The sequence below is a fragment of the Nerophis lumbriciformis genome, linkage group LG10 (assembly GCF_033978685.3).
Source record: "Nerophis lumbriciformis linkage group LG10, RoL_Nlum_v2.1, whole genome shotgun sequence".
Taxonomy (NCBI): domain Eukaryota; kingdom Metazoa; phylum Chordata; class Actinopteri; order Syngnathiformes; family Syngnathidae; genus Nerophis; species Nerophis lumbriciformis.
Genome location: NC_084557.2, coordinates 16565280 through 16637368, shown reverse-complemented (window position 1 = coordinate 16637368; position 72089 = coordinate 16565280). Strand labels below are relative to the sequence as shown.

Genomic DNA, 72089 nt, shown 5'->3' with positions numbered 1-72089 from the left:
AGTGGATCTAACATATTAGTGAAAGTCCAGTCCATAGTGGGGCCAGCAGGAAACCATTCCGAGTGGAGACGGGTCAGCAGCGCAGAGATGTCCCCAACCGATGCACAGGCGAGCGGTCCACCCCAGGTCCCGACTCTTGACAGCCAGCACTTCATCCATGGCCACCGGACCTGTGTGTCTCCCTCTCCACAAGGAAGAGGGGGGCAGAGGAGAAAAGAAAAGAAACGGCAGACCAACTGGTCTAAAAAGGGGGTCTATTTAAAGGCTAGAGTATACAAATGAGTTTTAAGATGGGACTTAAATGCTTCTACTGAGGTAACATCTCTAACTGTTACCGGGAGGGCATTCCATAATACTGGAGCCCGAATAGAAAACGCTCTATAGCCCACAGACTTTATTTGGGCTCTGGGAATCACTAATAAGCCGGAGTTCTTTGAACGCAGATTGATACAATACAATCGGCAAGATAGGATGGAGCTAGACCGTGTAGTATTTTATACGTAAGTAGTAAAACCTTAAAGTCACATCTTAAGTGCACAGGAAGCCAGTGCAGGTGAGCCAGTATAGGCGTAATATGATCTAACTTTCTTGTGTGGCCAGACGGAAGTCATTTTTTGGTAAAGAGTTTGCCAAAATGCACCTGAAAGACTCTCAGACCATGAGAAACAAAGTTTTATGGTCTGATGAGACAAAGATTGAACTCTTTGGCGTGAATGCCAGGTATCATGTTTGGGGAAAACCAGGCCAATAGCATCCCTACTGTGAAGCATGGTGGTGGCAGCATCATGCTATGGGGTTGTTTTTCCACTGGGAGGCGAGTCAGGATAGAGGGAAATATGACTTCAGCAATGTACAGAGACATCCTGGATGAAAACCAACACTTTCCATCCAACCCGATGAAGCTTGATAGGTACTGCAAAGAGGAATGGGCGAAACCGCCCAAAGATAGGTGTGCCAAGCTACAAATGTAGTAAAAGGTGTGTGCTTTTTTTTGTTTTAATAAATTAGCAACATTTTAAATAAAAAAATGTCATATTGTCATTGTGAGGTATTGTCTGTAGAATTATGAAGACAAACATTTTTTTGTTCCATTTTGGTATCATGCTGTAACATAACAAAATGTGGAAAAATGATAGTGCCGTGAATACTTTCCAGATGCACTGTACATCATGTATAATTAATACTGAATAATTGCCCTTTTTGTGCTTTTTCTACCTCTTTCAAACTGATTATCACTTGACAATGGTAGGGTTTCACTTTGACCGTGGGTCATATCTGGTAAAGTGGCCTCCCTGCGACACACTCGCTACTCTGGCGGCTGACAAATACGCTTTCAGTCCCGCTTTCTTTTCTGAAAAATTTGTGCGAGCAGAGCACGGAAAAAGATCTTCAGAGGAAAGAAGGAGGTGATTTGTGGAGGGATATTTCTGTCCATGGCTTCTGCTCCTCTCATTTTCTCCTCATTACCAAGATGCCTATTGTCAGACCTCATGCATGATGTTCTCAGATAAGATGCAAAAAGCAGACAAAAAAGGACAGCTGTAGTTTTGATTGCTATTTCATTATGTTTATTTTTGTTTACATTTTTTGTCACGGTTCCACTGCTTGACTGAGGTGTTCCAATTTCACTCACTTTCATTTTCAGGCCGGTGACATGGTGAAGCTTTTATATTATGCTATTTAGACACAAAAAATGTCTTAATTGTCAACAACTACACTGCAAAAAGTCAGTGTTCAAAAACAAAAACAAAAAATACAAAAATTAGGGGTATTTTATTTGAACTAAGCAAAATTATCTGCCAATAGAACAAGAAACTTCGGCTTGTCAAGACTTTCCAAAACAAGTAAAATTAGCTAACCTCAATGAACTCAAAAATACCTTAAAATAAGTATATTCTCACTAATAACAAGTGCACTTTTCTTGGTAGAAAAAAAAGAGACCTTTTTGCTCAATATGTTGAAAAATATTCTTAAATGAAGTAAATGCTAGTGCCATTATCTTGACATAATGATATGCGCTCGGCATCATGATTTTTTTTTTCATGCTTGAAGTAAGAAATTATTACTTTAAAAAAGCAGTTTTATACTTGTGAGTGTTGATGACACAGGTTTGCATCAGTTGATATTCTAGTTTCAAGCATGTTTTACTCAATATAGGTCATCAAATCTCAGCAACAAGCTGTAATATCTTACTGCGATAATTTAGGACCAAAACACTTAAAACAAGTAAAACACTCTAACATAAAATCTGCTTAGTGAGAAGAATTATCTTCTCAGACAGAAAATAAGCAAATATCACCCTTATTTGAGATATTTAATCTTACTTAGATTTCAGTTTTTGCAGTGTAAAAGTAACAATTTTACCACTACAAGTACACACATTTAGACTGACATAGTTCAGTTTCTTGGTCCCTAGAAATCAGTTCTGTAATTTTTAATGTAACATTTAAAAATGAGCTGATTATGATAGCTGTGCTGTCCAGTTATATCTTCTTTTCTTGTTACATTTCTGAGACTCATTTGCAAGTACTACTTTGCTTGCAATTGCAATCCAAAACTCTTTCTCGTGCTGTGAAAACATTCAGTTCTCGTCCCAAATAAAAGTAGTTTCCTAAATGGCTTCTATAAAGCAAGCACAATGAATGAATTAATGAATGAAGAATTGGTGCACAGAGGCGTGGTTTGCAAACACATTTGGACCTATCTGAGAGTTTGTAAATTGAAAAGTTCACAAAAAGAGGGGTTCGTAAATCTAGGTTCCAATGTACTGGTCTAGGAGTTGTTGAAACGCCATGTAAAAATCGCTTATGCTAATCAATAGCATGTATATGGCAAACCCAATGTAAGTTAGCATCAAATTTGGGCGCTTTGAGTCCACTCTGAATGCTGCTTGACTGATTGTTTCCTCGCCAAGTGTTTGAGCAGATATGTTCAACCACACATGACGCCACGAGCAATAAAAAGTATTGAAATATGGCACCGTTGGATTTTACGTGTATTGATACTCCGTAGTACTGCCGGGATTCGGTTTGTACCTTTAAGAGTACCAAATTCATAACCCAGCTATACCGACAGGGTCGAATACGCAGCAAACTCCAAATGATCCACACTGCAAACACAATAAACAAATGCAAAATAAAAAATTATCAAGATATACATTTCTAATTAAAAGTTCTGCACTCCTATAAATGCTGCAAAAACAAATACAGAAGAAAAATGGTGCACCTTTTAAAAACATACACACACCCCAAAAGCAACTGCTTGAGAAAAAGCAGCAAATATTTTCTTCAATCAATCAATCAATCAATGTTTACTTATATAGCCCTAAATCACGAATGTCTGAAAGGGCTGCACAAGCCACAACGACATCCTCGGCTCATATCCCACATCAGGGCAAGGAAAAACTCAACCCAATGGGACAATGAGAAACCTTGGAGAGGACCGCAGATGTGGGGACCCACCCCCTAGGACGACCGATGCAATGGACGTCGAGTGGATCTAGCATAATATTGTGAGAGTCCAGTCCATAGTGGATCTAACATAATAGTGAGAGTCCAGTCCATAGTGGATCTAACATAATAGTGAGAGTCCGGTCCATAGTGGATCTAACATAATAGTGAGAGTCCGGTCCATAGTGGATCTAACATAATAGTGAGAGTCCAGTCCATAGTGGATCTAACATAATAGTGAGAGTCCAGTCCATCGTGGATCTAACATAATAGTGAGAGTCCAGTCCATAGTGGATCTAACATAATAGTGAGAGTCCAGTCCATAGTGGATCTAATATAACAGTGAGAGTCTAGTCTATAGTGGATCTAACATAATAGTGAGAGTCCAGTCTATAGTGGATCTAACATAATAGTGAGAGTCCAGTCCATAGTGGATCTAACATAATAGTGAGAGTCCGGTCCATAGTGGATCTAACATAATAGTGAGAGTCCGGTCCATAGTGGATCTAACATAATAGTGAGAGTCCGGTCCATAGTGGATCTAACATAATAGTGAAAGTCCAGTCCATAGTGGATCTAATATAACAGTGAGAGTCTAGTCTATAGTGGATCTAACATAATAGTGAGAGTCCAGTCCATAGTGGATCTAACATAATAGTGGGAGTCCAGTCTATAGTGGATCTAACATAATAGTGAGAGTCCAGTCCATAGTGGATCTAACATAATAGTGAGAGTCCGGTCCATAGTGGATCTAACATAATAGTGAGAGTCCGGTCCATAGTGGATCTAACATAATAGTGAGAGTCCGGTCCATAGTGGATCTAACATAATAGTGAAAGTCCAGTCCATAGTGGATCTAATATAACAGTGAGAGTCTAGTCTATAGTGGATCTAACATAATAGTGAGAGTCCAGTCCATAGTGGATCTAACATAATAGTGGGAGTCCAGTCCATAGTGGATCTAACATAATAGTGAGAGTCCAGTCCATAGTGGATCTAACATAATAGTGAGAGTCCAGTCTATAGTGGATCTAACATAATAGTGAGAGTCCAGTCCATAGTGGATCTAACATAATAGTGAGAGTCCAGTCCAAAGTGGATCTAACATAATAGTGAGAGTCCAGTCCATAGTGGATCTAATATAACAGTGAGAGTCTAGTCTACTGTGGATCTAACATAATAGTGAGAGTCCAGTCTATAGTGGATCTAACATAATAGTAAGAGTCCAGTCCATAGTGGATCTAACATAATAGTGAGAGTCCAGTCTATAGTGGATCTAACATAATAGTAAGAGTCCAGTCCATAGTGGATCTAACATAATAGTGAGAGTCCAGTCTATAGTGGGGCCAGCAGGAGACCATTCCGAACAGAGACAAGTCAGCAGCGCAGAGATGATCCCAACCGATGCACAGGCGAGCGGTCCACCCCGGGTCCCGACTTTAGACAGCCAGTGCTTTATCTGTGGCCGCCGAACCTGTGCCACCTCCCCCCCTCCACAAGGGAGAGGGGGGGCAGAGTATTCTTCTGCCAACATTTGTCTAGATATCGTGCTCATGTCTTCAAAGAGGAATATTCCCATTAACAATGCTAACTTGCAGCGTTTCTATCATGCAGTTGTTTTTGGCATTTGCAACTTTTTTTTTCTTTTTTTTATTTGTACTATCTCGCAGGATTGATTTGATTGCGCTAGGGTTTATTTGAACTATTACCCCTTCTACGTGTTAAGTTTGAAGCTCGGCGTTGTCGGCGTGATCCCAGGATGCAGAGACTGCTTCGGTAAGCGGTTTCAGAGTTTGACAGGAGATTTGACAAACCATTTTTGTCAGGGATGCGGTTTGTTCTGGATTTGGATAGAGAATCAAAATAGTTTGTATAATGCCGATTCAATCAAAGAATAACCGGGCGCATGAGATTAAGTTTGACAGCAAACTTAATCCAGACCGTTCACCGTTGGGTCAGCGATGACATAATAAAATAGTTGACTTTATACATCACTCTGCAAACCTCTGTTTGCATGATAATCTTCAGCTTGCCATTCTCCCAAGGTGACACACAAACATTAAACAACCTGCTATACTATATAATAATATCATATTGGCACAATACCTTTAAAACATATTTTCTCATATGTGTGTTAATTTACGTAGCAAACAAAAATCCTGACTGAGGAGGCTTTCTGATTAGCAACCAGGGACAGGTGTGCCTCATAATTACCAATCAAGGACAGGTGAGGGAGCCAGCCAATGCTCATGGTGCGTTCCATTTTGTACTGGGATGTCGGAATTTCTGCGTTCCGAGTCGGAATTTCAACTGGAACGCCCCTCGAGGTGGAAAGTCGGAGCATTCTCACCTCTCCTGAGTTCGTTTCAAAGGTGGCTGCTCTGGATGTAAACAATGATATCCGCTTCGTTTATATCTGTTAGTAGCACTTCACAGTAAATCATCTATATCCAATGCATCGTTGTACGTTTATATATGGTAACCGTATGTCACCGTAGCGTAAACTACATTTATACACGCTGTTCTTCACGAGCAATAGCTTTTGTGTTTTCTCTTTCGCCGTGTTTGAAAGTTAAAGAAAGAGTGCATATTTTCCCATAAGTTGTTTATATTCAGTCAAGGCAAACGCAAATATCGCTTTTGTGGATGTGGCCATCTGGATTTCCAACTTCGTAACTGGAACGTTCTCAACTCGGCAGTGATATCTTCCCCAGCTCCGACCTCCAATTTCCCAGGTAAATGGAACGCAGCATCAGACAAAGGGAGAATTGGTGGTAAATGGAGGCAGAGAGGAGGTAGAAACAAAAATAAGAGTCCAAGACAGACATATTTTTTTTGTTTTTCATGCATTTTGAATTTGGAAGTTGCGGTGCATTTGAAAAAAATAAAAAAATAGGGTTTTATATATATATATATATATATAGCGAGAGAGAGAGAGAGAGAGAGAGAGAGAGATATGCATGTATATGTATATATATATATATATATATATATATATATATATATATATATATATATATATATATATATATATATATATATATACATAGATATATATATGTATGTATATACTGTATATCTATAGATAGATATATATCTATATATATCTATATATATATATATATATATACATATATATATACATACATATATATAGATAGATAGATAGATATACATATAGATATATATATGTATATATGTAGATATAGATATATATGTATATATATATATCTATAGATGCATATGTATATATATAGATATAGATACATATGTATCTATATATATATTTATATGTATAGATACATATGTATATATATATGCATGTATATATATGTATATATGAATATATATATATGTATATATGAATATATATATGCATGTATATGTTAGTATATATACATATACATATGTATATGCATGTATATGTATATATGTATGTATGTGTATATATGATTGCATGTATATGTATATTTGTATGTATATGTGTATATATACACACATATACATGCATATATATATATATATATATATATATATATACATATATATATATATATATATATATATATGCATGTATATGTGTAAATATATATATTGTTGTTGTTTATGTATATATATATATATGTGTTTATATATATATATATATATATATATATATGCATGTATATGTGTAAATATATATATTGTTGTCGTTTATGTGTATATATATATATATATATATATATATATATTTATATATATATATGTATGCATGTAAATTTATATATATATATATATATATATATATATATATATATATATATATATATATATATATATATATATATATATATATATGTATACATATATATATATATATATAGATGTTTTGTTGTTGTTGTTCATATATATATATATATATATATATATATATATATATATATATATATATGTATATATATATATATATATATATATATATATATATATATATATATGTATATATATATATATATATATATATATATATATATATTTAGAGATCTTTTAGTACTGGTATATGCAGACTGTTGGCTTAGACAGACAGAGACCCCATCAAAAAAGTAGAAAAGTTAGCCAATAATAACACAGAAGGAAGACTGCTTGTCGAGCCGCTAAGAAATATATATATTTTTTTAGATATCAGTTTTTATTTTAGTAATATTAAAAAAAATATTTTTTTAAAAAAAGGATTCCATTTGTCTTTGATTTGGTCTTTAAAAAATATTTTCCCTAAACGTGTCTTAAAAAACATGATATATCTTAGCCTCCTTGGCTTCCATTCACAAAGATCAATAGACGTTTCTTCACCTTGACTCCAACACTCCTGCAGCCATGAGTTGTAAAAGTCTGATAAGTATCATAAAATGCACACTTAGCAGAGTATCATCGCTGTTCATCACGAGACCTTCAGATGAGCCGAGTGCTGATGTTGTGGAGTAAGAAAAAAAATATCTACACGAGATGCATTCACATTATGACACTGCACTGTCGGACAGAAAAGTCTTCCAGATGTTCCTCTCGTGTACCTCGCGTGACTCTTCCCGATCTCAGAGGTTTTTATGGTCTTTCCACTGCCTTCCACTGGTTTCTGTGAGGTTTAGATGCGTGCTTGGATATGATCATGGGTGTCTTGAGGTAAGGGACACGAGCCATAACCTAACAAACATAATTCTTCAACTTCAGCATACACATAAAACATGAAAGATCTAACCCAAGAGCCATGCAGTGGTACCTCTCTTTTCAGAAATATATAAAAAGATGTCTTGGTTTTCATACACTGTCTTGGTTTCGGTAAGGTTAGCCTGGTTCAAGCCTGTTGCCACATGGTCATGGCCAGGGGCCTCATGTATTAAGACTTGTGTGGATTTCCTACAAAAAAATGGTGTACGCTCAAATCCAGAAAATGTATGCACAAAAAAATTCAGATGTACAAAACCCAAAACCAGTGACGTTGGCACGTTGTTTAATCGAAAATAAAAACAGAATACAATGATTTGCAAATCCTTTTCAACCTATATTCAATTGAATAGACTGCAAAGACAAGATACTTAACGTTCGAACTGGAAAACTTTGTTATGTTTTGCAAATATTAGCTCATTTGGAATTTGATGCCTGCAACTTGTTTCAAAAAAGCTGGCACAAGTGGCAAAAAAGACTGAGAAAGTTGAGGAATACTCATCAAACACTTATTTGGAACATCCCACAGGTGAACAGGCTAATTGGGATCAGGTGGGTGCCATGATTGGGTATAAAAGCAGCTTCCATGAAATGCTCAGTCATTCACAAACAAGGATGGGGCGAGGGTCACCACTTTGAACAAATGTGTGAGCAAATTGTCAAACAGTTTAAGAACAACATTTCTCAACGAGCTATTGCAAGGAATTTGGGGATTTCACCATCTATGGTCCGTAATATCATCAAAAGGTTCAGAGAATCTGGAGAAATCACTGCACGTAAGCGATATTACGGACCTTTGATCACTCAGGCGGTACTGCATCAAAAATCGACATCAGTGTGTAAAGGATATCACCACATGGGCTCAGGAACACTTCAGAAAACCACTGTCAGTAACTACAGTTTGTCGCTACATCTGCAAGTGCAAGTTAAAACTCTACTATGCAAGCAAAAGGCATTTATCAACAACACCCAGAAACGCAGCCGGCTTTGCTGGGCCCGAGCTCATCTAAGATGGACTGATGCAAAGTAGAAAGGTGTTCTGTGATCTGACGAGTCCACATTTCAAATTGTTTTTGGAAACTGTGGACGTCGTGTCTTCTGGAACAACGAGGAAAAGAACCATCTGGATTGTTATAGGCGCAAAGTTCAAAAGCCAGCATCTGTGATGGTATGGTGGTGAATTAGTGCCCAAGGCATGGGTAACTTACACATCTGTGAAGGCACCATTAATGCTGAAAGGTTCATACAGGCTTTGGAATTACATATGTTGCCATCCAAGCAACGTTATTATGGACGCCCCTGCTTATTTCAGCGAGACAATGCCAAGCCACGTGTTACAACAGTGTGGCTTCATCGTAAAAGAGTGCGGGTACTAGACTGGCCTGCCTGTAGTCCAGACCTGTCTCCCATTGAAAATGTTTGCCGCAATACGAAGCCTAAAATACAACAACGGAGACCCTGGACTGTTGAAGAACTTAAGCTGTACATCAAGCAAGAATGGGAAATAATTCCACCTGAAAAGTTTCAAAAATGTGTCTCCTCAGTTCCCAAACGTTTACTGAGTGTTGTTTAAAGGAAAGGCCATGTAACACAGTGGTATAAATGCCCCAGTGCCAACTTTTTTTGCAATGTGTTGCTGCCATTAAATTCTAAGTTAATGATTATTTTCAAAAAAAGATTCAGTTTCTCAGTTCGAACATTAAATATCTTGTCTTTGCAGTCTATTCAACTGAATGTAAGTTGAATAAGATTTGCAAATCATTGTATTCTGTTTTTATTTACGATTTACACAATGTGCCAACTTCACTGGTTTTGGGTTTTGTATTAAAGTGTGTGCATGCATGAATCCAAGCACACTTCTTTTGTACGCCCCAATCTACGTGGAAATGAGCCCACATGTTAAAATGGCTGAAACATGACCTGTCATCTTCCCCACTTAAATACGCAAATAATATTTAAATTAGCAATGAGCCTGAGATCCCACACTCGCACAGTCAGAAAACACAAAGATAATGAGCGGGACGTCAAAAAAGAAGGAGGTGTTTCTTGCTGGAGTGGAAAAATGTGCTCTGTCAGCACCCAGGGGCCTGTTTGAAAGATCCTAAGATGTAGTTTAACCAGAAAGAAAACAGCAAATCACTAACTTTTACCACTGACTCACAATGATGCTTTAAAGACGGGATTTAAAATTTGGGGGCACATATGCTCCATGTGCATCACAGGGATTTAAATTAGGAGAATTACATACAAACTAAATAAATGTACTCACCAAGAAACCACAAATTGCACACAATGCCAGCTTGTATTAGCCCTCAACCATGCTGTTATTTAGAACGTAAGCATTGAACCAAGCCACATTGCTACAATGTTGGTCATTGCATTTATGCATCACCTATCATTTGTACATTGATCGAATGATAATGTTTCCTATTGACATATAAATATTCATCATATGATGGCGCTTTAATAGCAATGTGTGTGCAGTTGATAGCTCTGATTACATTAGGTAAACCAGCTTTTGCTGCAAATTGCGCTTTAATGTTTTAATGAATTTAATGCGCCTGACTGACATGCCGATAATTCTGTCCCACACGGCTGGCATGGCTTGACTAAGGGTTGATCAGTCGGCTAGCTCCCTCTGGAATGCCTCGCTTTTGTGGTCACAGAACTATTGGCAAAATCTTCTATTACTGCAAGAGCAGTCATTGTTTTAACGTGTTATTTTGCACCACTTAACCTAGACTTTTTTTTTAATCTATTTGTGTAATTGCACACACAGGCAATTGTTAATATGTCTCTGGTGTGCACAGCAATCAGTCTGGGAGCTACTTTATTTTACGGACTATAAGGCGCACATAAAATCCTTTCATTTTCTCAAAAATCGGAGCGCCTTATAACACGGTGCGCCTAATGTGCATCTCAATTCTGGTTGTGGTCACCGAGCTCGGAGCAATTTTATATGGTACAAGGTAGAGATTGTCCGATATTATTGGCCGATAAATGCGTTAAAATGTAATATCGGAAATTATCGGTATCGGTTTTGTTATTATCGGGCTCGGTTTTTTTTGTTGTTTTTTTTTTTTTTTTATTAAATCAACATAAAAAACACAAGATACACTTACAATTAGTGCACCAACCCAAAAAACCTTCCTCCCCCATTTACACTCATTCACACAAAAGGGTTGTTTCTTTCTGTTATTAATATTCTGGTTCCTACATTATATATCAATATATATCAATACAGTCTGCAAGGGATACAGTCCGTAAGCACACATGATTGTGCGTGCTGCTGGTCCACTAATAGTACTAACCTTGAACAGTTAATTTTTACTCATTTTCATTAATTACTAGTTTCAATGTTTTTATATTGTTTTACTTTCTTTTTTATTCAAGAAAATGTTTTTAATTTATTTATCTTATTTTATTTTATTCATTTTTTAAAAAGTACTTTATCTTCACCATACCTTGTTGTCCAAATTAGGCATAATAATGTGTTAATTCCACGACTGTATATATCGGTTGATATCGGTATCGGTAATTAAAGAGTTGGACAATATCAGAATATCGGATATCGGCAAAAAGCCATTATCGGACATCCCTAGTACAAGGTCACACATCAGAGATACGTGTGGACTGCAGGGTGACGCCTGTTTAATAAATGACGCTGGCAAGTAGCCACAGAAACGTTGATGTCTCATTCAGAATATAGAACATTAAACACGGGGCTCAAAAATCAGTCAAAATGTTTTAGTACGACTTTGGTAAGCTACAAAGCCGCACCGCTTGATGGATTGTTGGTGCATTACAGCGACCCTAGTCAGACGTACCGTGCTTCAACATACAAGTATTATTATATTGTGTGTATATTTAAGTTAAAGTACCACTGATAGTCACACACACACTAGGTGTGGTGAAATTACTCTCTGCATTTGACTTGTGGTTAGAGTGTCCGCCCTGAGATCGGTAGGTCGTGAGTTCATACCAAGGACTATAAAAATGGGACCCATTACCTCCCTGCTTGGCACTCAGCATCAAGGGTTGGAATTGGGGGTTAAATCACCAAAATGATTCACCGCTGGTGCTCACTGCTCCCCTCATAATGACCCTATAATGGCACCTATAAGGAGACATATTATCTGGTGTTTTGTTTTGCTATATTATAGAAAAACAATTTTTCTTACCTATTGGGATCTGCATAGGGTGGAGTGCCATCTCCGGGTTGGGGAGGAGACCCTGCCCCAAGTGGAGGAGTTCAAGTACCTCGGAGTCTTGTTCACGAGTGAGGGAAGAGTGGATCGTGAGGTCGACAGGCGGATCGGTGCGGCGTCTTCAGTAATGCGGACGCTGTATCGATCCGTTGTGGTGAAGAAGGAGCTGAGCCGGAAGGCAAAGCTCTCAATTTACCGGTCAATCTACGTTCCCATCCTCACCTATGGTCATGAGCTTTGGGTTATGACCGAAAGGACAAGATCACGGGTACAGGCGGCCGAAATTAGTTTCCTCCGCCGGGTGGCGGGGCTCTCCCTTAGAGATAGGGTGAGAAGCTCTGTCATTCGGGGGGAGCTCAAAGTAAAGCCGCTGCTCCTCCACATCGAGAGGAGCCAGATGAGGTGGTTCGGGCATCTGGTCAGGATGCCAACCGAACGCCTCCCTAGGGAGGTGTTTCGGGCACATCCAACCGGTAGGAGGCCACGGGGAAGACCCAGGACACGTTGGGAAGACTATGTCTCCCGGCTGGCCTGGGAACGCCTCGGGATCCCCCGGGAGGAGCTGGACAAAATGGCTGGGGAGAGGAAAGTCTGGGCTTCCCTTCTTAGGCTGCTGCCCCCGCGACCCGACCTCGGATAAGCGGAAGAAGATGGATGGATGGATGGATGGATGGATCTGTATAGGTCCCGAAAATTAAATGCATTGGCGAAAAAGTTAATTTTGTTTCTTTTCCTCGATCTTTTTCTTTGTTCAAATCGAATGTTGGCAAAGCCTGAACAACCACCTCTGTCGTGTTGCCAAAGTATTCACAGTCCGTAAGAATGTGCTTACTTGAGCCACGAATTTGGCGTGAGGCACCGCACATTTCCACGTTGATTTCACTTTTGGATACGTCTCAACTTTGCTGCGAAAAAGGGCGCACGCCAGGTTTTTGTGCATCCGCGCGCCTAATACATGAGTCCCCAGACGTTTTGGTCTGATCTTACGGGGTCCACTGTTATGATCTTTTAGGCCAGGCCTTTCTTTGTTTAGTTTTTGCGGTGTTTTTTTTTTTAACTATGTTTTTGGTTCACTTCTTTTCTTATGCTTTTATTTTGTTTCCACTTCCTGTTCTGTTTGTGTTGTTCCTGCACTAGCTTCACACTGCTCCTTGGGCTGTCTTCATCACCTGGGGGTGATTAGTAATTATGATTTTCACCTGCTGCTAATCATCACCTGGGCACTATTTGAATAGTCACATTTCTTTGTCTGTGTGGGATCATTGTGTGTGGATGGGTGGGAGGCACTAGCACGGTTAGTGGACATTTGAATCTTGCTTAACGACTTTTGTTCGTCATAGTTTTCTGACAGCTACTTTTTTTTCATGCACAGCATCCCTGTGTTTTTCTGTGCATTTACCCCGCTGTAATCTAGTTTGTATTTTGGAGATTTTGGACATTAAACACGTCTTAACCTGCAAGCTGCCTGCGGTCTCCTGCTTTTTCAAGATCACAACCTCCATTAACAAGAGCATTCTTAACAGTTCACTGTGAAATTGGCTGTGCCAACTAATGGTGGAGATGCTTGTGACAAAATATTTTGCTTGCAACTTAAAGGCCTACTGAAATGCGTTTTTCTTATGTAAACGGGGATAGCAGGTCCATTCTATGTCATACTTGATCATTTCGCGATATTGCCATATTTTTGCTGAGAGAATTTAGTAGAGAACATCGACGATAAAGTTCGCAACTTTTGGTCGCTGATAAAAAAGCCTTGCCTGTACCGGAAGTAGCAGACGAGTAGCGTGACGTCACAGGTTGTGGAGCTCCTCACATCCCCACATTGTTTACAATCATGGCCACCAGCAGCGAGAGCGATTCGGACCGAGAAAGCGATGATTTCCCCATTAATTTGAGCGATGATGAAAGATTTGTGGATGAGGAAAGTGAGCGTGAAGGACTAGAGGGCAGTGGGAGCGATTCAGATAGGGAAGATGCTGTGAGAGGCGGGTGGGACCTGATATTCAGCTGGGAATGACTAAAACAGTAAATAAACACAAGACATATATATACTCTATTAGCTACAACACAACCAGGCTTATATTTAATATGCCACAAATTAATCCCGCATAACAAACACCTCCCCCCTCCCGTCCATATAACCCGCCAATACAACTCAAACACCTGCACAACACACTCAATCCCACAGCCCAAAGTACCGTTCACCTCCCCAAAGTTCATACAGCACATATATGTCCCCAAAGTCCCCAAAGTTACGTACGTGACATGCACATAGCGGCACGCACGTACGGGCAAGCGATCAAATGTTTGGAAGCCGCAGCTATATGTGTACTTACGGTACCGCGTCTGCGCATCCATCCCAAAGTCCTCCTGGTAAGAGTCTCTGTTGTCCCAGTTCTCCACAGGCCAATGGTAAAGCTTGACTCATCTTTCGGGAATGTAAACAATGAAACATCGGCTGTGTTTGTGTTGCTGCAGTCGGCCGCAATACACCGCTTCCCACCTACAGCTTTCTTCTTTGCTGTCTCCATTGTTCATTGAACAAATTGCAAAAGATTCACCAACACAGATGTCCAGAATACTGTGGAATTTTGCGATGAAAACAGACGACTTAATAGCTGGCCACCATGCTGTCCCAAAATGTCCTCTACAATCCGCGACGTCACGCGCTGATGTCATCATACCGAGACGTTTTCAGCAGGATATTTCGCGCAAAATTTAAAATTGCACTTTAGTAAGCTAACCCGGCCGTATTGGCATGTTAAGATTTCATCATTGATATATAAACTATCAGACTGCGTGGTCGGTAGTAGTGGGTTTCAGTAGGCCTTTAAAGCATAACGATTAGCTGAGAGACAGCTTCTATTTCGAAATACTCTTAAGTTGAGGTAACACTATATCAGGGGTCGGCAACCCAGAACGTTGAAAGAGCCATGTTGGACCAAAAATACAAAAAGAAAATCTGTCTGGAGCCACAAAAAATGAAAAGGTCTTATAATGAAGGCAAAACATGACGTAAGTGTCTATATTAGCTGTAATAGCCTACTATCAAAAGGACTGTGTTGCAGGCTGAAGCAAATCTTCATTGACAGAAATGTTTAAATGTAATATTTAATCTACACATTTTTACAACATTAGAAACCATTAGTAAATCAGAGGCTACTCAAAAGGTGAGATAACTCCTGAAAATTACTGGCTTTTAATGGCCAAAGGTATAGATGTGTGTGTCCAAGTTAAAGGAAACGGTAGGCTGTCTTCTTCTGATAGATTTATTACAATCTTTGGCAAGCTAGGTAAAGTTTGCTGTGGTCTGGAACAACATGGCACACACAAACAACTATCTGAAATGCAGCCAATATTAAATACAGATAATGTGTCATGAGACATGCAAAACTAAATTATATACAAAGAGGGTCAAAGTAAAGGATATTAAATGAGCTCAAATATACTTACAAATGAGGCATGATGATGCAATATGTACATACAGCTAGCCTACATAGCATGTTAGCATTGATTAGCTTGCAGTCGTGCACTGACCAAATATGCCTGATTAGTACTCCAACAAGTCAAGAGCAATCACACACAGCATAAAACGTTTGGTGGACAAAATGAGACAAAGGAGTGGAAGATTTTACATGTAAACAAACCGTTGCGTCACAGTCCACACGATGGTGAGTTCAAGAACCACCGAAATTAGTAGGACAGAACGATGTTCACCAAATACTCTCATCAGTGAAGCATACACACACACATATTAAACGGCGGACTTTGTAATAATTGGGAAGGTTTGTGTCAGGTTTCTCCTCAAACAAAAAACATATTAAAACAATAAAATAATTTTTTTCCCCCCATCTTTTTCCATTTTCAATCCCTTTTTAAAAATGCTCCAGGGAGCCGCTAGGGAAGCACTAAAGAGCCGAGGGTTGTTGACCCCCGACCTATATTGTAATGAACAAGTGTCCCAATACTTTTGGTACAATAAACAACTGAGCCATTCTGCACTTTTGATAGAAAAGGAGCTCACATTGGTGAATCGATTGTAGCAAGCAAATTTAAATGGCTATTATTATTAATGTATGGAGATTAGATGTAATTTGATCATCTAGTACAGAGGTGTCAAATTTAAGGCCCTGGGGCCAGATCTGGCTCGTGACATTTTATCTGGCCTGCAAACACCTGGAAATGATGTGTCAATAAAGTACATCATATTTTCTCACTAAATGTAATAGATTTTTTTTTATTTTGACAAAAAATATATGTACTGCTTGAAGTTGCATACCTTTTAAACTTTAATAGTATCCAATATTGCAACACATATTACAGTATATTATCATACTTTCCAAAACATGTTTTGTCTGAGCTGCCAGTTTTTGACTGTAAAATCTACGGTGATTGTTTTTAACGGTGTATTACTGTAAATGGGAAGACGGTGCGTTTGTTTTTACGGTAGAAAAACTGGTTGCCAGAATAAAAAAAAGAATTTGTACAGTTTTCCCATTAACAATATAATGTTGTAAAAAAAACAATATAAATTTAACACAAAAATTCTGGCAACTAAACTAAATCTTTTTCCGTAAACCCCACCCAAAAAAACAGTGGCACTGTTTTTCGATTTATTGTAAAATGTTTTAAAATATTTTACAGTAAAATTTTGTAAATGTAAAGTTTTTACTTTAAAATCGACAGTCTACTTAAAACAATTGATATAATTAATAATGAAATGCAGAGGCAAATTCATACATTATTCGCTGTTACAAGCGGCCCCATAACTGCGATGTGGCCCTCAATGAAAACCAGTTTGACATCCCTGATCTAGTACATTTATGGCTATGTCGAGGGAAAGACTAATTAGTTAACAGTTGCACTATTTTGTAATCCTAATCAGTAACATTTCACATGCAAACCTTGTAACAGCAGCCTTTCCTCGGCGAGTCAGGCAGGGCTAAAGCAATAACAAATGCCGTTGGTGTTTTTATAGCAGCAGATTTCAGACCATATTGCATTAAAAACTAGATTTTGACTCCCTTCTATGGTGGAAGAACAATGAGCCCATATATCCTCTTACTGCCAAATTAGCCAGGGAATACCTGGAGACATTGTAACTGTAAGCAGGTCTGCTCTTTCTGCAGACAATGTGGATAAACCGATTTTTCTGTCAAAAAACATGAAGATTGAGTGAAAGTCACCAGGGTTAAAGGGGAACATTATCACCAGACCTATGTAAGCGTCAATATATACCTTGATGTTGCAGAAAAAAGACCATATATTTTTTTAACCGATTTCCGAACTCTAAATGGGTGAATTTTGGCAAATTAAACGCCTTTCTAATATTCGCTCTCAGAGCGATGACGTCACAATGTTGCGTCACACCGGGATTTTCTCAAACACCGAGTCAAATCGGATCTGTTATTTTCCGTTTTTTCGACTGTTTTCCGTACCTTGGAGACATCATGCCTCGTCGGTGTGTTGTCGGAGGGTGTAACAACACGAACAGGGACGGATTCAAGTTGCACCAGTGGCCCAAAGATGCGAAAGTGGCAAGAAATTGGACGTTTGTTCCGCACACTTTACCAAAGACAGCTATGCTACGACAGAGATGGCAAGAATGTGTGGATATCTTGCGACACTCAAAGCAGATGCATTTCCAACGATAAAGTCAAAGAAATCTGCCGCCAGACCCCCATTGAATCTGCCGGAGTGTGTGAGCAATTCAGGGACAAAGGACCTCGGTAGCACGGCAAGCAATGGCGGCAGTTTGTTCCCGCAGACGAGCGAGCTAAACCCCCTATCGACCCTAGCTTCCCTGGCCTGCTGACATCAACTCCAAAACTGGACAGATCAGCTTTCAGGAAAAGAGCGCGGATGAGGGTATGTCTACAGAATATATTAATTGATGAAAATTGGGCTGTCTGCACTCTCAAAGTGCATGTTGTTGCCAAATGTATTTCATATGCTGTAAACCTAGTTCATAGTTGTTAGTTTCCTTTAATGCCAAACAAACACATACCAATCGTTGGTTAGAAGGCGATCGCCGAATTCGTCCTTGCTTTCTCTCGTGTCGGGCTGTCGTGTCGTTTTCGTCGGTTTCGCTTGCATACGGTTCAAACCGATATGGCTCAATAGCTTCAGTTTCTTCTTCAATTTCGTTTTCGTTACCTGCCTCCACACTACAACCATCCGTTTCAATACATGCGTAATCTGTTGAATCGCATAAGCCGCTGAAATCCGAGTCTGAATCTAAGCTAATGTCGCTATCGCTTGCTGTTCTTTCCGCCATGTTTGTTTGTGTTGGCTTCACTATGTGACGTCACAGGAAAATGGACGGGTGGTTAAAATCAGGCACTTTGAAGCTTTTTTTAGAGATATTGCGTGATAGGTAAAATTTTGAAAAAAACTTCGAAAACTATAATAAGCCACTGGGAACTGATTTTTAATGGTTTTAACCCTTCTGAAATTGTGATAATGTTCCCCTTTAAAAGCTGGGGTGGGGAAGAAAAGTTAATCTGAGGCTGAGTTGACATGAAACGGTTTAATGTTGCACTTTTTATATGTAAAAGAAAAGTTTTGTCATTTTATTTAATCTGAGCAACAACTTGAGGCAGTTTAATGTTGATTAACGTGGACCCCGACTTAAACAAGTTGAAAAACGTATTCGGGTGTTACCATTTAGTGGTCAATTGTACGGAATATGTACTGTACTGTGCAATCTACTAATAAAAGTCTCAATCAATAACTGTGAGTCATTATTGCAAGATGTGCAAATTCGAAGGATCCCAGAGGAAGTATTGCGGTGACATTTTGCAAGACACTCCCAGAGGCAGGAGAGGGCGTCTGAATGTGCTCATTATACTAACTTGACCTGTGAGGTCAGAGACAGGAAGGAAGCTGAGAGACACAACTTGTAACTGAAGCTGACATGTTTTCCTTAAGACCCCCCACAAAGATATTGAGCGTTCTTCATCAGAGTGTGATTCTCTTTTTTTATTAAATTAGACCAGTAGTGCAGTATCAAAATGCATTATTCTAAAAACCTGCAATAGACCTACTAATGAGGGGTATTAAGCAAAGTGGTGTGAGTTCAACGATAGTAAACCTATAAAGTCTGCATACTCTAAATGTCAATTTGTGCAAAGTTTATTGAAGAGTTTAAGTAGATTAAAAGATGTAAATTAACAAAACCCTTCAGACCAGAGACTCAATAAACGTGATGGATCTTTGCTCGATGTTGCAGGCTAAACGAGGCCAGGAATCTCTCAGGGCCACTGAAGACAGTCACTTACAGTAAGAGCCACATACCTGCTTACAAACAAAACCAAGCACTCATTCTCGTGCGGACACGGTTTGTGGTCAGGCCACAGAAGGAGTGAACCATCCGCCAAGCATTCCCTTAGAAGTCTTTTTGTAAACTACATTGCATGTGAGGGAGGAAGGATCCATGTGACCGTGACAATCCTCTTCCCCTAACACAATGATTCACTTTATGGAGGAAGAGCAAGGGCGGAATTTTTTTTGATTTACCTTGAAAAGCCCCAGAGGTGTTGTTTATGCTGCTAAATGTTGTGGAGGAAAGATCTCTGTGCTAAATAAAATTCAATGTCAGAGTTTGTTTTTTTTACTTACTGTATATGCTTTTATTCTATATTTAAAAGTAAAGGTTTTTCAGGTTTCTGGGATCCGCTATCTCACGAGACCTGAAGTGGACCTCCCACATGGACTCACAAAAAAGGCACAGCACAGGATGTACTTCCTGCGTCAGCTCAAGAAGTTCACTTTGCCCCAGGAGCTGCTGATCATGTTCTACAAATCCATCATTCAGTCCGTCCAGTGCACCTCCACCATTGTCTGGTTTGGATCTGCAACCAAGCTGGAAACACAGACTGCAACGGACAATCAGGGCTGCAGAAAACATCATCGGTATCAACCTTCTTGTACCGGTCCAAGGTCAGGTCACTGCCGACCCCTCAAACCCTGGTCACAAACTGTTCAAAGACCTCCGCTCCAGCAGACATTACAGATCACAGTAAGCCGTCAAAAGACCAGTTTCTTCCACAGTCTATGACTCTGATGAAGGCTAAACCGAGTGTCAGACCTGTTGCTGTGAAATAACCCTGGAACTAATCAGTCACTGCGGATGCACCCACTCACATTCACTTTATCATCCTTTTGCTCTATTCCAGTGGTTCTCAACCTTTTTTCAGTGATGTACCCCCTGTGAACATTTTTTTAATTCAAGTACCCCCTAATCCTAGCAAAGCATTTTTGGTTGAAAAAAAGAGATAAAGAAGTAAAATACAGCACTATGTCATCAGTTTCTGATTTATTAAATTGTATAACAGTGCAAAATATTGCTCATTTGTAGTGGTCTTTCTTGAACTATTTGCAAAAAAAGATATAAAAATAACTAAAAACTTGTTGAAAAATAAACAAGTGATTCAATTATAAATAAAGATTTCTACACATAGAAGTAATCATCAACTTAAAGTGCCCTCTTTGGGGATTGTAATAGAGATCCATCTGTATTCATGAACTTAATTCTAAACATTTATTTTTTTTGAAGTATTATTCAATAAATATATTTATAAAGGATTTTTGAATTGTTGCTATTTTTAGAATATTTAAAAAAAATCTCACGTACCCCTTGGCATAATACACGTACCCCCCAGGGGTATCCTCATTTGAGAACCACTGCTCTATTCACTACTAGTGCATGATTATCTTATTAGTCTTGCACATATTCGTTATTCAAGTACATGTTAGTTAATTGTTAATATTTATTGTTTACATCACCGCCACTTCATTTGATTTGGCCCTCGCAAGCCTGGAAATAATATGTATCAATAAAATACCGTAACTTTTCTTACTAAATGTATTCTTTCTTTCTATTTTGGGAGAAAAAAAGTATATGTACTCCATATCATCGCAAATAATGTTAATTTAAATATTGTCTAATTATGCAAAAATATGTTATTGAACATTCAAACCATTTTTAAAATATAAATAATGATTTCAAAGCAATGTAAAAGTATCATTAGATTTCATGGTAAAATTGTGGAAATTTACTGTGGTTTTTACAGCATTTTTCTCTAAATGAACAAAACAGTACTTTTTTTTACTGTAATAAACTGTGGAGCCGTTTTGGCATTTACAGTAATACACCGAAAAATCTACAATTGTTGAAAAAAACAACAACAAAAAATGACAGCTCAGGTGCCAAAATGTTACTGTAAAATTGCAGTTTGTTTTTTTTAATTTACAGTAAAAAAAGAAAAATTCATCCATTTTCTACTGCTTGTCCCTTTTGGGGTCGCGGGGGGGGTGCTGGAGTCTATCTCAGCTGCATTTGGGCGGAAAGCGGGGTACACCCTGGACAAGTCGCCACCTCATCGCAGATAGACAGACAACATTCACATTCACATTCACACACTCGGGCCAATTTAGTGTTGCCAATCAACCTATCCCCAGGTGCATGTTTTTGGAGGTGGGAGGAAGCCGGAGTACCCGGAGGGAACCCACGCAGTCACGGGGCGAACATGCAAACTCCATACAGAAAGATCCCGAGCCCGGGATTGAACTCAGGACCTTCGTATTGTGAGGCACATGCACTAACCCCATCCGTGCTTCCCCGTACTGTAAAATGTAAATTTTACAGTACAATTCTGGCAACTGAGCTGCCTTTTTGTTTTTTTACCATAAAAACAGCAGTACTATTTTTCCATTTACAGTAACATACACTAAATTTTGAGGTGAAATTACTGCAATTTACCTTTTTTTTTTTTTTTTTACATTTTAGTTTTTTTTTAAATCTATTAATAAAATGCGGTCAAAAATTGTGTAATAATAGGCGGCCCTCTGGGGTCAAACATAGCTGCAATGTGGCCCTCAGTGAAAACGACTTTGACACCTCTGGTTTACATTGTACAAAGAGAGCACAGTCTACCAAGTCAAATCCCTTGTGTGTTTAACATACTTGGTGAAAAAAAAGTTTAAGAATCACAAAATGGATGGATGGATGGTTGAGATAATATGTATTGATTTGCTTTGGTGTAAATTTTACGTAATTTGTGCTCCACAGTCACTTTTTTACCCAGTTTTTTTAAGTCTGTCTGCAAGATGTTTGTCATGTCTGTGTGATCATGTTTTGTTTTAGTCATGTTCAGTTTTGTTTTTGGACTCTTTGTGCCAGGCTTCGCCGCCTGACGCGCCACGCCAAGCTTCGCCGCCTGCCACGATGACGACGCATCCACCTCCTCGTCGGCCACGAATGTGGCCATTCCATGGGCGTCCGCCACGCCAGGTTCGCCGACCTCCTCGTCGGCCACAAATGTGGCCATTCCCAGGTCGCCCACCTCGTCTGGTACAGCGGTGTTCTACGCGTCGCCGCCACCTAACTCTGCCCCGGTGGATACGGGGACACGTGGTCTGGCGACCCACCGCCATGTCCCCCTCCCACCCTCCAATGACTATTGATCATTGTTTTGTTTTTATTTTATGGACATCTGGTATCCGTCCTTAAGGGAGGGGCTCTGTCATGTCTGTGTGATCATGTTTTGTTTTAGTCATGTTCGGTATTGTTTTTGGACTCTTTGTGCACTTTTGTTTGTTTTGTCACCATAGCAACCCATTAGTTTTCACCTGTCATGTCACGCACCTGTTTCACGTTTAGAGTCACGCTCCTGTTTTCACTGATCATGTCACTGCTATTTAAGCCGGTCTGTTTCTGTTGTTCGTCCTGGTGACATTATCCTTTCATACCATGCTACTTCTGACACCCCTGCTACCTCTTTTTTTTTCATGCTACCATAGTTCCATGCCAAGTAAGTTTTTGTTTATTGTTCATAGTTTCTGCCTTTGTGCAAGTTTTGGTTTCACTAGTCAAGTTTGTTCTCCGCCATTGTGCGCGCCTTGTGTTTGCTTCTTTTTTTGTAGTTTGTTAGTGTCATAAATAAATCATGTACTTACATTCACGCCTTGCCCGCGCCAACTTTCCTTTGCATTCCGGGAAAACCAACTCCAAGGTCCACGTATTGACAATAATAATTTTTATTTCAAATCAAACCACGCTCCACCCTCTTCAAAAACATCGTAATTTATCTTTTTTAATATGTACACTGTATAAATATATATCTTGAAGTCGTTGCGGCATTTATTTTTTCCCGCTCACGGTCGTAAATAAACTTTAAAAACGTTGTAGATTCACCCAGTCACAAAATTAGGTACACCTGCACACTCGCAGATTGATTCAGACTCTTCATAAAAAAAGTAGATTTTTTATCAATTCATGTTGCACGTCGGTGTTACGCACATACCACGATTAAATGAAAATGAGGTAGGTCGGTACGTAGGTCTTTATTTTTATTGCAAGTACAGCGAAACTTTGGGTTGATGCTGATGGGTCGCCACAAGGCGCCCCGTAAAAGATGGGAAAAAGGTCAACGCTGGGGGAGGATGGTAAATGGGTTGTACTTGTATAGCGCTTTTCTACCTTCAAGGTACTCAAAGCGCTTTGACACTACTTCCACATTTACCCATTCACACACACATTCACACACTGATGGAGGGAGCTGCCATGCAAGGCGCTAACCAGAACCCATCAGGAGCAAGGGTGAAGTGTCTTGCTCAGGACACAACGGACATGACGAGGTTGGTACTAGGTGGGGATTGAACCAGGGACCCTCGGGTCGCGCACGGCCATTCTTCCACTGCGCCATGCCGTCCCAGGATGAGTAAAAAAATACGATCTAGACTGGGCTCATTAGTCTGGAGTGGGAAAAAAATCTGCATAGCAAAGCACATATACATATTACAACATACAACTCGAGACTTGCAACAGAGGGGAGGGGGTGGGGGCTACGGTGGCGGGCTGCAGCTCTTCAGGCGCTGCCCAGCCGTCCATCACCCCTATGGGATTTGTGGCAAGGGCGTTGGATGGGATGTGGGGTATGTGTGTGTGTGTGTGTGTGTGTGTGTGTGTGTGTGTGTGTGTGTGTGTGTGTGTGTGTGTGTGTGTGTGTGTGTGTGTGTGTGTGTGTGTGTGTGTGTTTATGTGTCACTCTCATTAAATTACATTGTAATATTGGAATAACTTGCACTTTGTTAATCAACTATTTATTTATGAGAAGTATATTTCATGTCGTATAGTCCATCCATCCATCCATTTTCTACCGTTTGTCCCTCTCAGGGTCTCGGGGATGTTGTATAGTATATTTGTGATATAGTTGTATGCATGTATTATTTACTGATTTCAATTGTGGTACAAACTGAGATCAGGAAGGGAACACATTATAAAGTGGAAAAGGGGCAAGATTAAATAAGATATTTTTCTTTCTACTCCTTTTCAGACACATTGTAATGAGGAAAATGGGAATATGTTCAATATATGTATCATATTGTAACTGTATGCATATTTGTAAAAAAACAACTTAACAGAACCCTGACCTCAACCCCATTAAATACCTTTAGGGGTAGAATAGGTTAGGATAAGATAGACTTTATTCATCCCGCAATAGGGAAATGATGTGGTTGCAGAGCAGAAAAGACATTAAAAAGTAAAACTTGTGGGGGGGGGGAATTGTGAGCCAGCATACCCCTCTTTCGGTGACTTCTGGACCTTACAAAGGTTCTTCTGGATGAACTGAAACGATTTTGAAACATATAAAAACATTTTAGAAAAGTGGACGGTTTTATAACTCAGAGGAACATTTTTAAACTTACTGTACCGTAATGATCAAGTGCCCCAGTATTGTTTGTTTTATGGATCCATGCCGCCCTCTAGCGGCTGAGTAGGCAATTACAAATAAAAAAAAAATGAAGAACTACAGTACAATAACAACAATTATTACTCTACTATCTGAACACAATAATTTGTTGCCATACTGTTCAAAAGACACACTAACAAAGCCGCTGTAAATATTTGAAAGTTATAAGCTCTATTATACTGAAGAAAACTGTTTGGGGACAAATACATCATCAAGTTGCTCATAAAATGCAACATATTTAATTATAAATGATATTATAAATCCAAGGTTCAAATTGAAGTGTCTCTATTGGCACTGTACGTACATGAAAATCCCCCAAAAATGGGCCGCTTGTGTGAGGTGACCGCTTAAAGATCAACTCCATTGATGACGTGTGAAGGCTCCGGATGTCGAAGCGTCGGTTCTTCAGACGTCGCGTTTGCTCCACATCCATCAGAGCTTTTTGGCGCAGCAGGTGGGCAGAATGGTAAGTAACGGATCCATGACGAGGACGAAAAGTACGAACTCAGGCCGAAAGGAAGACTGTAGACTTCTTCACTGTCCGGTGTGTTGCTGGTGCTGTCCTCGTGGGCGTTGTTCCAAGCCAGGATGCCTCGTTCCTGCTTGGTTCCTGTAATAAATATACATGCGTCAAATGTGTGCTTGGAATATGAGTCTTGCCTGAAGCATCAGAATAAAATAAACTGTTGTTTACCAACACACTTATGAAAGTTGGTAAATTTCAATAAAATGTGAATAAGTGGACCAACAAAAACACGATTGGAACCAAAATAAGCCAAGATAAAGGCACCAAACACAAGTCTTGCCATCAGTAAGTCTTGAAAGTAATGTTTATTCATTTTAGTGCGTTAAAAAGTTTTTGTCATGGCCTGCCACAAATATAGTTGGTTCGACCTGTTTAATCCTCACTCAAAATCACTTTGTGATGGGACTGTCTGTGAATGTAGTTTGTATTTACGCAAACTGTCCGCCCACAAAATCAAGTGCAATAAACATCACATAGAAACATATTTCATCCATTCACCACATCCCAGATTTTTGGGGATATGAAGAGTTCAGACGCAATACACAGATAACATTATGTTCCTTGTTTTGAGTGAATCAATGTTGTTTGTGGAGCTTTTCATGAAACAGCCATCATGTTGATATGGGGTTGTAACGGAATCGTTTCTAACAATTAAAAAAGTTCAAATTTCTTACAAATATGGAATTTTTTATAATTTTGTAAAAATGTTGCAGCACAAACAGACAACTCCAAACAGACTAATTCTATATGGTGCTGGCGTGACCCTAAAAATTACTGAAAACAGACCAGTCTTTTTTTTCCCCACAGGAATGCTTATTTCTCGACTGTAGTTAATTCATTTGGTTGAGGTAGTCTACGACGTCCTCCCCAGCCCATCCAACCTGCACACCTGGGGTTTGGCTGATACACCAGAATGCATAATTGCCAACCCTCCCGGATTTTCCGGGAGACTCCCCAAAATCTCCCGAAATTCATGCGGACCTGAGTGACGTGTCGACAGCCTGTTTTCACGTCCGCTTTCCCACAATATAAACAGCGTGCCTGCCCAATGACGTTATAACTGTAGAATGATCGAGGGCCAGTTCTTGGTTTCTTATGTGGGTTTATTGTTAGGCAGTTTCATTAACGTCCTCCCAGCGCGGTAACAACACACAACAACAGCAGTCACGTTTTCGTCTACCGTAAAGCAGTTCGTCTGCCGTAAACAGCAATGTTGTGACACTCTTAAACAGGACAATACTGCCATCTACTGTACATGCATATGTGACAATAACATCTAGGGCTTTTAGAGAGTGCAGTGCACAACTGCGCACACAACAAGGAGACGAAGCAGAATGCATCATCAGAGAGGGTGTTCAGCATGGTTAGAAAAATAGTGACAGAGAATAGAACAAGGATGGACAATTCAACCCTTAACTCAACAATGAGTAGATGAGTGTTATGTGTGTGTATATGTTGGAAATAAATGAACACTGAAATTCAAGTATTTCTCTTATATATATATATATATATATATATATATATATATATATATATATAAAATAAAATAAATATAAATATATATAGCTAGAATTCACTGAAAGTCAAGTATTTCTTATATATATACATATATATGAAATACTTGACTTGGTGAATTTTAGCTGTAGATATACTCCTCCCCTCTTAAACACGCCCCCAACCACGCGACCGGCCCCCCACCTCCCGAAATCGGAGGTCTCAAGGTTGGCAAGTATGCCAGAATGTGCCCTGTGCAAGAGAAAGGGAACTCTTGAGCACATCTTGAACTGCTGCCCAAAAGCTTTAGGGGAAGGCCGGTATCGCTGGCGGCATAACCAGGTGCTCAAAACAATTGCGGAGAGCATCCAGGTTAACATCAGCAGCTGCCGGAGGTCAAAGCCTTCCAAGCTATCTATCAGCTTCTTTAGGGCCGGAGGGAAACCAGAAAGGTCTTCCAGAGTAGCATTAGGGCTTCTGAACACCACCCAGGATTGGCAGCTGAAAGTGGATAAACAGCTTAAGTTCCCTCAGCATGTAGTCAATACCACCCTGAGACCTGACATTGTCGTGGTATCTGAGTCAACAAAGAACCTGGTCATGTTAGACATCACTGTGCCATGGGAAGACCAAATGGAGGAAGCGTTTGAGCGCAAGAGGGAGAAATATGAAGGCCTTGTTAGCAACTGCCACAATCAAGGCTGGAAGGCAAGGTACTTAGCTGTGGAGGTAGGATGCAGAGGCTACGCAGGGCAGTCCCTCTACAGGGCCTACACTGCACTCGGCATCACGGGTGAGAAAAGAAGAAGGGCTATCGGCAACAGCACAGAAGCTGCAGAGAAGTCTTCGAGGTGGCTCTGGATCAAACGAGCGGATCCGTGGACAAATGCTGCTAGGGCACAAGCTGAGGCTTGATCAACCTCAGCTGGGTCACCTGAAGGAGGGTGTCTGATGTTTCGAAAGACCCGAAACACCTAATTGGATCAGGAACATCACTGATTATGTGCCCTAGCTTAGCATCAGAAGATGTATCGTTACAACTTTCATCCTAAAAAAAACACCTTTTTTGGGTGACCCTGGATCCTGGATCCCCTGTCCAGGATTTACATTAATCATTGCTTCACATTATTACATTGACGACTGCATCACAAGACAACAACAGCAGAGTAAACGCCCGATTCAATTCGTCATTGGAGAGAGGCTGCACACACATCAAGTACATTATGTACGTAGCCGATATACAGGATTTTTTCCACCTCCCTGTGTCCACCTTTCTTGTCTCGGACCGCTCAGATTTATCAGGACAGCAACTCTTTTTGCGGCTAATAGGCCATACTTGCCAACCTTGAGACCTCCAATTTCGGGGGGGGGGGGGCGTGGTTGGGGGCGTGGTTAAGAAGGGAGGAGTATATTGACAGCTAGAATTCACCAAGTCAAGTATTTCATATATATATATATATATATATATATATATATATATATATATATATATATATATATATATATCTACATCCTGAAAATATGCAAACAAAACTGTGTTTAGATAATTGATACTTCAAACTTGCATAAATAAATATTAAGGAATATAACATAACTTGACTTCTGAGAGCTTCAAAATGTAATGAATAAAATGTTAAAGTTGTTGATAAACAAGCAATTATTTTAATAATTAAATATGGTCATTTTAAATGAATTATCATGATCATTTAAAATTAATTATTTTAAATATGTTCATTTTAATGTATAATTCTATGGCTGAATGTAATAAGGAGTCAGAAAAAATACAAATACAAATATAATTAATTTTGATGTTTTTAGCGAAATATAGTAAAAATGTTTTTGTTTTTTTTAATTAATATATATATTTATTTTTAGGTAAGATAAACATAATAATACAATTTATCTCTAGTCTGGATGATTTAGTTCTTGTCACCCTGTTGTCCTCCCGTCATGAAAAAAGGCAGACCTCACCCAGGTCGTATGGCGCTGGAGAGGGCGTGGCCTCCAGCTCCGGCTGAAAATCGGGAGTTTTTCGGGAGAATATTTGTCCCGGGAGGTTTTCGGGAGAGGTGCTGAATTTCGGGAGTCTCCCGGAAAATTCGGGAGGGTTGGCAAGTATGCAGTAGGCGAAGTCACCACGCACTCACTGATTTCATCAAAGTTACTCTTTAATTTAGTTACAATCACAGCAAAGCAGACAGGAAGCGGGCGAACATCAGTGCCAATGTTGGGCGCCGTCATCAAATTTTGATGCACTGATTTGTCCTGATTGGATTTGTCTGTCTGTGCCGCAAAGACACAAATAAGTTGTCGCTGTCTGAAGTAAAACGGAATATTCAACTTTGAAATGCAAAAGACAGGTCGCGTTTGCAGGAAATATGATTTTACCCCCAGGTAGAGAATGGTGTAAACCAGACCTGGGCATTCTGCGGCCCGCGGGCCACATCCGGCCCTTTGTACGTCCCTGTCCGGCCCGAGTGAGGCCAATCATAAATTACAAAATACATTTTAAAGAGTATCTATCCTCCTTCAAAACTGCAATAAAAGTTCACCTCCAGGCAGTTACAACCCTAAACTAACACTCTCCCCGGATTGTTAATAATAAAATGTAAACAATCAAATGCAGATACCTTTTCTTATGCCTTCTGATCTCTCTCTCTCTCTCTCTCTCTCTCTCTCTCTGCCCACTACTTGCTGTCCATATCCTACCAAGTCAGACCTACACTGTTCCAATATCCATTTCTCTGTTCTCAATTGTAGATGACTGATGATAACAACCAAACCTAACCCCCCCCCCCTTCCACACCCCGGATTGTAAATAATGTAAATAATTCAATGTGATTATCTTGTGTGATGACTGTATCTGATAGTATATATCTGTATCATGAATCAATTTAAGTGGACCCCGACTTAAACAAGTTGAAAAACTTATTCGGGTGTTACTATTTAGTGGTCATTTGTACGGAATTTGTACTTCACTGTGCAACCTATCCCAAGTTTCTCAAAGGGCTGCACAAGCCACAATGACATCCTCGTTACAGAGCCCACATAAGGGCAAGGAAAAACTCAACCCAGTGGGACGTCTGTGAATGACGTAAAAAAAATAACAGAATGAAATAGAAGATTTTATTTATTTGTCTGATTTGTTCAATGTTGATTCATATTGCCATGTGTAGGCCAACTCGCTCTTAGGGGGCAGCCCCAGAAGGCTAATCAATGAGCTTGTGGGCGTTCTAAAGGGACAAGTTTTGTTCCGCCTGGCACAAGTGTTTGACTTGTCTCTATTTAATAACGTAACGTTCTTTTTGGACATGTGACAATAACTGCCTTTTGAAAAAGTGCAGAGGACATGCCCCTCTCTCCCCAAATTCCACCCATGATTTCAAACTATGACGTGAATGTATGCATTTAAAAAGCAAGTGGCAAATACTTTCGTCAAATTACAACAAGAACATAGTGAATCATTGTTAATGGATTGATCTTCTCAACAAGTATCCATTTTAGGGTTAGGTGACACTTTCCTTACTGTAACTTACTTCCCACGCATTAATTATGGTTCCTTACAAACACAGCATTGCAAATTTGATTTTCAAACACAACATTCAATTTGTATTTTTCAATAATTGGAGCTTTATATTGGGAGATTTTCCTTCATTAGACATTATTGCATTTCTTTTCTCCTAGCAAAAGGCAAAGATCACACCACAGGTAGGTGGCGCTATGCATCATAACTTCTTCATGAGCAACAAATACGTTTTGTGCTATTAGAGACTGTGACATGAAAGCACGTATTTTAAACAAACTGTGGATGTTAGGAAAAGTAGTTAGCAAAGAGGCTAGTGCTAATGCTAACACATAATTATGTCATGACTTGACTGGTCCAGGTACAGCAAAACTATAAAGTAATAATATACCTACTAATGTGGGGAACCTGGGGTCACAATAAAAAAAACACACTTACACAGACGTATATCTTTTTCCTTAATTAAAGTTGGTGTACTTTTAAATAATAGTAAAAAGAAAAAAACATTTGATAAAAATGTAATTTAAATGTAAAAGCTGATTGGAATGCAAACAGTTTCTTTATAATACCTGCACTTTTTTTCACATTTAGATTCATTTTAGCATACCAAAATTCAATTAACTGACACTATTATTAAAAAACAACAGATATGTCAAGCAAAACAGCAGATTACATTAAACATAATTATTTGTTGATGCATATTTAACACAAATACATGTTCTGCTAATTTAGTATTAAAACATTATTACCTGGAACTGTGTTGTCTAGTAAGAAGCCAAAGAAGCCTCCAACAAACATACTTGTTGTTAGAAGAACCTGCAGCAACTGGTCTAGCTCAGTCACACCTGCACACAAAGACAACACTTTTCAATTTCTTCAAGTCACAATTTGCAACCTGCTTTAAAGGGGAACTGCATTTTTTTTGGAACGTTGCCCATCATTCACAATTCTTATGTAAGGCAAGAACACATATATATTTTTAATTATTTTTTTGCATTCTAATTTGTAATAATCGGCTCGTTCAAGGTGGCTAGCAATGGTGCTAATGGGAGTAATCCATTTTGCCTCTAAAACCAAAAAACGCCAATGATAATACATTTACATTTCGTGACCCGAATGTTAACCAAGTACTAGCAATATTGTTATTATAAGTGTTTGCTCAGACAAACTGCTGTTTATTATCGCATGTTGGCTGGTGAAAGTTAATTCTAGATTATTAATCATGCCTCTCACCCGGATAGAAAAAGGTTGTGGTCATAGACTGAGAAGTTGGTCATTCGGAAATAGTGAGAAAGACACAATAAGACGCTAGTTTGCCTCACCGGCTTTTTTTTTTAAAAACCCTTTGCTTAATTCTTCATCTAAACGGAGAGATTTAAACATTTCATCAGTCGGCATCCTAGTGAGGGCAGACATTGTACAGAAAGTGATTATTTTATTATGTTTTTAGTCTTTCATGAAGTCTGCCATCCTTAGTGGTGTTGTTGTTGAAGGAAAAAGTGAACGCTATGAAATTAATTTGCCGCTGGATGCTTAAATTTTGCAAAATACGGAAAAATTACATGTTATTATGAATATGCCTGTTACTACCGTATTTTTCGGACTATAAGTCGCAGTTTTTTTCATGGTTTGGCCGGGGGTGCGACTTATACTCAGGAGCAACTTATGTGTGAAATTATTAACACATTACCGTAAAATATCAAATAATATTATTTAGCTCATTCAGGTAAGAGACTAGACGTATAAGATTTCATGGGATTTAGCGATTAGTGAGTGACAGATTGTTTGGTAAACGTATAGCATGTTCTATATGTTATAGTTATTTGAATGACTCTTACCATAATATGTTACGTTAACATACCAGGCACGTTCTCAGTTGGTTATTTATGCCTCATATAACGTACACTTATTCAGCCTGTTGTTCACTATTCTTTATTTATTTTAAATTGCCTTTCAAATGTCTATTCTTGGTGTTGGGTTTTATCAAATACATTTCCCCAAAAAATGCGACTTATATATGTTTTTTTCCTTCTTTATTATGCATTTTCGCCAGGTGCAACTTATACTCCGGTGCGACTTATACTCCGAAAAATACGGTACATTACCTATATACTTACAGCATGTATATAAAACGATGATGGAGGTGTTTTTATTTGACAGTAAAATGCATAAAAAAAGAGAAAAACAAATGTGTTCTTATCTCACATAAGGATTGTAAATGATAGGCAAAACTCCAAAAAAAAAGTGCAGTTCCCATTTAAAACATTATAATCATAGCTTTGTACCTGTAGAAATAGCTCTTGGGTTCTTTAATATCCAGTTAGGTATAACCAGACCCGAGAACATGGAGAAACCAAAAACGAAGATGTTGCGAGATGAATTCAAGTCTGTATACTAAAAAGCAAAACGCATAAAAATACAGAGATAGCAAAAATAAGAAGTTAAAAATAGGAAATTTTAGTCACGCCCACCTGAAGAGTCGAAATTCCTGCCGCAGAAATGACCCCAAACATAACCATGAACATACCCCCGATGACGGGTGATGGGATGGTGGCAAATATGGCTCCCATTTTGCCAAACACACCGATGGCTATCATGAAGATGCCCCCAGCGACGATCACCATGCGACTTCCAACCTGCAGCGGGAATTGAGGAATGCATGCAAACATCCAATACGGAAAATCTTCCCAAGCTTACCTTTGTGATGCCAAGGGCTCCGACATTCTCACTGTAGGAGGTGGTACCATTTCCTGTCCCCCAGGCCCCAGCCAGCAGACACCCCAGCCCCTCTATTCCAATCCCTCTGTTGATGGCATGTTTAGGTGGAGGTGGAGCCCCCGATAACTTGGCGCATGCATGGTAGTCTCCAACAGACTCGATCATGGAGGAAATCACACCTGCCAAAATGCCAACCACCCCTGCCAGGCTGACAGTGGGCATCCCCCATTGACCTAAGTCAACAGGGAGGGACTTGGTGTGCATAAATGCAATCATTAGCCTGTTCTTAACATGTACCATCTTCTTACCAGGGTAGGGGAACAAGATCCAGGGGGCTTTGCTCACTACATCTCCCTTTAAGTCCGTACGAGCCAGGTACCCATACTGGCCAGGGTCAGAGGGAAGTACGTTAAAGGTACTTAAAACATAGCAGAGCAGCCAGGACAAGCCGATTCCGAGCAGAACCTAAAAGGAAAACCCAAATCTTCGAGTATAATGTGCTTTTTCATATTTCTGTTTTGTTTTGAAAAAAGACAACACAAAATGCCTTTTCAACATACAGGGAGAATCTGGAAGACGTAAACACGGCGAGTGCGTAATTTTTTATCCTTGCCGTATGTCGGGAAAGACACAGGAATATGACGAAGGTACTGCGAGAAAATGATGATCAGTGCTGTGGTCCTAAATGAAAGAAGGAGACAATACAGCACATTTGCAAAACAAAGTTAAGTACTAAGTTTGCTTCTTGGAAGACTTGAATAGGATGTCTTGCTCTGCTTTTTAGGGGAATACAGCTTGACAACATGCTTTAATTCAAAGGACAGTTCAAACGCCTATATGTACGAACGCTTCATTCCTTTATTTTGCATGCTGCTTGAAGCCGTCGGAGGCTGCCTTTTTGATGACATCACTTCCTGTACACTTGAGCAGCGCCGTTTTGAAGAGGTGTGACCCCCTACGTCACACCTTGTTCTTGTTTGCGGATGACTCGGCCTTGCTGGTATCAGACAAGGACGAGTCACAGGTGGAGAAAATCCTCAGTGCTGAACTCTGTAGAATTTGCACCTGGCTCGCTGACAACAAGCTATCCATACACTTGGGTAAAACGGAATCGATCCTATTTGGGTCCCACATCAACCTTAAGAAAGTCAATGACTTCGCTATAAAAGTGGGTGGCATTGTTATCACCAGGAAAGATGAGGTCACCTACCTAGGTTCCATTCCAGAGGCTAATCTTTCCTGTGATAAAATGGCAATCAAGGTAATCAAAAAGGTCAACCAACGATCGAGATTTGTCTATAGAATCTCCTCTCTGGTCAACAAAAGCACCATGAGGATTCTGGCGGGAACTCTCGTTCAACCCTTTTTCGATTACGCATGCACCTCCTGGTACTCTAGCACCTCCAAAACCCTCAAATCTAAACTCCAAACATCCCAGAACAAGCTAGTCAGATTACTTCTAGACCTCCACCCCAGATCCCACCTCACTCCTACCCACTTCTCCAAAGTGGGCTGGCTCAGGGTTTAGGACAGAGTAAAACAACTTGCACTGAGCCTAGTCTATAAAATCTGCTACACCTCCCTGATACCGAAGTACATGTCAAACTACTTCCTTAACGTAAATGACCGCCATAACCACAACACCAGGGGGAGCTCCACTAACCACGTTAAACCCAGATTCCGAACTAACAAAGGTCTTAACTCATTCTCTTTCTATGCCACATAGAAAAAGGAAAGCGCTCCCAACAGGTATAAAAGAAAGTGCATCTCTATCCTCCTTCAAAACCGCAATAAAAGTTCACCTCCAGGCAGCTACAACCCTAAACTAACACCCTCCGCGGATTGCTAATAATCAAATGTAAACAATCAAATGCAGATACTTTTTCTTATGCCTTCTGATCTCTCTCTCTCTCTCTCTCTCTCTCTCTCTGTCTCTCTCTCTCTCTCTCTCTCTCTCTCTCTGCCCACTGCTTGCTGTCCATATCCTACCAAGTCAGACCTACACTGTTCCAATATCCATTTCTCTGTTCTCAATTGTTGATGACTGATGATAACAACCAAACCAAACCCCCCCCCTCCACATACCGGATTGTAAATAATGTAAATAATTCAATGTGATTATCTTGTGTGATGACTGTATTATGATGATAGTATATATCTGATAGTATATATCTGTATCATGAATCAATGTGGACCCCGACTCAAACAAGTTGAAAAACTTATTCGGGTGTTACCATTTAGTGGTCAATTGTATGGAATATGTACTTCACTGTGCAACCTACTAATAAAAGTCTCAATCTCAATCAATCAAAACATCCTGTTTACATCCTGTACACACAGGCGCAGCTATTTCGAAGAGCTTCGACCGCGAGCGGCACTTCTGACGTGTTTATTTCTGCAATTGTTGTAACTTGCACCAATCAGAGCTGTGTCAGCCTGTGTCAGAGATCGTTTTGTGTGATCAGAAATGCTTTAAATGTGTCCAAACTCTCACAGTCTCACTGTATAGCTTTGGGTTGCGAAACAGCCGCTTTGAGCTAGCGTTTTAGCTAGTTAGCTTCCAACTTGCAGCCCCTTCAGTTCTAGGATTTTATCAGTGAAGGGGGATTTGTCTCTATTTGTGATTAGACCGAAAAATATGCCACAGCGAACATTTATTGCAGCGAAAGTGAAGGCACTACCAGGACACAAGCCGATGAAGGATCACCTCATACAGCTAGTTTGTGAAGTGAAGTGAATTATATTTATATAGCGCTTTTCTCTAGTGACTCAAAGCGCTTTACACAGTGAAAACCCAATATCTAAGTTAAATTTAAACCAGTGTGGGTGGCACTGTGAGCAGGTGGGATCGAACCTGGAACCCTCAAGTTGCTGGCACGGCCACTCTACCAACCGAGCTATACCGCCCCGTGCTAACAGTAGTGGTGGTTATGTGAAGCCACTGCTCATTTATCACTCCAAAACTCCCAGAGTGTTCAACAATGCCTCAAATATTCGCAGACACAAGATACAATGATTTTCCTGTTTTTGGATTTTTTTGTAGCCACATGGTGGTTAACATTTTGGAGCGCAACAACAAGACTTTTGTGTGTGTGTGCGTGTTGACATTTAAGCTTGCCGTAATGTTGTGTTGTTTGGATAAAACATATATATATATATATATATATATATAGTCAAGGTTTCTGTGGTTTATCCGTTATACAGTGCTCAATACCGGGGTAGAGCGGAATATACATTAGGTCAGGAAAAAACACAGAGGATGTTTCATCCCAACAAGCCAGGGCAATCCCCTGAAGAGAAGAATAAAACTGCAAAACTTGCTTGTAGGGATGAAATAGCCTCTGTGTTTTTTCCTGACCTAACGTGTATGTGTATATATATATATATATATATATATATATATATATATATATATATATATATATATATATATATATATATATATATATATATATATATATATATATATATATATATATATATGTCTTAAAAAAAAACATCTATGTCGGTGGCAGAGGGGTTAGTGCATCTGCCTCACAATACGAAGGTCCTGAGTAGTCGTGAGTTCAATCCCGGCCTCGGGATCTTTCTGTGTGGAGTTTGCATGTTCTCCCCGTGACTGCGTGGGTTCCCTCCGGGTACTCTGGCTTCCTCCCACCTCCAAAGACATGCACCTGGGGATAGGTTGATTGGCAACACTAAATTGGCCCTAGTGTGTGAATGTGAGTGTGAATGTTGTCTGTCTATCTGTGTTGGCCCTGCGATGAGGTGGCGACTTGTCCAGGGTGTACTCCGCCTTCCGCCCGATTGTAGCTGTATATATATATATATATATATATATATATATCAAATGAATCTATTTTTTTTAAAGATAAAAAAATAGTTTCAAAAGGCTATACATGATATAGACTTACAAGGAGGCAATACCCCAGTGGTTCCCAGCACTGGTGCCAGCAGAGTCGAAAAGAGACAGTCCAATGAGAGAGATGGTGGGGGCAATGGTGAGGGGTCCAATGAAGCGCATGAAGATGCCAATCAGACCAGAAAATCCAACAACCACCTGCAAGAGCGAGCCCACCATAATGGATCCCTGAACCTACAAGAAAAACATGGTGGATAAGAGTCATTAATCGCACAAGAATTTCAACTTTGTTGTTACATTTTTAGGAAATATATACATCGTAAAAGGTAGTAGCAGTAGTACCATACAACCAATAGTCAATAGTTAACAATGTGGGCTTTTTGATACCATATTATTCTATTTATCTTACTGTTTTATTTAGGGATTGTCAAAAACTAGGAGTTAACTCATTAATTACAAAAAAACATTACATAAATCATGCATACATGCAGATGAATCTCACAATTTATTTTGACTGGACATGCTCTTTTGACTTGACCATTACCTGGAAAAAACTACAACATGGCTGTCCCTTCCCCTCTTCCCTTTCAAACAAGGTACTTCTGAACTGATATTAAAGGGGTCATATTATGATTTTATTTCTACATTCAAAACACTTCCTTGTGGCCTACATGGCATGTAATAGTGGTTCTTTGGTGAAAATGTTGCATAGCTTAATTTTTACAGACCATCTTCAAACTGCTTTCTGACCATCTCTTCTTCATGTTGTAGTTTTTAGCGCTTCCATATGGAGTCTACTGACAGATATAAGTTCGAACTATAAGCTACTTTGTGTTAGAAATGGCAACAGCGGAGGATGCATGTGCATGTACGAGCCAATCTGCCCCACAACAGGAGGACAGAGAAAAAACTACAGTGTCGGACTACAATAGCGGACTCGAGCAAAGATCTGCGGGTAAATCTTTTTACCATATATGGAGATAACCACTGACATTGCAACTAGTAAAAACATCACAAAGTCTGCAAATTCCACACAGCTTGGTTGGAGAAAGTACAAAAGAAGGCAATGTTGTTTTATTACTATCGCCGCTATGCCTCCATGGTTTGATTTCAAATTTTTGGGAGATTCCAAACACACAAAAATTGGTAGCAATAGGTAAAAAAAGTTGGTTTTGCATAATAGGTCAACTTCAAGAAGTGATTGGTATGTTGGAATTTGTATTAATATTGATACTGTTGTTGATGTTATTCATTTTTGTTTGACTACTTTTGGATTTGTTGTGTCATGTTTGTGTGTCTTCTCAATTGCTCTGTTGATTGATATTCCTAATGTTGGAATTGGAATTGTATTATTGTGGTATTGTTGTGTATTATTTTGTTGGATTGATTAATAAAAAGGTAACATTTTAGTATGGGGAACATATTCACCATTAATTAGTTGCTTATTAAAGTAACAAAGACTTAATTTAGAGTTATTTGGACACTAGGGGAACATATAAGGGTTAGGGTTACTAATTAGCAATAATTCTGAGGTTATTGAGGGAAGACTCTTAGTTAATGGTTTACTGGTTGTATAATAAGGCCATGCAGAATAAGGTATTAATAAGTACTTAATAATGACTAATTAAGAGCCAATATGTTAATAATTTGCATATTAATAAGCAACTAATTAATGGTGAATATGTGTTCCCCATACTAAAGTGTTACAAATAAAAACAAACATTTAAAAAAAAAAAAAAAAAAATCATTGGTCATGTTTCAAAGTTTTTAGATCTTTATTCGATTTTTCCCTATTGTGTTTTAAGGAACTATTTCCTTTCTCGCTGATCTACCGTGTACGTATTTAACTGTGATGATTAGAAATGTGTATTACTCACTGCTCTCATTCTGCTCTGCCACACCTCTATGAATTCACTGGAGGACGTGTTGACAAGGGTTGCGTTCTTTGTCCAAGCAGGACACGTCCACTCTGGCGTGGACAGCATCGCCATACACGGTGCCAGCAATGTGAACGTCCCCCCTTGGAGAATCGGCAGTCTGGAAACAGGAGAAAAGAGAAAGAAGAGATGATTTGATTCATGTCTCATTGAGAGTGATGTCATGATGGATTGACGAGATGTACAGTGGAACCTTGATTTATGAACCTTTTATTGCACAATTTACAAACCACAGACCAAAATAAAATATGCTCTGTTGTACAAACTTTGTCTCAAGTGTATGAACGCTTCATCCACCCATTGTATGCCTCATAGAGTAGCCATTTTTGTGCCAGGCAGCACATCCATTGTGGGCAAGCTCATTCAGTCAGCACTACTGTGCTCAGTGCTACTTTGTGTGCTTCTGAAGTGTATTTTGCCATTTTACAGCATTTTTCGAGTTTTGCTAGCTCAATATGAGTCCAAAGAAAGCAATGGACCAGCGATGTGTGGTTTGAAACATTCAGAAAGTATCCACATCGTTGTCGACACTGCCTCCTCCCCCTACCTTACGCTGCAGGTGAAGTGGATTTTATTTTTTTAATCCGAAACATCGTAGTGACCTGTAGTGTTGTCCCGATACCGGTACCAAAATTGTTTCGATACTTTTCTAAATAAAGGGGACCACAAAAAATTGCATTATTGCCTTTATTTTAACAAAACATATTAGGGTACATTAAACATATGTTTCTTATTGCAAGTTTGTCCTTAAATAAAATAGTGAACATACAAGACAACTTGTCTTTTATAAGTAAGTAAGCAAACAAAAGCTCAAAATCTAGTCTGCTGACGTATGCAGACATTTTTTACATCGCTTAATTTGAAAGTCATTGTTAGGTTGACATTTCCAATTCCTAGGGCATCAACCACACTGCCGTCACCCAGTTTCACAGACTGTGATTTTGTGAACTGCTGGTATTCTTGAAGAATGTCTTTATCACATGTCATGTGTTTCGATGCACCAGAATCAATGAACCACTCAGCCTGTTGTGGTCTGTCACTGTTGGCATCCCTTGAGGGATGCAAAGAGGAATCTTTTTCTCCTCACACATCATGTGCTTAGCCTTGTGGATTTTCTCTTTTTTGTTTTGTTTTCAAAGTTGGACAATAGCTCTTGATATGACCTTCTCTACCACATTTGCCACATCTCCACGTGCTTTTGTCTGCTGCTCCCACTGTCTTGGAGCTATCCTGCACATTTCCCCGAAATTGTGATGACGTGGCTGATGCACCACCTGATGTAGCACCACAGGAATCATTAGCATTCACTCGCTTTTGCTCTTCATTTATTAATGCTTGCTGAACAACTTCAGTGTCATGTTGTCAATCTTTGTTTCTAGTGCAGTGACAATTGTAGCATAACTTGTGTTACAATTTGGTCTTCCTCTTCAATTACAGATCCAATTGCTGATAGCTGATCAGTTAGCTCCTTTGTTTGTTTTAAATGATCAGTTAAAGCCTCTCTTTCCTTCATTTCACATCTGAAATATCTTTTCTTCAGGAACAGTTCATTAGCCAAAGTATCCCTCTCAAAATGGGCTTTCAGCATGGTCCACGCCTCTTTGGGAGTTTGACAGCTTGTTATCAGGTACAACTGGGGTGTACTTACATTTAGCCCTGACATAGAGAACGCTTTCTCTCTCCGTCTTGTGAATTCTGCCTGTGCTGCTGCGTTAGCATCTGCGGCTAGCGTCTCCGTCTCCATTAGCATGACCCATAGTCCTTTAGCTTTTAGCAAGTGTTCCATCTGAAACTTCCATGTTGCCCAGTTCTCTGGTCCGCTTAGTCTGTCAATAAACAGCTTATCCTCCATTGTGAGTTCCCACAATACCGTTTATCTTCACACAAAGTCCGTGCACAACAGATTTTTAGCTATGATCTGGGCCCATAACCTGTTCTTTGGCAGAGTTTTTATTGACTGGCATGCACACACAGGTAATATAGCAAGTGCATATACAAAAGTGGAATGAAATGAACAAACAGTACAACAGTGCCATCTATTCATACTTGCAAACCCTCCCGAATTTTCCGGGAGACTCCCGAATTTCAGTGCCTCTCCCGAAAATCTCCCGATTTCCAGCCGGAAAACTATATTGGTGGCGTGCCTTAAAGGCACTGCCTTTAGCGTCGTCTCTCACCTGAAAAGGAGACTATTATATATGTCTCCGTTATCCATAGGTTTATCTATAACCCATACAATAGGCAGGCACGGAGCTATTTCTCAGCGTGTGTTTATTCCAGCCGGCACGTTAATACTGTACCGAATTGAGTGTCAAACTCTGGCCCGCGGGCCAAATTCGCCGTCTAATTTCACTTGGCCTTTGAGGCAATATCAAATTAACACTAGAGCTGGCCCGCCGATTATATACAGCAGCGGTGCCGCGGTAATACAACATAAACACAACAGAACAAATACCCAGAACCCTTTGCAGCCGACAAGGTGTGTGTGTGGGGGGGTTGGTGGTAGTGGGGGTGTATTTTGTAGCGTCCCGGAAGAGTTAGTACTGCAAAGGGTTCTGGGTATTTGTTCTGTTGTGTTTATGTTGCGTTACGGTGGGGATGTTCTCCCGAAACGTGTCATTCTTGTTTGGTGTGGATTCACAGTGGCATATATTTCTGACAGTGTTAAAGTTGTTTATACGGCCACCTTCAGTGTAACCTGTATTGCTGTTGATCAAGTATGCATGGCATTCACGTGTACATATCTTGTGACTGGGCCGGCACGTTGTTAGAATGGATGAAAAGCGGACGTGACGACAGCTCGTAGAGGACGTTAAAGGCAGTGCCTTTAAGGCACGCCCCCAAGACTGTGGTCCGGGTGGACTACGAGATATATTGACTGATGAACACCTTTGTTCAATAATGAAGGTTGCCTCAGCTCAAAGCCTGAGCCCCGACATTAATGAACTAGCATCCAAGAAAAGATGCCAGATATCTGGCTTGGGCACATCAGATTAGATCAGTGTGTTGCAAACTGAGCAGTTTAAAGTCCTGAATGGTTGGTTTATTCATTATTTTATTTTCAAATGTATTAGCCTGTGGAAAAAGTTAATGTTGATATTTACCCCAGAAGGCTGCAAATAGAAAAGAGGCATTCAATTTTTATTTAAATTGTATTTGATATGCCATTGATATTTTTCGTTATTATTATTATTATTTGAAACTCGATTTTGCATGTCACTATAAAGTTATATAAGCCTTGCTTGTTCAATATTCAATGCAAAACTTGTTTGGGTCCTTATTAAAAGGTTAATTTTCAACCTTGGCCCGCGGCTTTGTTCAGTTTTAAATTTTGGCCCACTCTGTATTTGAGTTTGACACCCCTGCTGTAGCGGCTGGCTACGGGGTGTTAGCCAATGACTTTGGCTGGAGGGGCGGGTGACTTCCGGGAGAGATAGGGAAGTTACATTGTTAATAGGGAGAGGGTGTTTGAGTTTTGCCGGTAAAAGGGATACACACACATTGGAGCTGTTGTGTGGTTGAATTACATCTTGTGCAATAAAGACAAGACAAACAAAGAAGTCGTATGAGCCTACATTCCTGGGATTATTACAATACACTGACACACAACATCCGGATTCCCATCATTCCTTTCTCATTTGCGAATGTTTTCAACAAATCCATGAAGGATATGTTACCGGATTCAGAGATAGCTCGCCAGTACTCAAATGGCAGAACAAAAGCTACTCAAATAGTGAAAGGTAAGCAGCAAGTACAGTACAGTTAGTAGAACAACTGTGTTTTCATTACTGTTTACTGTACTATATATATATAAGAAATACTTTAATTTCAGTGAATTCTAGCTATAAATATACTCCTCCTCCTTAACCCCGCTACCCGGCACCCCCACCCCCCCCCCCCCCCCCCCACCCCCCCGCCCACCCAATCTCCCAAATTTGGAGGTCTCAAGGTTGGCAAGTATGCATCTATTGGAAAAACTACTGCATTACAACAGACACGACGTGATGACGATGGGGGTGCGGGGGGGGTGGCGGACCGGTACTTTTCAGTGGTGGTATCGTACCGAATAGGATTCATTAGTATCGCGGTACTATACTAATACCGGTGTACCGTACAACCCTAGCTGCTAAAGTCAAAGAGTTGTGTGGCTTCAGAATGTGGGTGCACCACAGGGCTAGTGATAGTGTGTGTGTGCGTGTCGCAAAGGCGACTGAATACGAGGAAGACATTTCAGCTCGGTGTTGTTTTTACTTTGTCATTAAATAGAAAGTTGATCCATCACCCCATTGTTATGTGTGTTTCATATTATGTTCAAAGTGTACAAACTGACTAAAATAAGGACTTTTGTCAGGATTGGTTCTTATTATTACTGTTTACATTGTTTCTTATGGAGAATTGTGCTTCAATATACAAACATTTGTATTTACAAATCCTGTTCGAGAACCAATTAGGTTCGTAAATCAAAGTTCCTCTGCAGCTGTACGGTTTGCTTTGCAGTGACAATAAAGAATCCATGGTCATAGACAATCACAAGTCACAGTATCCCACTAGGTATCCACCAGTTTTAAGTTCCATATGTGTGATAGTGAAGTGAAGTGAATTATATTTATATAGCGCTTTTCTCAAGTAACTTAAAGCGGTTTACATAGTGAAACCCATCATCTAAGTCAGTGTTTTTCAACCTTTTCGGAGCCAAGGCACATTTTTGTTCATTGAAAAAATGCGGAGGCACACCACCAGCAGAAAACATAAAAAATGTAAACTCGGTAGTTGATATTGACAATAAAAAGTAATTGTTGTAATTGTTGATATGAATTCAAACCATAACCAACCACGCATCACCATAGCTCTTGTCTCAAAGTAAGTGTCACGACCTGTCACATCACGCCGTGACTTATTTGGAGTTTTGTGGTGTTTTCCTTGTGTAGTGTCTTGCGTTCCTATTGTGGTGGCTTCTCCTGTTTTGTTGGTATTTTCCTGTAGCAGTTTTCATGTCGCTATTCCCTGCACCTACTTTGTTTTAGCAATCAAGACAATTTTAGTTGTGCGGACGCTATCCTTCTTTGTGTGGAAATTGTTGATTGTCATGTCATGTACGGATGTACTTTGTGGATGCCGTCTGCTCCACACGCTGTAAGTCTTTGCTATCGTCCAGCATTCTGTTTTTGTTTACTTCGTAGCCAATTCAGTTTTACTTTCGTTTTCCATAGCCATCCCTAAGCTTCAATGCCTTTTTTAGGGGCACTCGCCTTTTGTTTATTTTTGGTTTAAGCATTAGATACGACGTTTACAAAGCAATTAGCTACCTGCTGTTACCTACTGATATGGAAGAGTATTACACGGTTACTATGCCGAGCTCTAGACAGCACCGTCACTCAATTTGCAGATTATAATTACTGGTTTGCATAAAATATTTTTAACCTAAATAGGTGAAATTACATAATCTCCCATGGCACACCACACTGTATCTCACGGCACACTAGTGTGCCGCGGCACAGTGGTTGAAAAACACTGATCTAAATTACATTTAAACCAGTGTAGGTGGCTCTGGGAGCAGGTGGTTAAAGTATCTTGCCCAAGACATGACGGCAGTGACTACGATGGCTAAAGCAGGGATCAAACCTGGAACCCTCCCGTTGCTGGCACGGCCGCTCTACCAACCGAGCCCTGCCAGATACACACTCATTTAACATGATTAATTTTCAACTATGGCCCATAAACTCAAAGTGGCAACTCTTAAATGGCATTAAAAAAACATTTCACGCTATATTTAAAATTACACAGTTGTATCCAAATCATACAGTGTGGCCACACATTAGAAACAAAACTGTTGGAAGAAATGTTGTTCCAAGAAACCCAATAAAATGTGCGCTATTATAATTTTTTTTTTTATTCGCATAGCTCCTGGGAATGGGGGAAGACAAACACGTGTCAGTGGCCCTGAGCCAATGGAATGTGGATTTAGCAAGACCAGGATTCCATTGATAGTAAGTTGAAAATGCTTTCACCTAATCCTGCGAAGACACTAAAATTCAATATGTCGGAGAATGCAGAAGTTTTAAAGTTGTCAGGACAAGGACTGTGGCGCAGTTTCCTGCGAGGATTGCTTTCCCAAGATGCAAACGAACTGGACTGGACATCAGATGGAGGTAGATGCATGATTTAATTCTCACTATAAAAAGGTACAAACGAAAAGCGCACACAAGGTGGAGAACAAACTTGGCTAAGAAACAAAAACTAGTACAAAGGCAAAACTATGGACATGAAACATATAAGCACTTACTGCGACAAGAACTGTGGCATGGACTATGATATCAAAGAGTAGCATGGGTCGCGGAGGTAATGTCGCCAGGCCGACTGCCTGGCAACTACAAGCTTAAATACTACAGACATGATTAGCACAGGTCCATGTATCCAAATGAGCAACAGGTGAAACTAATGGGTAACCATGGAAACAAAACAAGGGAGTGAAAAAGCAGGAACTAAGTGACCAAAAACCAAACAGCACATGGCCAAACAAAAACATTATCACAGACATAACAGAGCCCCCCCTCCCCACTTAAGGACTGATCCCAGATGTCCAAAAAAAAAAACGATGATCAAGAGTCATGGGCAGGCGGGAGGGGGACTTGGCGCGGCGGACGCCCAGGGAATGGCCACATCCGTAGCCGACGAGGAGGTGGACGCACTTGGCGTGGCGGACGCCCAGGAAATGGCCACATCCGTGGCCGATGAGGAGGTGGGCGCACATCGTCGTGGCAGGCGTGGATGCGCGTGTCCTCGTCGTGGCAGGCGTGGAAGCAACGGACGAGGCAGGCGTGAAAGCAGCGGACAAGTCTGGCGTGGGTTCGGCAGCAGACGAGACTGGCATGGGTTCGGCAGCAGACGAGTCTGGCATGGGTTCGGCAGCAGACGAAGCAGGCGCGGGCGCAGCAGACGAATCAGGCGTGGGTGCAGCAGCAGACGAAGCTTGGCGTGGTGCGGCAGGCAGCGAAGCTTGGCGTGGTGGGTCTTGGCTTAGTAGGTTTTGGCTTGGTGGGTCTTGGCTTGAGTCTTGGCGGGGGTCCTGGCTTGAGTCTTTGCGGCGTGGTGCAGGGACTGGTACTTGGCGTGGTGCAGGGACTGGTACTTGGCGTGGTGCAGGGACTGGTACTTGGCGTGGTGCAGGAACTGGAGCCTGGCGTGGTGCAGGAACTGGAGCCTGGCGTGGTGCAGGAACTGGAGCTTGGCATGGTGCAGGATTTGGAGCCTGGCGTGGTGCAGGAACTGGAGCTTGGCATGGTGCAGCTGGTGCTAGCCTTGGACTTGGTGCTAGCCTTGGTGCAGGTGGAGGTGGCCTAGCTGGGGGTTGCGGCTTGGCAGGCCGAAAGACTGGTGGTGGTGGCCGGTTCGGAGGTTGCGGCTTGGCAGGCCGAAAGACTGGTGGTGGCGGCCGGGCTGGAGGCTGTGGCTTGGCATGACGATGCTGTGCCACCCCACTTGAACCGTTCCCAGGCCTAGCCCACCCCTCAAGGAGCGGATACCAGACGCACTCCTTGTGGTCTGGAACCGTCTTTAGGGGTGGGTGAGAGGAAGAACAGGAGGGGGGCAGAATCCTCACCTCTAAATTGTCTGAAATGTCTTTCTTCATCCCCCACCCCCTGAAGTTGAGTGGGAGGAAAAAAGAAAAGTTCCACGATGTGGGCGGGGCTTGAGTCTTGGGGGGCGGAGCATGAAACTTGGGTGGCTTGGATTGACAGGATCTGATTTCCAAAAACATGTTCTGATAGTGTTTTATCATGGAAAGAGAGTCTTTTGTTGGGGGCGGGTGATCAAAAGAAAAATAATTCAGAGAAAAAAAAGAACCTTGATCTGTGACGTCATAAGCGCGAAGCCGGGCTGTGTGCGCCGCTTGCGTCCGCCCGGAGGGGGAGGAGCTTGTGAGAATGATGCGTCCTGCCGGCTCGGAGAAGACTTCCCTGACGGCTTTTGCTTTTGCCGGCGCTTTCGGCGCTGGGGCGATACGACAACGGAGCTTATTGAGATCAATTTTCCGCTTGGACTCCAAATCAAGTCGTGATCCGCCATGGCTCCTAACGCCTTCCACTTTACTTCCTCCATTGATTGCCAGTCGTTTGCGGGAAGAAACCTAAAATGCTTTTCTATTCATTTTTGTTGTAGTACTTTTCATAAGAAAAGAATCCTAATAAAGACTTGAGATAAAAATCTCAATAACAAGCAGCAGCATTGTTAAACCCACTTAATGCATTCTGCTTAACTGCTGTATGTCTGTGTTCCAAACCGAACACAGCTGCTGAAACAAAGGCATTATGTACGCCTGCTTAATGGGATGAATGTTGCGTGTACCATGTTGTAGTGTGTGGTCACAATACAATTATACCGTATGAACACGGTTATACAAATATAGCACATTTTAACTGCACAAAGTCACACACGCTCATATGAACAAACAAAAAATCGGATTCATTACATTAGTTTTGGATGATACCACAAATTTGGGTATCAATCCGATACCAAGTCATTACAGGATCATACATTGGTCATATTCAAAGTCCTCATTATGGAACTACTAAATTATTAGTTTGTAAACCTCTAATAAGAAATTTGAGTTGGCAAAAAGGAACTAAAATAAATAGAAAAATATATAAGTTTTATTTAATAAAGAAATCTTTGAAGGCTGCCTCATACAACACATTTGGAAAATGGGAGGACTTTTTTGACTGCCCGTTGCCGTGGGATGCCATATTCAAACTAATCTATAAAACTACTATTGATGTGCAAAATCGTTATTTTCAAATTAAAATTATTTATAACTTCTTACCCACGGGGAAAATGTTAAAATTATGGAATATGACAGAGTCAGATGACTGCCGATTTTGTTGTCAGGAGTCTGAATCCACCCTGCATTTGTTTTGGTATTGTCATATTGTGTCTTCTTTTTGGGTGGAAGTTGAAAAAATGTGTTTAAGGATTGGTTTGTTTATGAAGCTTGATGTGGTTTCTGTTATTTTGGGAGAGTTCATTGACAATCATGATTTAATCAATTTAATTATAGTACTCGGTAAAAGGTTTATTTTTAAGGCTAAAAACAGATATTCACTTAGTATTACTTTCTTTAAAACATTTATTCAGTATTTTTTAACTTTAGAAAGTTACATGGTTGAAAACGATAATGATGCCAAAAAACATAAAAAAAGATGGGAAGTCCTCAAAGGCTTATGTTGAAAGTGTAATTATGTTTATATATTATATGCTATCTGTTGTTGTATTCCCTAATTTTTAGTGACCTGAACATAATCTGGACTGTACATACATTTTTTTTTGTTGTTTGTTTGTTTTGAAAATGTAATTTTGTTTATAGATTATATGCAATCTGTTGTGTTCCAAAATGTTTCTATTTTTTTTTTTTTTTTTTTTTTTTTCAGTGTACATGAATGAAGGTGTGTGTTGCTGAACCCGACTTGGACATTATCTGGACTGGACCTGGTTTAAAAAAAAAAAAACTTTAAACGAAGCTAATTTCATTTACAACCAGGTCTGGTGAAGATAAGGTCCTTTTTTATTATTTATTTTTTTTCTTCTTCTTTTTTTTTAGATAAGATAAATACATCTTTTCTTGGATAAAAAAGAAAGTAAAACAATATAAAAATAATTACATTAAAAAAAAAGAAAAAATAGTAATTAAATGAAAATGTTAGTGGACCAGCAGCACAAACAATCAAGTGTGCTTCAGGGACTGTGTCCCTTGCAGAAGTGTTGTCCATGTTGTGGGAACCAGAATATTGGTAGCAGAAAGAAACAACCCCTTTTGTGTGAGTGGGTGTGTATGAGTGTGAATGGGGGAGGGAGGGTTTTTTGGGGGGTTGATGCACTAGTTGAAAGTGTATCGTGTGTTTTTTTTCTATGTTGATTAAATAAAAAAAATTAAATAAAAAAAATTAAAAATAAAAAGTCCTCATGTGTTCAGGGAGATATTTCCTGAGTTTATAAACATAATGTACATTTTAAAAAAACGAAAGAAGATGTTATGATGCCAAAAAATATTGACTTAATTATAGTAGTAGTATTGACTAGATACGCTATTGTACTTGGTATCATTACAGTGGATGTCAGGTGTAGATCCACGAATGGCGTTTGTTTACATTGTGATGCCGGTGAGCTACGGTGTGTAGTGAAGCATGTTTAGCTATTCAGCGGACCGGTACTTTTCAGCGGCGGTATAGTACCGAATATAATTCATTAGTATCAGGGTACTATACCAATACCGGTATACCGTACAACCCTAATTGGAACATAATGAAACTTTACAACCAACAAGCACTTTTTTAACCATAAAACATACACAAAGAACAGCTGCAACTCTTGCACAAGAGCAAAGACAAGCATTTGTTTATAAAAATGCCAGCAGTTGGAACATGCAACAAATAAGAATTGATAAGAGGACCGATTAAAGAACCGAATCGTTAAGCAGAATCGAAAGTTGAATCGGAACCGGAAAAATCTCATCAATTCCCATCCCTTCATGAGAGTGTCTCCATTTACACTAAATTGGTCCAGCCAAAATAAATATTTTTAGTTCTAGATCATTAGGGCCCGCCATGGCCCATTGCAAAAGGACTCCCACAGGGAGTCCTTATGCAATGGGACATAAGGACCTATTGTTATTCGTCCGTTTTATTAGGGCCCGCCATGGCCCATTGCAAAAGGACTCCCACAGGGAGTCCTTATGCAATGGGACATAAGGACCTATTGTTATTCGTCCGTTTTATTATTATTATTCTTTATTCTTCCGCCGCGCCCGCCATGGCCCATTGCAAAAGGACTCCCACAGGGAGTCCTTATGCAATGGGACATAAGGACCTATTGTTATTCGTCCGTTTTATTATTATTATTCTTTATTCTTCCGCCGCCACAACAAACTGTAATTTGACCCACTTAACATGCTTCAAAACTCACCAACTTTGACCCACACATCAGGACCTGCGAAAATTACCTTTTTTTTGAAAAAACGAACCCCAAAAATCAAAATTGCGCTCTAGCGCCCCCTAGGAAAAAAAAAAAACAGACTGCCTGTAACTCCCACTAGGAAGGTCGGAGAGACATGAAACAAAAACCTCTATGTAGGTCTGACTTAGACCTAGTTCTCATAATTGTATGTCTTCGGGCTAAAATCAACAGGAAGTTGGCAATTCCCCCTTCAATACAAAAAAGTACTAAAAACAGTCACTTTTTTCTCTTTCAGCTGTATTTTGACCCCCTTAACATGCTTCAAAACTCACCAAACTGAACACACACATCCGGACTGGCTAAAACTGTGATCTAATGAAGAAACCAAACCCCAAATCCAAAAATTGTGCTCTACAGCAATTTTTGAATAAAACTGATAAAAAACTGCTCCTCGGAAGAAAAACATTACAAAACTGCCTGTAACTCCCACTGGGAAGGTCGGAGAGACATGAAACAAAAACCTCTATGTAGGTCTCACTTAGACCTACATTTCATAAATTGACAACCCCCAGCAAAAATCAACAGGAAGTTTGTTATTCCCCCTTCAAAACAAAATTTTTGTACAAACCGGTCACCTTCCTTCAAAATCTATCTCCTCTGAGCGCGTTTGTCGTTTCGCCTTCAAATTAACACAGGAGAGAGATACAACCCTTGTGATTAAAAGTATAGATGGGATTTGTAATACCTGCTCCGGTTTTGATTTTATGACCCTTCAAAGACCCGCTGCGCTGATGCTCCTGCGGTGCTGTTTTTTAAAGATGGCTGCTTAAAAGCAGGAAGCACCAACGTGCCCACACAATGCTGACAAGGTAGGTACACTACACAAAAGTCTTGGGACACTTCAGACTAAAAGTAGACAAAAGTATTGGGACACTTAGGACTAGCACCTGCCAAATACGCGGGCCCGAACAACGCTGCTTGCAGCTTTAATTTTTCTTTGTTATTCTATCTATGGTGATGTACAGTGACAGAACAAATACATGCTCTTCAAATAAATGGCAAAATATAGTTATATTTGTATTATCTCAGTTTATGTACTTTTTTTGACATTTTGTCTGATGGTCTCCTGCAAGAGTTCTGAAGGAGATCTCTGATTGAGTCGTACTTACCGGATGCCAAATGTGACTTGGAGCAGAGTGCAGATGCCAGACACAAAGAAGATGGTGCTGATGAGATGACTTTGTGTGAGGACATCGTGTTGAAGACACAGGCCTTCCGAAAGGATCAGCGGGATGGCAATGATGCCTCCAAATGCCGTCAAGCAGTGCTGAGGAAACAAGAAGAATGACAAAAAAGAAATCGTCAAATGAATACAAGTTTTTAACCCTTTAACAGACTTACAAATATAACTATTTTGCAACGTCGCTTCGAATTCAGTTTTAAAGGAAAATAATATGTAATCAACGTTCCTGCTGGGTAATGTTTACTGTAAAAATATGTTTACAGGTGGACAAAAAAGTGCAAAATATTCTCTAAAAAGGAATTTTTTGGGGGGGAATAAGAGGAGCACCCAAAAATTGTCCGCTGTCTCATGTGATATGCTCTATATTAAAAACCCTACTTTAGAGAGAAGACTGGAATAGCAGTATAGACCGAACCCCTGCAGAAGCTAATATAAATAAACACACAAGGCAGCAACCCCTGGACTCGGACATCAAGTATAACTGAAACAGATTCCACAATTCGGTCCACATATATAAAGCGAAGCGAGTCTAACCAACCATGAAGAAGACTCAAGTGACTTGACCCGTCGTGTGATGAATTGTGGTATTATGATTGCACACATCTTGCTTACAACAACAAACATGCTTGGAAGTCAAATCACAATGCTCTTAAAGGGGAACATTATCACCAGACCTATGTAAGCGTCAATATATACCTTGATGTTGCAGAAAAAAGACCATATATTTTTTTAACCGATTTCCGAACTCTAAATGGGTGAATTTTGGCGAATTAAACGTCTTTCTATTATTCGCTCTCGTTGTGACGTCACATCGGGAAGCAATCCGCCATTTTATCACTTTCGTCGGTGTGTTGTCGGAAGGTGTAACAACACGAACAGGGACGGATTCAAGTTGCACCAGTGGCCCAAAGATGCGAAAGTGGCAAGAAATTGGACGAAATTTGTTCAAAATACGAGGCTGTGGGGAAAGCCGACGAAATGGTCAGTCGTTTGTTCCGCACACTTTACCGACGAAAGCTATGCTATGACAGAGATGGCAAGAATGTGTGGATATCCTGCGACACTCAAAGCAGATGCTTTTCCAACGATAAAGTCAAAGAAATCTGCCGCCAGACCCCCATTGAATCTGCCGGAGTGTGTGAGCTATTCAGGGACAAAGGACCTCGGTAGCACGGCAAGCAATGGCGGCAGTTTGTTCCCGCAGACGAGCGAGCTAAACCCCCTGGATGTCTTGGCTCACACCGTCCCTTATGCCACCGAAGATGATCAAGAGAAGAATATCGACCCTTGCTTCCCTGGCCTGCTGACATCAACTCCAAAACTAGACAGATCAGCTTTCAGGAAAAGAGAGCGGATGAGGGTATGTCTACAGAATATATTAATTGATGAAAACTTTATTCATTACTCGCGGTTTTACGTAAATTATTATAAATAAACTGTGGTTACCAATAATTTAGCTTAAAAACAATCATTCGAGTACATTCGGGTAGTCTTGTGTAATGCAGTATTTTGTGTCTATTTAGGTATGGTTAACCTGAGTGCTGAAATCGTGGAAAAATATATGTTCTTAGCGCGCCTGAAATGGGCTGTCTGCACTCTCAAAGTGCATGTTGTTGCCAAATGTATTTCATATGCTGTAAACCTAGTTCATAGTTGTTAGTAATTATCTTATCAGACAGTGTTAAGCCGCTGAAATCCGAGTCTGAATCTGAGCTAATGTCGCTATACCTTGCTGTTTGTTTGTGTTGGCATCACTGTGTGACGTCACAGGAAAATGGACGGGTGTATATAACGATGGTTAAAATCAGGCACTTTGAAGCTTTTTTTAGGGATATTGCGTGATGGGTAAAATTTTGAAAAAAACTTCGAAAAATAAAATAAGCCACTGGAAACTGATTTTTAATGGTTTTAACCCTTCTGAAATTGTGATAATGTTCCCCTTTAAGTGTATTTTTCATCACACATGGGCCATGTTTGGAGCCATGTGCTTACATTTGAAAGAAATCACACTCGTTTTTTATTTATTATTGTTATTAATGTTATTATTTATCATTATTATTTCATTATTATTATTGTCATTATTAATGTTATTTTTACCTTTGGACCTTTGAACCCATTTTTTTGTAACTGTTGCTTTATGCTTGTGTTTTTGTCTAGTTTTATTGTAGTGTGCTGTTGTGTCAACCGTTTTGTATGTCGAGGGAAATAAGCATTATTGGTCAAATTCGGCATATTTACACAGTCTGTGGAAAATTGTGTTCATCTATGTGCATTGTCCCTTTAAATAAATACACAATCAAAAAAACATGATCTTGATCTGCTTTAGAAAAAAAAATGTGAGATTGTTTTTCCTGATGTTCTGCATGGTAGGTTGACAGTGGATTTCTTTAGAGAAATGGATCAAAAAAACTGAAAATCAAAAATTTTACCAAAATCCTGTATGCTTACTTACTGGTCAGTGCATTTATATATGTAACAAGGACTAGTCAAAATGATATTTAATTCATTAATGTGATCGCTCCTCCAGCGATGTGATGAATGATAGCCATCGAGCCTGGCACGGCGTTGGCGAACCTGGTCATCAAGGCTCATTGGAGGACGCCTATTAGGGTGAGGAGATGGAAGCTTCTTATTTTGGCTTCAGATTGTATTGTCTTCTCTGCAGCCTTACATGGTAACATATGCATTATTATTTATTAGGGGTGCTTAAAAAATTGATTGACATCCGAATTAATTGTATTTATTAGATTTCTAAATCAATTCCAAATTTTCAAGAATAGATTTTAAGTGAAGTGAATTACATTTATATAGCGCTTTTTCTCAAGTGACTCATAGCGCTTTACATTGTGATACCCAATATCTAAGTTACATTTAAACCAGTGTGGGTGGCACTGGGAGCAGGTGGGTAAAGTGTCTTGCCCAAGGACACAACGACAGTGACTAGGATGGCGGAAGCGGGGATCGAACCTGCAACCCTCAAGTTGCTGGCACGGTCGCTCTACCAACCAAGCTATACCGCCCCATTTTAAAAAATGTATTCATTTTTTTTAACTGATTTTATTTTTTCTAAGAATCAATTATTGTATTTGTCTTCTTAATTGATTTGTAAATTTCTATCCTAAGTATTGTAAAGATTGTCTTGTATTACGGTAGATTAACATTCTGTGATTTTTGTAAATAAAATGTAAATAATACATTTTTCAAAATATGTTTTTAAGGCCAACACAGCACGTATACAGTAAGTGCCACGTCAGCAGCCCCGAGGAGCTTTTGTAACCTGTAACTTGTTTTGAAAAAGTTGCATTATACAAAACCCAAAACCAGTGAAGTTGGCACGTTGTGTATTTTGTAAATAAAAAGAGAATGCATTGATTTGCAAATCCTTTTCAATTTATATTCAATTGAATAGACTACGAAGACAAGATATTTAATGTTCGAACTGAGAAATAACTTTTTTTTTTGCAAATAATCATTAACTTAGGGTTTAATGGCAGCAACTCATTGCAAAAAAGTTGGCACAGGGGCATTTTTACCACTGTGTTACATGGCCTTTCCTTTTAACAACACTCAGTAAACGTTTGGGAGCTGAGGAGACCAATTTTTGAAGCTTTTCAGGTGGAATTATTTCCCATTCTTGCTTGATGTACAGCTTAAGTTGTTTAACAGTCCGGGGTCTCCGTTGCGGTGTTTTAGGCTTCATAATGCACCACATATTTTCAATAGGTGGCCAGTCTCGTACCCGCACTCTTTTACTATAAAGCCACGCTGTTGTAACACGTGGCTTGGCATTGTCTCGCTGAAATAAGCAGGGGCGTCCATGAAAAAGACGTTGCTTGGATGGCAACATACTGTATGTTGCTCCAAAACCTGTATATACCTTTCAGCATTAATGGTGCCTTCACAGATGTGAAAGTTACCCATGCTTTGAGGACTAATATACCTCTATACTATCACAAATGCTAGCTTTTGAACTTTGCGCTGATGACAATCCGGTTGGTTATTTTCCTCTTTGTTCCGGAGGACACAACGTCCACAGTTTGAAATGTGGACTCGTCAGACCACAGAACATTTTTCCACTTTGCGTCAGTCCATCTTAGATGAGCTCAGGCCCAGCGAAGCCGGCGGCGTTTCTGGGTGTTGTTGATAAATGGCTTTCGCTTTGCATAGTAGAGTTTTGACTTGCACTTACAGATGTAGCGACGAACTGTAGTTACTGACAGTAGTTTTCTGAAGTGTTCCTGAGCCCATGTAGTATATTGTTTATTGAATGGATCCCCATTAGCTGACGCCAAAGCGACTGCTAGTCTTCCTGGGGTCCATATAGGAGCATACAAAATCAAAATACAAAGAATGGATGCATTACCAAACATTATACAATGGAAAAATACAACATAAGATAAAAAAGCTAGTTAAACCCAGTATTAAAAATTCACGTCATGTGGGCAGCTGCAATAGGTGTATCTTCAAAGCTGTCTTCAATGACAATTTACTTTGTGAGAGATTAATGTGAGAAGGCAACCCATTCCAGAATGATATACATCTATACATGACTGTATGTTTGAGGAGATTGGTCCTGGGAGCAGGAAGTGCCAAATAGCCATTGCTCGCATTCCTCGTGTCATGAATATGTGTGTTAGTTGATTTTAAAAGCTGTTTGTAAAAGTAATCTGGTGATTGATCTAACATGATAGTTCTAAAGAACATAAGGAGACTACAATGCATCTTTTGATCAACAGACAACCAGGACAGGCGTGAACGCATAAATGAAATATTAGTGTGGTGATATCCTTTACACACTGATGTCACTTTTTGATGCAGTACCGCCTGAGGGATCGAAGGTCCGTAATATCATCGCTTACAGGCAGTGATTTCTCCAGATTCTCTGAACCTTTTGATGATATTACAGACCGTAGATGGTGAAATCCCAAAATTCCTTGCAATAGCTCGTTGAGAAATCATGTTCTTAAACTGTTCGACAGTTTGCTCACGCATTTGTTCACAAAGTAGTGACCCTCGCCCCATCCTTGTTTGTGAATGACTGAGCATTTCATGGAATCTGCTTTTATACCTAATCATGGCACCCACCTGCTCCCAATTAGCCTGTTCACCAGTGGGATGTTCCAAATAAGTGTTTGAGGAGCATTCCTCAACTTTCTCAGTCTTTTTTAGCCACTTGTGCCAGCTTTTTTGAAACATGTTGCAGGCATCACATTCCAAATGAGCTAATATTTGCAAAAAATAACAAAGTTTTCCCATGCGAACGTTAAATAACTTGTCTTTGCAGTCTATTCAATTGAATATAGGTTGAAAAGGATTTGCAAATCACTGTATTCTGTTTTTATTTAGGATTTACACAACGTGCCAACTTCACTGGTTTTGGGTTTTGTAATTATAAACCAAATAATATTACGAGAATCGTTTGCAATGGAATTGTGAGGTACCCAAAGATTACTATTTCTACATTTCTATATTATGTTACGTACGTACCTGAATACCAAGAAGGACGCATAAGTACCAAGGCGGTACATCTGTTACGCCATAGACCAGCTTGCTGTGCTCATCATCCATGGAGGAGTCAACTTCTTCCCCATGTTTTGGGTCTTGCAGGTCACAGACACGCCCCGCGAGCTTTAATGCAGTCAGAAACACATTTCAGAAATGAATTTTGGTCTTTCCATCGTCAAATTTGTGCCAATAAAAGAGGCAAGACCACAACAAAGTCAACACAATGCCTTAAATTGTGTGGTTCTGCTTTGATCATGTGATCATAATCTAAGGCAGACCTGGGCAAATTAAGGCCCGGGGGCCACATGCGGCCCGTTAAGCTTTTCGATCTGACCCGCCAGACATTCCCAAATCATTTTTGTTTAGATGTTTAAGATGTAAAGTGTAGCTGCCATTATGATGTGCAGTGATGTTTTCTAATGACCGTAAGTCTTCTACTATACTAAGTCTTTCAATGCTTGGAATCTGCATGATATACTAGTTACTATGGTCATCTAATGAGTTACTATGATCATCTAATGAGTTACTATGGTCATCTAATGAGTTACTATGGTCATCTAATGAGTTACTATGGTCATCTAATGAGTTACTACTGTCATCTAATGAGTTACTATGGTCATCTAATTAGTTACTATGGTCATCTAATGAGTTACTATGGTCATCTAATTAGTTACTATGGTCATCTAATGAGTTACTATTGTCATCTAATGAGTTACTATGGTCATCTAATTAGTTACTATGGTCATCTAATTAGTTACTATGGTCATCTAATGAGTTACTATTGTCATCTAATGAGTTACTATGGTCATCTAATTAGTTACTATGGTCATCTAATTAGTTACTATGGTAATGTAAGTCACAGCAGCTCAGACGAGGCACCAAGCAGTGTGGGGGGAGCGTTTCCACAGAGCGTTGTGTTTCGTTTGATTGTAAAATATGTGGATGGAGAGGGGGTGTGAAGTTCATATGTTGTCAATATTCAGTGTTTTATCCTTCATAGTTAATATTGTAAATCCCACATTCTTTATTCTCATGTACATTCTGGGTGTGTCATTCAGTAAAAAAAAAATAATTAATTAATTTTTAAGGTGGTCTGTCATAACGTTTTTAGCATTCAATCAGATATTATTGTGAGGTTTTGTTCCTAAAAATAGATATACCGGCCCCCAGACACATTTTTTTCTTTAGTTAGTTTTTTCATAGTTAATATTGTAAATCCCACAATCTTTATTTTCATGTACATTCTGGGTGTGTCATTCAGTAAAACATTAATTAATTAATTTTTAAGGTGGTCTGTCATAACGTTTTTAGCATTTTGGGTATTTAGAAAAGCGCTATATAAATCCCAGGTATTATTATTATTATTATTATTATTATTGTGACTGCAATATCAACCATATTTACAGCAGGCCTAACCATCTTGTTGGAGGTTGGACTTTCTGTTGTTAGCAGGTTTTTTTATGATTACATATCTTGATGCTTTTCTTTTCAAAATGGTTGCATATTCAACAAGGTGTGTGTGTCTTTGACAGCAATTTTGTAGCAAACCTGGGACTGTGGGTTACAAGATAAATATACTCAAGGAAAACCGTTTCACTGTCCTGTAACTTATGCCACAGTATTATACTTGACTAACTCACACAACCTTTATTTTAGCGTTTAGATTACCGTATTTTTTGGAGTATAAGTCGCTCCGGAGTATAAGTCGCACCTGCCGAAAATGCATAATAAAGAAGGAAAAAAAACATATATAAGTCGCACCGGAGTATAAGTCGCATTTTTTGGGGGAAATTTATTTGATAAACCCAACACCAAGAATAGACATTTGAAAGGCAATTTAAAATAAATAAAGAATATTGAACAACAGGCTGAATAAGTGTACGTTATATGAGGCATAAGTAACCAACTGAGAACGTGCCTGGTATGTTAACGTAACATATTATGGTAAGAGTCATTCAAATAACTATAACATATAGAACATGCTATACGTTTACCAAACAATCTGTCGCTAAATCCGATGAAATCTTATACGTCTAGTCTCTTACGTGAATGAGCTAAATAATATTATTTGATATTTTACGGTAATGTGTTAATAATTTCACACATAAGTCGCTCCTGAGTATAAGTCGCACCCCCGGCCAAACTGTTAAAAAAAACTGAGACTAATGGAAAAATACGGTATTTCATATAATATGTCATTGGAGGTTTATACAACAAAACCTTGTTCATACAATCTCCTAATAGCAATCTTGTAAATTGACATGAATAATCTACTGCAGTGGTTCTCAAATGGGGGTACGCGTACCCCTGGGGGTACTTGAAGGTATGCCAAGGGGTACGTGAGATTTTTTTTTAAATATTCTAAAAATAGCAACAACTCAAAAATCCTTTATAAATATAAATAAAAAATCTTTTTTTCCAAATTGTTCAAGAAAGACCACTACAAATGAGCAATATTTTGCACTGTTATACAATTTAATAAATCAGAAACTGATGATATAGTGCTGTATTTTACTTCTTTATCTCTTTTTTCAACCAAAAATGCTTTGCTCTGATTAGGGGGTACTTGAATTAAAAAAAAAATCACAGGGGGTACATCACTGAAAAAAGGTTGAGAACCACTGATCTACTGTATATAGTGTACTATGAAATGTGTTGTATATGATTATGTATAAAAAAAATATACTACTAGACGGAAGAAAATAATAAAAACAGAAAGGTATTGCACTAAGTATGCACATCATTGTTTATGACTAAATCCCAGATTAGAAAACAGATTAACTAACAATGTGTTACCCAAGGAAAGACTAATTAATGTAACTTTAAAGCATTCCATTTTCTGTATCACACTGTATTGTGTATGTTTAATACTGTAGGTACAATTTATTAACTGTGAGGAAAAAAATAGATGTTGTACTCACCGCTAATGCGAGGTTGTCAAGCCCGTTGCTTTCCTTTTCTGGAGCCATGTTGACTTCAGGTGGCTTTCTAGGTCACAAAAATGGAGAAAAAAAACGGATAAAGAATGAGCAAAACGTCCGCTGGAAAGGCAGATCAACGCAGCTTGTGGGGAAACGGAGCACAGAGCAAGTGAGGAGGTAGGAGAGGTCGGTGAAGGGCATGGAAGGAGGCAGCAGAGTTCAAACATGGGACTGCTCTGCTTGAGGATTGAAATGAGTCGCAACCGCAGCTCATGTGAAGCCAATTACAACAGTAACAGCAGCTGACCAAACAGCCGCTGGCTGGCCGACTCAGACAGCATCCGTTTGTTTCCATCATTCAATTAGAAGGCAGGCATCTCTCACAAGTCATAACAACCCCCCGACCCACCACCCTCACATTAACCTGTACTAATAGTTTACTCGTCGCTAAAGTCGGAAATAAAGTCAGAATGCTTGCATGATTGCATTCTATATCCTGGTCTGAGATTTTAGAACTACAGTCGTGGTCAAAAGTTGACATACACTTGTACAGAACATAATGTCATGGCTGTCTTGAGTTTCCAGTCATTTCTACAACTCTTTTTTTTTTTTGTTATAGAGTGATTGGAGCACATACTTGTTGGTCACAAAAAACATTCATGAAGTTTGGTTCTTTTATGAATTTATTATGGGTCTACTGAAAATATGACCAAATCTGCTGCGTCAAAAGTATACATACAGCAATGTTAATATTTGGTTACATGTCCCTTGGCAAGTTTCACTGCAATAAGGCGATTTTGGTAGCCATCCACAAGCTTCTGGTGGAATTTTTGACCACTCCTCTTGACAAAATTGGTGCAGTTCAGCTAAATTTGTTGGTTTTCTGACATGGACTTGTTTCTTCAGCATTGTCCACACTTTGGGAAGGCCATTCTAAAACCTTAATTCTAGCCTGATTTAGCCATTCCTTTACCACTTTTGACGTGTGTTTGGGGTCATTGTCCTGTTGGAACACCCAACTGCGCCCAAGACCCAACCTCCGGGCTAATGATTTTAGATTGTCCTGAAGAATTTGGAAGTAATCCTCCTTTTTCATTTTCCCATTTAAAGCACCAGTTCCATTGGCAGCAAAACAGGCCCAGAGCATAATACTACGACCACCATGCTTGACGGTAGGTGTGGTGTTCATGGGATTAAAGGCCTCACCTTTTCTCCTCCAAACATATTGCTGGGTATTGTGGCCAAACAGCAACATTTTTGTGTCATCTGACCACAGAACTTTCCTCCAGAAGGTCTTATCTTTGTCCATGTGATGATTTCAGTAGACATTTTCATAAAAGGGGGCAGCACGGTGGAAGAGGGGTTAGTGCGTCTGCCTCACAATACGAAGGTCCTGAGTAGTCTTGGGTTCAATCCCAGGCTCAGGATCTTTCTGTGTGGAGTTTGCATGTTCTCCCCGTGACTGGGTGGGTTCCCTCCGGGTACTCCGGCTTCCTCCCACCTCCAAAGACATGCACCTGGGGATAGGTTGATTGGCAACACTAAATTGGCCCTAGTGTGTGAATGTGAGTGTGAATGTTGTCTGTCTATCTGTGTTGGCCCTGCGATGAGGTGGCGACTTGTCCAGGGTGTACCCCGCCTTCCGCCCGATTGTAGCTGAGATAGGCTCCAGCGCCCCCCGCGAACCCAAAGGGAATAAGCAGTAGAAAATGGATGGATGGATGGATTTTCATAAAAGAACCAAACTTCATGAATGTTTTTTGTGACCAACAAGTATGTGCTCCAATCACTCTATCAATTAAATCAATTATTATTTAACAAATGTAATGAATTACTATGGAATGTAAATAATGCGTTACTTTTGTTTTTACCTTTCATATATCTGGTGTATGCAGATGAGAGATGTTTCATGAGAGAAGAGTGTGTGCTTTTAAAAGGCGCTGCCTGCTGCCAAGTGAAGCGAGACTTCAGCTGCAGCTTGCACGAATAAAGAGCGACTTCCTGAAGTGAATGAACTTGCTGAGATTCTATAAGCAGTCTTGTCTGCATCACGTGCCACGTAACTTCATACGTATCGGTAACGGCGTTGTAAGGTACATAAAAGTAATTCATTACCGTCGATTAATCGTTACTAGAAAAAGTAATGGCATTATTAACACGGTTGTTACGTAACGCCGTTTTTCTGAAGACTGGTTATGATAGTATAAAGTCATCTTAACCTGGGTCAAAACACGGCCAAAAATGACGCCATTTCTCCATTTCTCCAATGTACGTTATGTTGAAAAAAAGACAACATTAAAACGATTAGAAAAACGCCCTAAATATGATTGTAATGAATTCATCACAATTAACGCAATATTTTGACACCCTATACCAGGGGTCCCAAAACTTTTTGACACGGGGGCCGCATTGGGTTAAAAAATTTTTTGCCAGGGGTTGGGCCATACATATATATATATATATATATATATATATATATATATATATATATATATATATATATATATATTTATAGTCAAGGTTTCTGTGGTTTATCCGTTATACAGTGCTCAATACCGGGGAATATACATTAGGTCATGAAAAAACACAGAGGCTATTTCATTCCTACAAGCCTGTTTCTCAGGTTTCCCTGCTCTTCAGGGGAGTTTCCCTGAAGAACTCCCCTGAAGAGCAGGGATGAAATAGCCTCTGTGTTTTTTCCTCACCTAACGTATATACACACACACATATACATATATATATATATACTGTATATATATATATATATAATGTATTTTTAGACAATATGATTTTCCTAAGCGGCGAGGAGACCCCGGGAGTAACAGGCGGTAGGAAATAGATTGATGGATGGGCTGGAAAGGATAGTTTAAAAAAATTATAAAATCATTTTAAAAAAATTTAGATATATATATTTTTGTTTTTACTCAGGACTACCCGCGGGTTGGATTTTGGACCCTGGTATCTGGCCCGCGAGTAGTTTGGGGACCCCTGGGATAGATTTAAGAAATTAAAATAAAAATATATATTTTTTTTTTTTTTGTACACTGGACTATCCGCAGGCCGGATTTTGGATGCTGGCGGGCCATAGTTTGGGAACCCTGGGATAGATTTAAAAAATTGTAATTAAAAAAATTAACATAATAATAATAGTATTTTTTTACTCAGGCCTACCCACGGGCCGGATTTTGGATTTTGGATGCTGGCGGGCCGTATCTGGCCTGCGAGATGTAGTTTTGTGACCCCTGAATTAGATTAAAAAAATTATAATAAAAAAATAAAAACAATTAAAAAATGTTTTTATTTTTTATTTTTTACTCGGGACTACCGGATTTTGGACACTGGCGGGCCGTAGTTTGGGGACCCTGGGATGGATTTTAAAAAATGATAATTAAAAAAACTATATAAATACATATACCTTTTTTTTACTTCGGACTACCCGCGGCCCAGATTTTGGATTTTGGATGCTGGCGGGCCGTATCTGGGAATTTTGAAGAGGTATTTTGGGCTGTCAAGTGTTCATAACTAACACATGTTGCCACACTATCACATGATGGATATAAACCATTAATGTTAACTTAGTTACCTTATTTAACCCACCCGATTTCCCTCTAAATTGTATTAAATGCTGTATTGGTCCAAGAGACTGATAGTAGTCCACATCTCTTGAATTACTGTGAGCTGTTCCAAGGATGGAACCTTTTTTGACACACAATTCTCACAGCAGTCACAGTATTCCCTATTGACTTAAATCAAGAATTTAGGCCCAACCAACACATTAACAGTCCCTGCCTAATACCTTAAGCACAAATTCCACAGAAAAAAATATTTTATCACACTGTTTAGTTTTCTAAATCTTATATTTCGACATGTGACATTTTGTCTATTAAAAAGTGTAATCTGAATAATTATCTTCACTTGTCACATCCTGTAGAAGGAGCATCATATGGTGCATATATAGTCTGTAGAAATGAAGCGAGCACATCAGCAGCAAGACTGGATGACCTCAGTGGACACGCTCGTGTGAATGCTTTGCATGTGACAGTGTGCGGTCTAGAAGGATGTGTCACAATTAAAGCCATGCGAGGACATGATTTATGTTTTATTCCTGACACATCCGTCAGATGATTTATTTTACGGAATTGGAAGAAAAGTCATAAAACGGGATTAACACTTTGCTTTTCATATGCGCATTGAAGGGCCAGTAGACCAGTCTACCCCAGGGCAGCTGTGGCAACAAATGTAGCTTACCACCACCAGGTGTGAATGGGATGTGAATGATGGGTTCCCACTTCTCTTTGAAGGGCTTTCTAGAAAAGCATTATATAAATCTAATCCATTATTATTACTATTATTATTAGACTGGAAAAACAAGTTGCCTCTATATTGAAACTACTGTCATATTCGATGTACGACACCAGAAGACTTCCAAAGTTTGCGGATAAATAGATTTGATCAAGATAGTATCAATCTCACGGAGATTCCCGGGCTATTTTGAGAGGTAATGAGGAAGCCAATCATGTGATGGTGTGATTGAACCACAGATCCCTTCCCCATCAACAACAATGCTAATCCAGCAGACTTTGTGAGAACCAACATTGATTACTGTGGGAAACATTATGATCCAGGACCTTATATTTTTGAGCTCGAACACAAAGACCATGAGCAGTAAGTTTCAGAAGCCGAGTGATGGATGCAGTTTCTTTGTGACACTATAGCATCAGCAACATTGCTGATGCTAAACACACAAATTAACCATCTATCTATATATAGATTGACGGAGGCAGATATTTACATATATCCATATTTAAGTGTTACTCCTTTATTTTCATAGTCATATTACAAAACAGCTAGTGTTCTTCCAGTTGTTCTCTTTTGGTTGTCTGCAAGTACTGTGTGTGTCAACCTTGAGCTCGGAATGCAGGGAGTAGCAATACTCCTTTCTCTTTTCTTATCCTGTCCTGTCTCTTCTCAGAGTAGAACAATTGACTTGTGTATTACTTCTGGAGGGTGGGGGCGAGGGACATATTGAAGAACACAGCACTTCCGTAAGGTTTTCAGATCAGCTTAGCTGCGCAATTGAATGTGTTGTCCTGGGCTGGTCTCTATCTTCAAAGCTTTGAAAATAAATTACAAAATACCTATTCTGTTCTGGTGATAATTTAAACTCAGCTTATGTGTCATCAAAAGAACTTGGGATTGACCAGTAACTTAAATTCCCTTGGAGGAACATCTGGTCCAAACGCAACAAGATATATATATATATATATATATATATATATATATATATATATATATATATATATATATATATATATATATATATATATATATATATATACAAGAAAGTAAACAACCTCATCATAGCTGCCGATAAAACCACAAACTTCTACAGAATGGACATACCAGAACATCACACCTTACTGGACAGAAGCATCACCAAATCATACAAAAAAGCACAACCCAGCACCTTACAGAACATCCACCTGGAAAATAAAAGGATCGCGGCTGAACTGGACATTGAGGACAGGGTGGACGCCACAGCCAACAAGGAAGCCTTCATCACATTGAAGGACCACAAACCCAACTTCGCAAATAACCCAACATGCCGACTAATAAACCCAACTAAATCTGAAATAGGAAAAATCAGCAAAATAATCCTGGACAGAGTCAACACAAAAATCAAGGACAAAACACCACTCAACCAATGGAGAAATACAGCAGCAGTAATCAAATGGTTCAACAACATCCAAGACAAACAACAGCACAACTTTATCTCCTTTGATATCGAAGAATTTTACCCTTCCATCACGCAAGACCTACTGACTCAAGCACTAGACTTCGCCTCAGACTACGACTCAATCACAGGCAACGAAAGAAACATCATCATCCACGCAAAAAACTCCATTCTCATCCACAACAGTACACCATGGCAAAAAAAGAACAATGCAACATTTGACGTCACTATGGGAAGTTTTGACGGAGCAGAAACGTGTGAACTCGTTGGGAGTTTCCTCCTCTCCCAGCTCGCTAGCCTCAATCTGAACCTTGGTATTTACCGTGATGACGGACTGGCAGTGTGTCGCGCCTCGCCAAGGAGCAGCGAGAATACCAAGAAGCGCATATGCCAAATTTTCAAAGAGAACGGCCTACGGATCACGATTGAAGCCAACAAGCAAACCGTCAACTTCCTTGACGTCACTTTCAACCTGAGAAATAACAGCTACCAACCATTCACGAAACCCAACACAACACTCCAATACGTGCACCATGACAGCAACCACCCACCCACCACCACGAAAAGAATACCTACCGGAATTAATAAAAGGCTATCGATGCTGTCATCTAGCAAAGCTGAATTTGACCAAGCAACCCCCCCGTACCAAAAAGCCCTTGATGAAAGCGGATACAATTTCACCCTCACCTATGAACCCACGCCAGGAAACCAACCAAAAAAGAACAGAAAACGAAACGACATCATCTGGTACAACCCCCCATACAGCAAAAACGTCTCAACTAACATTGGACACAAATTCCTCAATCTGATTGACAAACACTTTCCCAAAGACAACACCCTAAGAAAAGTATTCAACAAGAACAACATTAAATTGAGCTACAGCTGTATGAACAATATATGACAAATTATCTCAAACCACAACAAAACAATTGCAAATGAGCCGTCGGCCCCCGGGCAGAGCGACTCCGAAACCAACAAAGGCTGCAACTGCCGAAAGAAACCTGATTGCCCTCTCAACGGGGGGTGCTTACAAACATCAGTTGTCTACCAATCTAAGGTAACACGCAAGGACATTAACACATCCGACACATGTGTAGGATTAACCGAGGGAGAGTTCAAAACCAGATGGAACAATCACAAGGCTTCTTTCAGGAACCAAAACCTGCGGAATACCACAGAACTCAGCAAACACATTTGGGACCTCAAAGACAATAATGTTGAATATTCAATAACATGGCAAATTCTTGCATCCAGCACACCTTACAATAGTGGTAATAAAAGATGCAACCTATGCTTGAAAGAGAAACTGTTTATTATTTACCGTCCAGACCTGTCATCCCTCAACAAGCGCAGCGAAATTGTAACAGCATGCCGCCACAGACGGAAACACCTCCTAGGTAACACATGAGCCAATCACCACGCCCCTATGCCAGCCTGTACCCACCCACTCTGTGCCCTATATAAACCATGGTATGTGAATGCTCCCATTAAAATCTCCTGATGATTGAGGGAACCTCCTCATGAAACAGGCCTGTAGAGATGAAATAGTCTTGTGATTTTTTTCCCACACATACATATATTGCGCTCTACTACGGTATCGAGCACTATTTTTTGGATAACCTTATTAAGACATATATATATATATATATATATATATATATATATTTATATTTAAATATACATGCAGTAAAGGCCAAAAGTTTGGACACAGCTTCTCCTCATTCAATGCGTTTTCTTTATTTTCATTACTATTTACATTGTAGATTGTCACTGAAGGCACCAAAGCTATGAATGAACACATGTGGAGTTATGTACTTAACAAAAAAAGGTGAAATTACTGAAAACATGTTTTATATTCTAGTTTCTTCAAAATAGCCACCCTTTGCTCTGATTACTGCTTTGCACACGCTTGGCATTCTCTCGATGAGCTTCAAGCACACATGTGAAGTGAAAACCATTTCAGGGGACTACCTCTTGAAGCTCATCGAGAGAATGCCAAGAGTGTGCGAAAAAGTAGTCCCAAGCAAAGGGTGGCTGCTTTGAAGAATCTAGAATATAAAACATGTGTTCAGTTATTTCACCTTTTTTTTGTTAAGTCCATAACTCCACAATTGTTCATTCATAGTTTTGATGCCTTCAATGACAATCTACAATGTAAATATTCATGAAAATAAAGAAAACACATTAAATGAGAAGGTGTGTCCAAACTTTTGACCTGTACTGTATATATACTTAATATATTAATTGTTTATATATTTTGTACTTGATTTTGCCATGTACAATCTATATTTGACTGTTTATTTGTCTGTATGTTTGTAAAAATGAAATCAATAAAACATAATAACAAAAATAACTGTGTATGGCTTTGCATGTAGGGCAGCACGGTGGAACAGGGGTTAGTGCATGTGCCTCACAATACGAAGGTCCCGAGTAGTCCTGAGTTCAATCCCGGGCTCGGGATCCTTCTGTGTGGAGTTTGCATGTTACTGCGAGACTGCGTGGGTTCCGTCTTCCTCCCACCTCCAAAAATATGCACCTGGGGATAGGTTGATTGGCAACACTAAATTGGCCCTAGTGTGTGAATGTGAGTGTGAATGTTGTCTGTCTATCCGTGTTGGCCCTGCGATGAGGTGGCGACTTGTCCAGGGCGTATCCCGCCTTCTGCCCGAATGCAGTCGAGATAGGTTCCAGCACCCCCCGCGACCCCAAAAAGTTGGATGGATGGATGGATGGATGGATGGCTTTGCATCAACGGTCCCTCTAAGGTGCACGCCTGCGCAATTGCGCACTGCTCAAGCGTCCTCTGCGCACAGCAAATATATGCCGTGCACCAAATCAAACCCATCTGAATTCTAAACAAAATAAACACATTTATTCTGTGTAATTTTGCAATGCAACTCTAAGTGACAGTGACAACAAGCGGCCCTAGCGGTGTTCATCAACACCTTTCAATTGAACACCGTTCAATTATTGTAACGTCTATCGAGATGCTTCGAGGACAGGAATTATATCGATCACTTTATTGAGCAAAACTGTTTATATTCGGCCATAACCACACCAAAAACATGAGTAAAAAAATTCTATCTCGAAAAACTAGTCATTTTCTGGCGTACAAACCAGGCCAAAACCAACTTGTCATCTGTCACCAACACGCATAGCACTAAGCCACTGGTGCGTTTATGGCCACACAAAAAGTCGGACAACTCAAACACCACACAAAGTTACACTATGACTCCTCAGTCATACGTGTGCTTATTCTACTGTCATTTATTATTAATGTTAATTTATTTATATTAATCATGGAATGCTGTTACTAGAGAAAGTTACAGGAATGCACACTTCATCCTATGCTTACATTTCATTGTGCAACATGAGGATGTTTAAGGGCAACTAAATGTGATCTCTGAAAGGGGTACAAATAATTTCCAAAGCAGGACCCCCACCCAGACATATTGTACAATACTAATCCATAGCTTATGAAAAATAAGATTTCTTTTATTTTCATTACAAGTGGGCCAAATCACTAATATTACAAAATAATCTCATGAAAATGACTCCTCTCATTTGAGTGTTATTATAAAAGATTGGTTTGAGACAGGTGTGCTGCTGGTATTGCCACGTGTGATCAGAGGTGGGTAGTAACGCGCTACATTTACTCCGTTACATCTACTTGAGTAACTTTTGGGATAAATTGTACTTCTAAGAGTAGTTTTAATGCAACATACTTTTACTTTTACTTAAGTATATTTATAGAGAAGGAACGCTACTTTTACTCCGCTACCTTTATCTACATTCAGCTCGCTACTCTCTACTAATTTTTATCGATCTGTTAATGCACGCTTTGTTTGTTTTGGTCTGTCAGACAGACCTTCAAAGTGCCTGCCTTACTGGTGACGTTTCACTTCGTTCCACCAATCAGATGTAGTCACTGGTGACGTTGGACCAATCAAACAGAGCCAGGTGGTCACATGACCTGACTTAAACAAGTGGAAAAACTTATTGGGGTGTTACCATTTAGTGGTCAATTGTACGGAATATGTACTGTACTGTGCAATCTACTAATAAAAGTTCCAATCAATCAATCAAAAGTGTGAAGGAAAAAAGATACTTTTTATTTCAACCGTACATCCCGTCAAAAGCCTAAAGACTGACTGCACAGTTCCTGTCTTCACAATAAAAGTGCCGCTCCATCGCGCCTGCGCTTTCAAAACAAGAGTCTCCGAAAGCCAGCGCAAACAAGCTAGCAAGCTAAGGAGTTTGACGCCAATATATTTCTTGTAAAGTGTATAAAAACGAATATGGAAGCTGTACAAATAAGATGCCAAAAACCCACCACTTTCATGTGGTATTAGACAGAAAGGAGGAACTTTTCTTCTCCTCCATTTGAAAACGTGGACGTTACCAGCACTACTGTCTGATTCCAATCAATGCAAGTCATCAGAATCAGGTAATACACCAACTTATATTCTTGTCTTCATGAAAGAAAGGAATCTATATGTAAAACATGCATGTATATTCATTAAAACATCTTTAACATGTAAACAAAAACAGCTAAATAAATACATATAAATTATATACTGTATATATCAATATATATATATATATATATATATATACATATATATATATATATATATATGTGTGTGTGTATGTTACTCATCAGTTACTCAGTACTTGAGTAGTTTTTTCACAACATACTTTTTACTTTTACTCAAGTAAATATTTGGGTGACTACTCCTTACTTTTACTTGAGTAATAAATCTCTAAAGTAACAGTACTCTTACTTGAGTACAATTTCTGGCTACTCTACCCACCTCTGCGTGTGATGTTGCTCACATGTGCTCCACTGAATGCTCAGGGAGTTTTTGTGTTTGCTCACACACATGAACAATTAGAGGGAACATTGCTTTGCATGTATAGATGGCAAGTAGTCACGAGATTAGTATTTAGGACATGTTCTCTAACCAAGTTGGCCATACTCTCTCTATACACGACTCTTGTAACCATGACAGTAAACACATTACAACACTAAATGATAAAAGCCTCCAACCAGTGCCTCCTCTCCTGTTGCACCAGAACAATGGCTAGCAGCTCTCTATTCCCCATATCATAGTTTCTTTCAGCCACTGTGAGGCAACGCAAGAACAAGGCACAAGGATGGAGACTTTGGTTGATCGGGTAACATTGGGACAAAACTGCTCCACCTCCGGTATCCAATGCATCAACCTCGACAAAAATTGCTAAGCCATATCAAGGTGCTTTAAAATGGGTGCTTTAGTAAACATATGTTTAGCGAAGAAAAGGCGGCCTCAGATTCTGGGGTCCACCGGAAAGGTACCTTGGTGGATGTGAGCAGTGAACCTACTCAGTGGCTTAGTGGTTAGAGTGTCCGCCCTGAGTTCAAACCCCGGCCGGGTCATACCAAAGACTATAAAAATAGGACCTATTGCCTCCCTGCTTGGCACTCAGCATCAAGGGTTGGAATTGGGGGTTAAATCAGCAAAATGTATTCCTGGGCGCGACCACCGCTGCTGCTCACCTCACCTCCCAGGGGGTGAACAAGGGGATGGGTCAAATGAAGAGGACACATTTCACCACACTTAGTGTGTGTGTGACAATCATTGGTACTTTAACTCTAAATGTGTGGATTAATCGCCTATAGAAGTTAGCAAAATTCAAGAACCTCTTCAAGTTCTTGGCCCTTCTCCTACGATGAACCCCAGTAACGACACCAATGGTGAGTGAAATTTGCACTTTTAGAACCGCTGTAAAAAGCTGTAAGACGAGACAGATGTGTCGGACATGTTCTTGGAGATTTCTGGAAAAGATAATTATGTCATCAAGGTAGACACAACAGAATTAATTGATCATGTCCCTGAGGACATCATTAATTAGATTTTGAAATGCTCTATAGAGGTGTTAAAAGTGGTCTTCCACTCATCCCCCTCCTTAATTCTCACCAGGTGATAAGCATTGCATAAGTCTATTTTTGTGGAAAGGAGCTGCCGAAGATAAAGAAGTAAATACCAAATCTATAAGTGGTAGCTGTTCTCCATTGTTATGTGATCATCAAGAATCCACTGGCGCAAAGTGAATGGACTGGAGAGCTTAAGTAGTCAGGAAGAAATGGGTAACAAGTGTGCGTGTAGATCAGAGGTGGGCAATTAAATTTTACCGAGGGCCGCATGAGCAACCCGACCGAGCACTGCTGGAGGGCCACATCGACAATATTTCAATTAAATTTTGCTCAATATTATTTTTGATATACCGTAAGATAAAGAATAATAATAATAATAATAATTAATAATAATAATAATACCGTATTTTTCTGACTATAAGTCGCAGTTTTTTCATAGTTTGACCGGGCTCCAGTGCGATTTTGTCACAATTAATTTAGATGTGGAACAGAGGAACCCAAGGATGCAGATGGATTTTTGAGTAAATAGTTCTTTACTTAACAAAAGAAGTGATCACAACAATGATCCAAAAATGGAATACAACAAAAAGCGACGGTGCGAAAAAAGAGAACACAAAATGAGCACCGTGACAAAAAGAACAAAAGCTAATAT

General features: G+C 39.6%; 1 protein-coding gene across 2 annotated transcripts; it reads right to left on the bottom strand.

Moving 5' to 3' along the window:
• Nucleotides 1–24336: 24336 nt before the first annotated feature.
• slc23a4 (solute carrier family 23 member 4) lies at nt 24337–59967 on the bottom strand. 2 transcript variants are annotated; one of them, XM_061970168.1, is made up of 12 exons: nt 59787–59967; nt 56848–56988; nt 51287–51444; nt 39111–39270; nt 37286–37467; nt 33932–34052; nt 33680–33836; nt 33351–33604; nt 33125–33289; nt 32939–33047; nt 31403–31498; nt 24340–25720 (listed from the first exon to the last, which is right to left on the bottom strand). In XM_061970168.1, exons 1-12 carry the CDS (start codon nt 59832–59834, stop codon nt 25458–25460), a joined length of 1854 nt encoding a protein of 617 aa, XP_061826152.1. In that variant the 5' UTR covers nt 59835–59967; the 3' UTR covers nt 24340–25457. The 2 variants fall into 2 exon arrangements, with proteins under 2 accessions (XP_061826151.1, XP_061826152.1); XM_061970167.1 differs by having other exon boundaries at nt 24337–25720; nt 33351–33836.
• Nucleotides 59968–72089: the final 12122 nt, after the last annotated feature.

Coding starts and splice junctions, on each gene's coding strand:
- slc23a4 (XM_061970167.1), bottom strand. CDS start 59,834: ATGGCTCCAGAAAAGGAAAGCAACGGGCTTGACAACCTCGCATTAGCG. Junction 33,290..33,350: donor GAGCCCTTGGCATCACAAAG/GTAAGCTTGGGA, acceptor TTCCCGCTGCAG/GTTGGAAGTCGCATGGTGAT. Junction 33,048..33,124: donor CAGGAATTTCGACTCTTCAG/GTGGGCGTGACT, acceptor TTTGCTTTTTAG/TATACAGACTTGAATTCATC.